Here is a 63,644-nt window from a genome sequence, read left to right on the forward strand (position 1 = left end):
AAGATAACTGGGATTTTTTATTCTGAGAAATAAAAATGCAATTATTCATTATTTGTTGTTGTTACATTATTATTATGAATCTTGTCAGGCGGCGCAACCGCATTGTCAGGTGGTGCAACCAGGTAAAATACTAATTTATACCAAGACATGGGAGATTGATGTGAACAAATGTTTGGAAATTGTGATGTAAACAATCATTCTATACAACAATATATTTTTTAAATTTGTAAAGTATTTATTCACATTTTAAATCTAAAGTTGGATGTTGGAAAACCAGAAAACCCACCCCTTACAATAAAGAATCCATAAGTTACTTTTAATACCCAGCTCAACTACAAAATAGTAATGTTTTAGGCAGAGTAGACACTCTCAGGTATACTTGCTAAAAAAATTACTTTAAAAAAAAAAAAAGAAGAAGTGTGTCAGGTTGTGCCACCTGACATTTTTTGACTGGTGAAACTGCAAATATAGTCTAAAACTGAACTAAATCCCTGTAAATGTTGTGCAACCATTAAGACTTGTTTAAACACACTCTTCCAACATCAAATAAATGTATTCTGTATATTTTTAAAGCTTTATAAAAAAAAACATTCTGAAAAGGCTTATTTGTCATTAACCCAGTTACTGACTTCAAGGCGGTCTCCAGATTTAAAAATAGGTGTGACAATGGCACATTTCCTGTCATCAGGAAAGGAGCTGTGTTTAAAAGACAAGTTAATTAAATGAGCAATAGGGGGAGTTAAAATATCTTTGTGTGATTTGAAAAACATGGTGTCAAATTGGAAAGCATCTCTACTTTTGGAGCTTTTTAAGGAGCTGATGATTTTGTTTACTTGTAAGTCATTAGTCTCTACCAGCTCAAAAACATGGCCTTTAGCATCTATAGGAACAATATCCAGTTTCCTTTTTGTGATATTTTTCCTAACTCATTTACAGACTCAAGAAAAAAATGATTAAAGACAGACGCAACAATAAGATGATCTTCAATTAACTTTCCCTGTACTTTGAGTTTAAAATCTCCTAAAAATTTTGGGTCCCTCCTTGTTAGATTATCGATGTTTCCTCTGTCCTGCGGCACGGACAAGCCCAGGTACCAGAGCGAATCACCGATCCAGTGGACCGGTCATCTGCCACCCCATTTCGGAGAATAGCAGGTCTCCTCTTCATGCTGATCCTGCTCTCTGGAGATGTTCAGCTAAATCCTGGACAAGTGACCCCAGGAGTGCTGCAGAACTTCGATGCTGATTTGTGCCCGAGTTTGTTTTGAGCTGGTAGAGACTAATGACTTACTAAGTAGAGATGCTTTCCAATTTGACACCATGTTTGTCAAATCACACAAATATATTTTAACTCCCCCTATTGCTCATTTAATTAATTTGTCTTTTAAACACAGCTCCTTTCCTGATGACCGGAAATGTGCCATTGTCATACCTGTTTTTTAAATCTGGAGACCGCCTTGAAGCCAGTAACTACAGACCAATAAGTATACTGCCAGTACTCTCAAAGGTTGCTGAGAAAGTTGTCATTAAACAACTGACAACTCTTTATTTTGGTCTACATTGTATGCAATTTGGCTTTAGAGCAAATCATTCCACCTAAACTGCTACCTTGCACTTAATAGAGCAAATTAAATCAAGACTTGTCAAAGGAGGAGTAGTTGGTGCTGTATTTTTAGATCTGCATAAAGCATTCGACACAGTCAATCATGATCTTTTAATAACGAAACTAAATTTAACTTCTCATCTAGAGCACAGGCATGGATGTCTTCATATTTATCCAATAGGATAAAATGTGTTAAAGTTGGTGACATACTGTCCAGTAACATGAAGTGCACAATGGGTGTTCCTCAAGGGTCAGTGTTAGGTCCCCTATTATTTAGCCTATATATTAATGATCTCCCTCAACAGTGTCATGATGTAGAACTGCAGATGTATGCAGATGACACCGTTGTGTACACACATGCAAAAACAGCTGAGTTAGCTGCTGCTAAGCTAACAATTGCATTGGAAAGGATCACACATTGGCTTGATCAATCATGTCTGAGTCTAAATGTAAACAAGACAAAGGGTATGTTTTTCTCTAAAACTATGGTACAACCTCCTAATGCTGATATTTTCATCAAAGGTGAAAAAATTGACATAGTTACTGATTTTAAATATCTTGGTGTGACACTGGATCCAAATTTGAACTTTAAGAAACATGTTAAAAAAGCGGTTAAAACCATAAAGTTCAACTCTTTGGACGCGGCCAAGATATTTGTGCATGCTATGATTCTTTCCCAGATGTCTTATTGCATCACATATTGGGGGCAGGCTGGAGAAACAGCCATAAAACCTCTTGAGTCCTTATACAAACAAACTATAAAAACTGACAAAAAGCCAATGCATTTCCATCACTGTAGGGTACTGGAGAAATACAATTTACTGAGCTTTGACAATTTTAGATTATTCTTTAATTTGTGCCTAGTTTATAAAATTTTAAATGGTTTGGCCCCTCCTCCACTATGTGACTTTGTGTACACTCGCTCAGTAAGTTCTGTTAGATCCTCCAGAATATCCTCTATACAAGATTGTACCATAACATTTCGTTGCACTGCATTTGGGCAGTCAGCTTTCTCTGTGAAAGCCACAACTCAGGGAAATGCCCTACCTGATGAACTGTAGTTCTATCAATACATTCCAGGCCAAATTAAAAAATCAACTAAAGACGAATCAGCTGTGTGACCACTGAGTCTAGTTTACATTAACTTTTAGTTGACATTGTGGGTGTACGTGATGTGCTGTTGTGTGTAGCTTTCTATTTTGTATAATGTGTTTTGTGTGTTTTTTTTTTTTAATTTTTGTTTGTTTTTTTTTCTGCTTTGTACTGTTTGTTGTTGTGCTGTTATATGTTTTGATTGTGGGGGACTATGGATTCAAATTAGCTTCGAGCTAACTCCGGTGCAGTGCATCTTTAATGTTTAAAACTGCACACTGTCCCAATCAATAAATCAAATCAATAAATAGTATAAATACTGGATGCAAATGTTTATATGGTTGCTATGGGTTACATATTTATATATTGGATGACATCATTTCATTCTGAGAGTCAGACAGAGAGAAACATCACAGAAAGAACTGACTTCAGAAACCATCTCCAGAGCCCCGACGGACCAAACACTGACCTCAGTTCAACTCTTTGACTGATTCAACATGAAAAAGGTGGGAGTATTTAAATCCTTTTTCAAGCCTCCTGTCTTTCCTTCGATGCCTCCTCTGTTGGTTTGGTTCTCAGCTGTTGACTGGAAAGCCAGAAAAGACTGACTAGTGCAGTGACAATATGCCATGAACATACATAAAAATGTGTCTATATGATCTAAAAATAATAATATGATGAGGGTAATATGATCTAAAAATGAAGAGAATCCCAAAATGAAACCTTAAATTTGTTTCATCTTTGCCGTTGCATTTCAGAGCTTCTATGGTTTCCTTTTGGAGCAGGAGCAGCAGCAGTAAAGCTTGTAACAGCAGAAGCTGTACAGTAGAAGTAATAGTAGCAGATGATGTTTATAATGTAGTTTAAGGAGTAGCAGTTGTAATAATTTTAAATTTCCTTTTATGATGTTTTGTTTCACCTGAGCACTGTCTTGCTTTTAGCTGTTTCCGCTTTTATCCTTTTGATTGGTTAGTAATTTAATTATGTCTTATTGCATCTCAGCCTTACTGTAAAATGTTCCCTGATAAGCTGTTATACAGCACAGTAAAACAAAAAGTATCTTAAAGTAAATGAGAAGTAGAAAATTTGATTGGAGACAAACTTATTAGTGTACATTTCTTCTCTTTTAGAGAAACCAGGAAAGAGGACCAAGACATCTTACTCTTCCTCATCTTCAATCCTCTCCTCCTCCTCCTCTTCCTCTGACAGGAGCAAGAAGACAATGAAAAAAACACATGCAGAGATCTTTTGGGAGGAAAAGTAAGTTTAAAATAATTATATGGAGTCTAGACTGTTGAAAAATCATAAATTATAAACACAATCATTGTGCATCAATAGGTAACAAAAGTACCTGGACGTGTTCTCCCGGGCAAAGAATATTCAAATTCCCGAAATGATGAGGTGATGCAGCCTAGGAGAGTGCAAGTCTCTTACTGACTGACACATATCGCTGGTTTGGGTTTCTAGCCTGTAACTCTACTCTCATCAAGCTGGTTTTCACCAACAGCAGGCCGCTGCTTGCAGTGACAAAGGTCTGATGAAGCCACTGTACTCTACCTGCCCAGCACCAAACAGCAGACACACACACTTAGAGACTAGCTGATGAACAGAGTGGAGCACTTAGCAGCTAATTTTCTCTCAAAAGTTGGTGGAGACCAAAACAGAGCTTAAAGGAAAGGCTATATTGGGCTTACATTTATCAGGTGGTCAGAAACGTGACTTCAAATGAATGCTATGATTGCTCCTTCTCTGGATATGTAAATAGGCAGCTGTTTGTTAACGCATTCACTATAATACCCAAAAGAGTGCCTAGTGACAAATTTACACTAACCGTCGGATGTGCAGGAATCCATAATGTGATTATCAAACAGCAATACAGTGCTGGAGAGCAGATACCTAACTATTGTACCAATGACTAAAAAGATTTCTTTTCTATTTTTCCTCATTCCAGTAACGACACCCTGATCAGGTCATTTACTGGTAGAAGATGATCCTGAAACATTCAGGAAGCTGATGAGTGCGCCAGAGGCACTAAAAAGACACACAGCTGATAAAATTGCATTGCATTACCTCAACATTATTGCTGAGGTATGTACAACGTATTGGAAATATGGAATAATTATACTGTTGCTGTCAAATTGCTTGCTCTCATGGATTGTTTAGTGACCAATTTAAAACCAACTACATATGAAACATTAGAAAATAATAACAACCAACATTAAATAACTGAATTATGTTACTAAAGAAATTAATAAACCAGTCCAATGACAAATAGATAGATTTCCGGTTTACAAACATTCAAGGATGTTCGTGGCAGGGGGGCAGAAAATACGTAGCCACGATATCATGATTGATATATAGTATATGGACATTTTCAGATTCAGAAATCTGGCTCTGGCTAGCTAAGATGATATACTCCAGTAAGAAATGGCAGTTAGTAGCAGTGATAACGCTAACACAGACTACACAAAGTTAGTTCATTTTTCACTACCTGTGAAGCTGAATGTGTCCCAAACCATCAACCAGCATCATGGGTTAAAAGCACAGAAGCTCCCCTCACACAAGTAACATTAGCATGATAACAATAAAGTAACATTAGCATGAAATAGTAACATTAGCGTGAAAACTATAAAGTAATGTTAACATGAAAACAAAGTAACTTTAGCATAATATTCCTGCTGTTAGACTGCTGCACATCATAGACGTTCATAATATTGGTAGTGTTAGCACTCGAATGTGTTATGAATATGTTTCCTCATAACGTACTAGACATTGGACTGTGGCGATACAAGCAATACAGGATTTAATTATTTATTATATTATTATTGATCAGCCACACAGGATCACAACAAGAGACCATGCACACCTGTTAATTATAAACAAAACAACACAATGCATTTTCCACCCAAAGCCATCAGTTTACACAGAAACACACTGAAACTACATGTCAAAGTCATCACCACAGTATTGATCAGAGTCTGACAAACGTTGTCACTTATCATTAAACAGCCTAAAACACACAGTTATAGAGTGCGCTGTTTTACCTTAAAACAAGTGTACAAGACTACACAATCCAAAGAGCAGCTCTAATCAGGCCCAATAAGAGAAGTGTTCACCACTTACACACACACATTGCAGCAGTAAGTCTCAACTCCACCAGCAATAGTATCCTACAGATTTTCAACAATTTGACACCAGAAAACTGTTAAAGCAAAAGTTTAAGGAATATTATACAACACGTAGTTCCGACCAAGCAATCTGACTGGTCAACTAGACATTTAGAACGTGCTCAAATCAGCATGACAGCACACCTAGCTGTCGTCACTAAAAATATTACTCCACCATTCCTTAGAACTACAGACCGTGACATTGCACTAACAACAAGTCACTTCTGGGTAGACAACTGGTGGTTGATTTGAGTTGCGGGGATATGTGAACTTGGCAAACTTGTTTTTTTTTCTGTCGTCATTTTCAGCCGTGAATGTAATGTTTGAAGATACGGTGGTCCAACCTATCTGAAGTTTCTGATGGCTTTATTCTGTGTACCGTGTTGCTTTGCTAGCATCTTTGGTTTGTTTTGTTTTGTGGGGGGGTCTGCGGTGAAAACCCAGAGTTTTGAGTTGTCTTTCTTTTATGTTTGTGAAATTGGATTGAACTCAACTGATTAGGGGTTGTGGGGAAACAAAACAGACCCTTTACCGAGTGGACTGTGGGGCGAGTTACACATGCACACCCTCACACACACTGAAAAACTCGAACCCTTCTCCCTTCTTTATCGTTACCCGGCACCCCCATACACAGCAAAACTTAGCCATTTTCCCTTAAGTTGAGAGTATATCTCAGCTTCCACTCCAGCATCCTCCATCAGCTGTGCCGGTGAGTCGGTGACACGGCGCTACAAGCTAAAAAATGTCAGTGAAGTTTGCAGACATAGTAGCTAAATCTGTCCATGGAAAAATTATTTTTTTCAGCGGTTATCTTTGTTACAATGAGATTGAGCAAAGCAGTTTTGTATTTGTATGTGTATTTATTCAGTTTGGGAAATGCCGCGATCTCCAGAAAGCATTAGCTCAAGTTGGCTGGCTGATTCAACAGGGACTAGAAATCGTCTCTGTTGCTAGGTCGTTACTAAGGGTTGGCCTACTTGCTGGAGTAGTAAACTAGATTTCATTACATAGGAGTCTACTGACGTGAGTGTTTGTTTTACAGGTATTAGTCATACCCCATGTATTTCCATGGAAACAGAAGCAAGAATTTTTTTATTTTTAGAGCGAACTGCCTCACAATATGAATACATTTTGTTTATATCTTTTATTTTGTGGGTAAATGTTGTATGCAGGGTCCTGAGGGCTTTAATGAACAACATAAATGAGTAAGGCAGGGTTCATAATTTTTGGACAACCATGGAGCTCTATGGCTGCAATCCTCCTTTTAAAATGTGCTTTGCTCTCTTCTTGCTCTATTGAAGGTCATTTGAGAGGTGAGTGAAGATAGTAAACCTGGCTCTTAAATGGACCAGAACTTCCCATCAGGAGCCAGAGTAATGGAGGACACAGAGCTGATTTAGAGTCAGATAGGTATCTTCACCGAGCTCGGGGAATTTCTCTCCCTGACTTTACGCTCTCAGGTAGTTCTGCCTACTAGACTGAGCACCACTTACAACAAGCCCCACCAATCAGATGTTATGTTTAGGTTTATTTTTAAAAATGTTAAGGTTAGGATGACAGTCATGGTTGGGCTCAGGGTCTGCTAGTTATATAAAGTGAAAGTGTTGTATTTATCAAATGCACAGTGTAACACAGGGTGATTCTGAACAGTGAAATACTGTCAAGCATTATGTCAAGCAACAACTACATAGTAGGCATAAAAAATTTAAAAAAGAAATCAAATTATTAATAAAATCACAAATAAGGGTATTGTTCTATTATATAGTATTGTTCTATTGTGACAACAGATTTATGTTCTCATCACAAATACACAACATATCACATGATTTACACGTGTTTCCTATGTACTTTCTTAGTATACAGAAATATATAAAGTACCACAAAGCTTATAATGTGAGGTACAGATCAATGCTGAACACTAGAAAGATTGAACACTAAAAACATTCACTGATCTAAAAGTGTAGGTTCACATCAGAAAGTGTTAATGCATGTATCAAATACATGACTTACACACTCTTGTCTATGTGCACCACATACAAAATATAGTCTACAAAGCTGACATGTTAACACTTGATATTCTAGTTCTAGTTCTATTCTATTACTCAATATACAGTTCAGGTTAAAAACCAACTGAAGAAATTGTCACAAGCAAGCAGCCAGACAATTAAAACTGGATCAATTCCAAATGAATGAATGAGTCCAGACAGCTCACTGTAACTTCAACAAGTAAACTACCCACAACACATTATATGATCTCTGCTGCAGTCTTGTTAAGGAGATAAATTCACACAACAGCCACAGAGAGACGGTAATAAAAATACCGTACTATTTTTCTTTATAAACCAAAAGGCTTCTCCTTTCTTCTTCTCCATTTCAGTGCATCTCAGCTCTGTCAGGAAAATATGACGGTGCACAGCTGCGTGTCTCCTATAAAATCATCCTGAGCGTGAAAAGCACATCAGACTTTCATAAACTGAATAAGCAACATTTTATTTAGACTGCAGGCTACAGCTGTTTTTATTGCTTCTTTGTCGGCTCTGTTCATTCAGTAATTTACAGGTTTAAATTGGCTATTTGTGTCTTATTCTGTGACAGACGCTCACTGCTATAGATCTATAATCAAATGATAAAACATTGGAGCATTCATCAGGTGTTTTCCTACCAGCTATTAATATGATAGCTAAAATTAAGTAACAGTGCAAAGTGTTAATTAATTGTACGTGAATTTTAAATGCAAACTAGAGTTTGAACTTAGTAAACTTACTTAGTCATTTCTATAGCTGACTTATCCATATTTGACATTTAGGGTGATGTGCGTCAAGTCTACATGTCATCTCCTCGAAATGACACTGGAGTGAGTGAGGATGTCCCGTTTGATAAATTATGTTCCTCTTGCTCATCCTTGCTGGGAGGAACTAAGACACAAGGTAGAGATGCTAGTGAGGGAAGCAAGGAGACACGTTAGTATAATGAAAAGCACCCCTTGAAGCAGGAGACTCTTTCCACTTCAGCTCCATCGATGTGAATGAACAAACCCCCTTATCCTCTAAGTCTTGCAGATGTTGAGAGAAAGGTTGTTGTCCCAGGACCATGTTGCCAAGACAGTTTAAGATTTCTAACAGTTTAAGCAGAGGAGTTGCCTTAAAGGTAAAAGTGAGGGCAAAAATGTGCAAGGACTCAGCCTGCTCACCCAATAACCAGCCAAGCCCAACAGGCAGGCAGTAATGAAATTCATAGGGCAGCTCCACTGCACTGTGACTGATAGGCCCTTCACTTGAGGCCTTACTGGTCACTCCTCTTAGACCCCCTCCCCTCAGCTACATTATCCCCACCAGCACCCCAGGGACCTGGGCCAGGAATGCTGATCCAGTGTAAATGATGCTGTGAGGAGGGCAAAGACATGAAAGAGAAAATAGCAGTTGATCAGTGAAGCAACAGCAGCAGGTTGAGGGTGAAAGTTACTGACTCACAATGGTGGATGATGTGGTTTAGTCAACAGTTGAACATAATGCATATTCATACTGACTTTACTCCACTGATTTTACACATCAGTGTGTATTTCCAGGGGTTGAGGAGGACTACTGCATATGTGAAAACAGTAGTATGAAGCATTTTGTGGCTCCAGAGAGCTGTGAAAAACCTGATGAATTACCTCAATTTATACAGCTGACCTGTTTTCCCAATTATGTTGCGTTGAGAAAGTAATCTCTGCCTGAATTATGTTCACACGGAAAATAGTACAGTACAGTAGAGGAACTTTCAAAATAATTAGCAGTGTTAATACATTTACCAGCGCCTCTGAAATGTAAAAAAAACCCTCTATTTACAGTCTGTGACAGCTGACCAAGGCTATGCCATGTATTTAAGTTCTAACCAAAAGAGACAAGACTTCAAACTCAGATAGTAAAGAAATTAATTTTACATTTTAACAAAAATGTTTCAAGAACTAATGTACCTGCATGGGCTATTCTAACTGTTGAGATTGGCAGTCATTTGACATTGGTGCACTGTCACTATGTGGTCCTATGTGGTCAAATGCGTCCCAGACCACCTCGGCAAGCGGTTTGAGTGATCAGACCACAATGCTTCTTGTTGATCATTTAAACTTGTATTTAGCACTGTCCACTTGTGATCTGATCGCCCAAGATGCATTTTTAAAACCAAGTATAAACGGGGTTTTGATGCATCGACATAAACGTCATTTAGCCTGACATGGGATTTTGAAATATTTCCCACTAATCTCCCAGATTTATGGAGGTATATCAAATCCATGGAGAGCGATGGCAGATTCATTGCCCTGTAGCTGGAAATATTAATGACTGTCAATTTGTGTTTCAGAGTCAGCAAAGGTGCATGTGTGATCTGAGGCTTTCTCCAAGATTACTCTTGTTCCTTCCCTTTAGCCAAATAAAGGGGAATAAAAGGCAGAGATGGAAAGTAAGCACAAGTGCTGTTCTTTAAAATTACATTTATCTGACAACTGGTTACTGGTAATTACAGATTCAGCCTTAACTCATGACAAAGGCTCATAAAATAAAATAAAAAAGAAAGAAACACAAGAGACACGAGTTGTAAAGAAACTCCAACATTAGACAGACTTATTTGGAAGAGAAAATGAACAGTAACATTTTGGACTTTGACCTATTGTAGTTGTGTTTACACATTTTCAACCATATCGCCTAGAAATTATACTTATATGCTACTAGTTTGTGGCAGCAAATACATTTTGGCAGGAAAGTAATGTCACCTGATTTATGCTTCTTTTTTTCAAAAATCAGCAATAAAAATAAGATTAACATTATCAATAAACAAATTTACCAAGTTACAAAATGTTGATATTGAAAGTATCTGCTAAAGCACAGATACATATGCTGGGAATGTCCCAGCACGTGGCCAGAATTCAGACACAAAATAATTCCTTAGAATTTTTGTATCTCCAAAATGTCAATTTTTTTTGTCTTGTTTTTTTAAATTCCCCAAAACTGATTGAAATTTTTTTCTTCTCAACAGGTTTTAAAACCTTGTATTTCCAACTATGAGAATTTACTGTCCATATTGTGTATGTGCACAAAATCACACACCCAAATAGTGTCCATATGAAATAAACCATAGCAAACATAGATAAAGGCAGACACATGAATCTCAGGGACATCGTAGCTCTAATTCTACCACACCACTTTATAATTCTTGAATCTTGACAAGCATCTTACCCTCCTGATAGCACTCTGACCACGGCCATGGTCTCATCTGTCCTCCCCTGGGACACACTAACCAACAGCTCTGAAAATGGAACTGGAACGTGGCCTGCAACACCCCCACATCAACATGACCTGAGGCAGCCGGGGGTTTGTGACAGGTCAGCACTCCAATCCAGCCTTTTCCTTTCAGCTCCTTGTGCTCGGAGGGATGACTCACTGGAGTATTTACTTGACATGAAAGATCTTGGACAAAGTGTTTACTGCTGGGCTCAGACAGACATGAGCAGAGGTGGCACTTTGCCAGTTTGCGGCAGTGTCTCCTTGCAGAACTGCATCGTTCTGACTCTGCAGCAGAGATATGCTCCTGCTGAGACCCATGCCATGTTTTGCCACAGGCTAAGTTTGTAAGTTTGCAACTACCCAGCCAGGGATCCTGGGAGTAAAAGTAACCCAGAAAGCCCTGAGGTAGTCGACATTCTGCAACTCTCTCAGTTCAGTGCTTTCATAGCACCTCGAGGGGAAACAACTCTGCAATCTATTCCACATGAAGTTATGTAGCAGTTTCTTATTTCTCAGGTCTTCTCGTTAAAGCATTCTCACTATATTTGTCGACTGAAATCAAATGGGTGAGTCTCTCTGGTGAGGTGCGTGAGTGTAGTGTTTTGTTCATGCCTGTTGAGAGTTTTGTTTTAGTCAGATTAGTTTATTTTGTATCTCAGACACTTGATATTAATTATGGAGTTCCCCAAGGAAGCAATTTGGGCACCATTTTGTTTTCTTCATACACTCTGCCTTTGAGTAATAAGTCATCATAATGTCAAATACCAATCTGTTTTGCCAGATGACAACAGTTCTTTCTTAGTGCCTGTGTACTGACATCAATATTTGGATGTGTAAAATTTTTTTTTAAATAAATGAGCAATAAATAGAAAATTCTATACTCAATGTTTTACTGTCTTGCCAGACAGATTAAGACACAAGATAGAGATCTGAGACTGATTTTAGCAAGGCCATAGATATATGGACATATCTGTTTTCACTGGAGTAATATTGTCAAAAACTAACTTACCAGTCTCACATCAAAATGTGTAATAGCAACATTGGTCCACAGTGTAAAATGTACCAGTTTCACAGTTCTAAAATTGTGAGATGCCTATGTTTTTTTGGCCTATTCGTAACTATTGGCCTGCGTCCATGTCACGTGACTGTCAAGTTTCTGTCTGCTCAACCAAACAAAATAGCCGCCATACCTTTTATCCTCTCCTTGAAAATGCAATATTTTAAGGTAGTTTCAGCATTAGAATGAGTGAATGTATTTTGTCTATTTTTATTCTCTGTGTTGTGTTTTTTGGGAGCAAACGCCAAGACACATTATTTGAATGCTTGCATTGGCTATAACACATTCTGCACATTCTGACTGGATGGGCTATATCACATTGACATAAAATCCCAAAATCAAGAATCATAAAGATACAAAGAAATCTTCAGGGTTGTGTAAATTGTAGCCTATGCATGAATGTGTTGGTCTTTTCAGCCCTAGACCTAACCCTAACCCTAACCCTAACCCTAACCCTAACCCTAACCCTAACCCAAGCACTTCAGGGCTTCTTTGAAGCCTGTATAATGCCCTATGTTGTCAGCAGTATTGTAATCTCTGAACATGACACATTTTGGTCATTATTTCCACTAAAAAAGAAAACACAAATGAACAAACAAACAAATCATCTATCCAACTAAGTGGACAGATGATTAATCGTCATTTTCTCCCAACATAAAATCAATACTTGGAAATTTCAACAATTGTATTACTCCTTAGTTGTAACCTGCAAGGGTCTTCTGCCATAGAAGGATTGGCAAGATATTTGAATAGCTTTTGAATAGCTGTCCACTGTAGTGACCACTATGCATTAACACTGTTATTTGTATATTTTAAGAGGTGGATATTGTTTGTTTTCACACAAACATAGTGATCCTGGAATTGTCAGTGATTAAGATTTGTCTCCTCTTTGTCAGTTTTTTCATCGAGTTCAGTCAAGTTTGCATCCGTACTGTGTTTCACACATTTCCATTACTTCTAGATCTCTGCTCACTTGCTGAACAGTTTCCATGAACTCTCAATCGCAGCCCATAGTGATTTTCTAAACTCAAATATGAGTATATATTTTATTTTATAAAACTCCTTTTCTTACCAAATCATTATTTCTGTTTTTTTTTCTCCATTCGGCTTTGCTACAGTCTTTCCATGTTCCCATCCATGTTCATCTTTTCATCTTTGCTGCTGTTTGCACCACCCAGGGTGATTTGAGTCTTTCCCTTGACTTTGCCTCTAAATTTTGCTTCATGTTCAGTCCAAACGCTCTTTCAGATCTTTCATTGCCTTGATTTTTTTAATTTTTTTACATGTACCTAATATTTCCCACAGGAAATCTGCTGCTTTCTATTTTCATGCCCCTAATTTGAACTCCATACTGTCCGTCATAATCTGAGAACAGAAAAAATCTTTTAATCTTGCTTTCTGGCTGACTCTCTGATCTTTAGTATGTAGGATTTAAAAAAGATTCTAACAACAATTATTTTATTGTTATATTTTTTATCATTATCAAACATTTGATTCATCGTTATTCTAGTTCGCTACTTAACGTTTTTATGTTTTTAAACACCTGCTTGGTGAAGCACTGAGGGCTGTCTCTCTGCATGAAAGGGGCAAATACAAATAAAAATGATTATTATTATTAATCTTGTATTTTTCATTTGAAGCTGTTCCAGAAATGATTTCAGCATGTGCCTGCACATAAATTAAGGAACCTGTCAAACAAATTCTCAACATTTGAAATTTGGCGTAGGCCTTAAGGCTTCCATTCAAGAGTTTGCTCCATTCCCACTGTTGACAGAAAAATCAATACACATGCCACTGGCAAATAGCTCGGCCAGGGCAAATTGAGAAGTGACATCTCCAAGATAAGAGGCTTTGAGAGGGTGAAGCCCGACTGATTTCTCCAGAGAGAATGGGCAGTAGGCGAGAAGAAAGGGACAGAGAGGCAGAAGTAGAGAGAGGGAGAATAGGATGGTCAGGAAAAAGAGACACGTATCATGAAGCTGCTGTGGAGCCTGGCTCAGCCTATGCATCCTCTTCACCGCTTGACAGGCAGATGAAGGCCTGTCGAGGTAATTTGACGACTTTACCTTTGTGAGAGACCTTCTACACAGTTTAAAGGTGTATGGGCCAATGAAGATGGTTCTTTGTGGTGGACACTCAAACATCGTCATAGTCATTCAGGGATCTTGACAAGCCAGCTTTCACTCACTGAAAAGAAAAGTACTTCAACAACATGGAGGAAAATCACGGACCACACTCAGAGTTGCAAGGATTTTCTTTGTTTTACAGCATTCTCTTTCTACTGTTTTTCATCTTAGAAATACAGCTAGAGTCCGAGGATTCATGTCCAAACAGGATCTTTGCCTTAGGTCGGACGAGTATGGTCATGGTGGCAGAGGAAGCGCAGGGAAATACAAATAAAAGTACTCATTAATGCAGAAAATCACCCTGTGACTGATACATATCTTTAATAAAGTACATTATTAATACTGATGCATCATTGTGTGAGAGGGAGCGAATAGCAATGGCTGAAGATCGTGATGGATGTGGTGTGGAGCACGACTCTGATGAGGATGGCTGGTTCTGATGAAACTGAAGGTAAATGGGGTGGAGGAGGGTCGAATCAACCTGACACTGAAATGACAGCTGACTCCAGCAGAGAGGAACAGTTTTAAAGTAGACAACAACAAGATTATTGGTTCACAGAGGTTGTGGCGGAATCTGATTGGTTGAACTGAAAGTGTGAGCGCCTTCAGTCAGCTGATTGTAAGAAAAGGAAAAAGAAAAGAGAGACAGGAAGAGAGAAAATGTAAAAAGACAAAGCATGAAGACAGCCTTCCTTGTCAAATTGATCCTGATTTCGCTAAGCTCCATGTGTCCAAACAAGTATTTTTACTTGTCTGCAAATCATTTAAAGGACGAGTTCACAATTTTTCAAGTCTGTCTGAAAAGTCAGGTGTCCATATGAACAGCGAAAGAGGTTTTCCTCTCTGTAATCATTCTTCATGTTCATACTGGCTATTAAAAGATCCTCTTCAAATGTGCTTTCATTGTAAGTGATGGGAGCAAAAATCCACTGTGTGTCCACACAGTCATTTAGTGCAAAAATGCATTTAAAAGTTGATGTGAAGCTTATATGAGGCTTCATCAGTCTGAGTTAGTCATATCAAGTGGATATCTGACACATTTACAGTCTTTTTAGCATCAAATTCCCTCTTTGTGTTTCCTCAGACAGTGTTTCCCTGTTGACTTGTGGTGGAAGTATAGTAACAAAAAGAGGAACTTTAGCACTAAGAAGACTGTTTTAGAGCTGCTTTGACCATCTCCTTAGCTGTTTGCTGTGGTTGAAGGAGTTTATGTCACTTTTAGTCAACAGTGAAGCTGCATTAATCAGCTACAAATTTAACAAGAATATACATACAAACTGAGAATGAATGTTGATATTGAGAAGACATGTTGAACAGGTTTCCTCTTCACAGTGTTTGTGTCAGGACAACATCATGAAGGAGATCAAGAAGATATTGATTGAAGAATATGCACTGCTCCATCAGGCAAGGGTCACAAAATCGTTGCAGTGTTTTCTGATGTTGAGATGATTGTGACCACGGCAAATAACTGTTTATCACAGAAATCTCTACACACAAACACACACCACCGTCTGTATATCTGGCTGTAAGAGTTGCTGTAGCTTGAAGGAAGCCTTCACAGCGGATTAGGTTTTGTGCCACCATCAGAGCTGTGTGACCCACAGTGTCAGACACTGAAGACCCTGCCTGCTGTTCTTATCAGGACGCAAACCCTGCCCTCCCTCCATTCTCCCTCCTGTGAGTCAGACAAGCAGAAATAGAAACAGAACCCTGATTCCCATAATAATCCAGCAGGCAGTGGACAACTGTCAGACCATCACAAGGTCCACAGAATCTATAGACTTGTTTTTCAATGAGGAGGTAAATGTTACATCCCACAAACAATCTTATTTATTCTGTATTTCCTTACTTGAGTTGTCAACACTTTTTTTCTCGACATTATATCTGCAGCATTTGTCCATGGTCTCTATTACCTATTATAGATTGTTTTAACTTAAACTCTACAATGTAGTTGTATCAGTAATATTGTATTTTGTATACAATAAAGTATTGGTTTTGGAGCTGAAATATTAAATTAAATCATCAGTAAATGTGAAGGCACAAGTGAAAGTGAACACTGTGGTAGTCCTTTTTTTATAGGTAGTCCTATAAAAAAAACACATCTCATATAGACGTCATGAGTAACAGCATTCTTCCAGAAGATATTCCTTCATTTGGTGTTTTGTGATGTTGGTGGAGAGCGCTGTCTAACATGTTGCTCCAAAATCTCCCATAGGTGTTCAGCTGAGGTTGAGATCTGGTGACTTTGAAAGTCTGCAACTTTCTGACCCAAACAGCTGCAGTGTGTGGCATGTGGAATATGCAATATGGAATTTCTACAGTTGAGAAAATGTAGTGCCAAAGGAAAGGGCTGTCTGACAGCAAGGTAAAACAGTGAAAATATTCTAAATGTAGTTCATACTTAAACTGATTTTTTTAGGTGGCTAAAATACATTTTGCTGATGGCCTCGTCCATAGCAGTACATTGTAGTACATTGGCTTCTGTGCTTGTACTCCTGCCTGCTTCTCCAAACTGGGAGTGTGCCGACCCAAATCTACTGCAGGTAATACACTGACTATGGATAACCACCTCATACAACCCCATTTCAAAAAATGTGAAACTATCCCTTTAAATCACTCATATGTGCCACTTGTGAACAAATCTGTTCGTATTTGTGCTTCTTGTATGAGGCTTATGAAGACATTGAATTTCCTGCAAGGCATTTCATTTCTCTGTTATATATGTTTTATTTTAGTGTTCAATAATGATGTGTTTATTCACTCACCACACTGTCAGAAAGTTGCAAGTGCTGCAATAATCATTATTCTTCGTTTGTTTATTTCATTTTTTTGTTAAGAGATAATAAAGGTAGTCGGAGCCTTTAAGCAAAAGTTTATTTTATGTTTGAAAATACATACTGACTAACACAGAGGACTCTGTTTGGTTATTAACCACATAACAGGTTAAACAATTAAGACAAAACATATTTACTTCAATACAGCCACAATTATTTACCTCAAAATGATTTACATTAAAAAAAATGAACTGGAAGGAAAAAAAGACGACAAACAGACAGAAGGAGACAAACAGAAACTGAATATACGTGTGGATAGCGAAACTTTGGGGTTTAGTTCATATATTAAAGAGGTACAAAAACTCAGCAACATTCAAAATGTTCCTCAGTATTTACAACAGTTTGACTCTTCACTACTGATATTAAACTACAGAAACAAAACATGAATTTAAATAAAAACCAGCCACTTTCTCTGGAGTAAAAACCTGTCAAAGACTGAATTTAATGATTAAAATGAGAGATGTTTACATTTAGTTTGCCTTTTGAAATCCTTCCTTGGAATTTATATGCATTCATTTGACTGTTGTATTTAACTCTGCAGATGAACACAGGCATATCCTGTATTGGCCTTAAAGGATCATTCAAGTTAATTAGTAATGTCCCAAAATAATTGCTGAGATCTGTGAACGATCTTAGCAAGGAACTTGTTGAGTACAAAGTTATTGTTAATGATAAGAATGATGGGCAAAACTGGAAAAATAAGCCTACACTGTAATAAACTAGAATAATCCTTTAAGTTTGCTGATGTGGCTAAATTTACTAGTAAGCCCATGTCTTTTAAACATCAATATTAGGCTTTTTGTCACATTGCGATAATGCAACCATTTTTGCCAAACTGAACTTTTGCAAGACATCGGCTTAGTGGAGTTTTAATATAATGCTGTTGTTATTCTATTTTTTTTTATTATCAACAAATCCCATGAAAAGACTCAAACTAACATCAGTTTGTCTCTCAATACTGTATGATTTTGCTACCCTGTGTGTGGAGAGCCCATTGGTTTCTACCGAAGATGTAAATCTTTAACAACAGCTCAAAAAATATATAGATATATTTTTTAAATAGTGCATTTGTTGGGGACTATTTCCAGTGGTGGATGAATCTGAGTATTTTTGGCAGCAGGATAGTGTGTATGGAATTGAGTCAAAATAAACTAGAGTGTGTGTGTGTGTGTGTGTTCATGATAATGAACAGGGTTTTAACTGCCTATGTAACTCAAAGGCAGGCCACCTTTGTATTACTGGCCACCGCCTTTGTTGAAAATTCCATTGTGTGATATTGATGAAACATAAAAGAGTTTTTTAGAAGTTCATCTTCAAACAATGCAGCTGTTGCAAGCATCTTTTGCAATTAATGACTAAATAATTACCTTTGCAAGATGAACGTGAAGTATATTGCGAACTTTCTACACTAACGTTAGCAGAGTGGAGCAGCGAACTCCAGCAGTAAGAAACGAGACCAGCTGACCAAACACACACTGTAGCATTAAACAACTTAAACCAACTGAGGTGAAGAAAATAACTCATGCTCAGTCTGTTTCACCTCAGAGACCCTGCACCTGTGCACCGTCTTGGGCAGTGATGTTTTTCTCCGGAGCTAACAGTGCAGCAGAGAGGCTGCTCTCCACTGCCGGAGACATGACGTTAATAACAACGCAGTGGAGCATTCCACCACCCCCTCATTTTGTTATTCTCATACAGGCAGAAGACTGTAACATGTTTTCAAATTAATTAATTCATTAATTAATGCAGTTGGATCTACACATGGGATTTGTTCAAAGTATTAAGAAAAATACAGAATATCACAAGACTTAAGTCTAGTGTAAAAGTGGAGAAGAGGTAGTATGCTAGTGTTTAGAGTAAGTGAAGAAGTTTGATAGGGTGGGTGTGGGCAGGGATTTAGTTTTTCTATTTACGAAAATTGTTATTTGATTTTTTTTGCAATTGTAACTCAGCATTTTTTAAAAGAACAATCCAATATTTTGGAAGAAAAACTATTTGCTGCTGTTTGCTGTCTTCCCAGATTTAAATGAGCAGACTGAGTTCACTTCTGTCTTAATTGTCTTATTTATCTATCTGCCTTCTTATAGCAAACAGCTGTCAGACAAATGTCCAACTGTTCCCTTAGGTCTAGCTTTTGCCAGACACACATCTCCTCAATGGTTTTTACAATGCACAGTGCTGAATGTGCACATTTTTATATTAAAATTGTGTAAAATTCATTTGAAGAAATTTGAAGAAAAACCTGCCATCTGATGTCATCATGTCAAATTGTTCACCATGAAACAAATATCCTGCTAAAATATTTATTTAGTGTAGAGTAATGCACTCTGTATTGCTGTGCCATCTCAGTACATACTATGTGCTGTGTGTGGTGTTGTGGACAAAGTGCAAGTCAATGCATGGGGTGAGAAAAGTGAGAGGCTTTACATAACTTCCTTTGGATCGAAACTCACTCCTCACCTCAGTCCTTCATTCAAAATGTAAATGAAATTTGTTTTTGTAGTCTATTGAGTCAGTGTACTTTCAAAAACATCCTCTGATCCATCCAGAGAACACCAGTACTAAAATGCCCAGCGTCGACTGGTTCCACTGGATATGTGTGGTTGAGTTGTGGGAGTTAAAGGATGACAGTTCCATGGTAACACTGTGCTGAGGTTGGAGAGGTCAGTTTGAGGTATCTGTATTTGAGTGTGCACTGGCTGGCCCCTCGTTAGGGGAGGTCACTGAAGGAGGTCTGGAGGCGTCATGCCAGCTCCCATTAACCTGGAGAGAGAGAATTAAAGCTGCATTCATTGATTTGTTTAGCCACCAGGGGGCAGCAGAACTCCAAAACAGGCTGTTAGACACAATTTTGACATAGTATCATTTCATAAATCCAATAATCCAATAATCGTTCTCTGCCTGCTTATGACTGCTCTCACTGAGTCTGCACATTGTATATTGTCTAATTTCTGTTTTATTAATGCTATGCTTGCTATTTCATTTAATTGTAAACAGGGCATTTCTGTAAAAGAGCATGTATGCTTAGTCAACCTACGCAATCCATTGAAAACATGAACATGAGAAACATGCAGGCTGCATGGCCACATTTATTAAGAGGTAAGCTAATGTGACATTATCAAGTGCTGTGGATGTTAATGTTAACATTACTTTCAGTCGGCTATCTTTCCTGTTGCTAGCAGAGTCAGGGCCAGGATTCATTTAGGCAGTCAAAAATCTAAATCATACTGTTATCCCACGTTTAAGCTTCTCCTCTCAATATAAACCCAGACAGTGAACAGGATTTTAGGGAACAGATGAGTGAATGATCACAGGTAGCTAAGCTAATGCTAATGCTAATGCTAATGCTAATGCTAATGCTAATGCTAGGTGAGCAGGAACATTCTGTTCTGACACAGTTTATGGAGGAGAGTCAGTCTCTTGGATCACTGCAGGGGACAGTCAACAACGACGCTAACCTGTAACCATGGTAACTGGACACAACAAAGATGGCGAGAGTTGTAGCTTCAAAATGCTTAGAAGACATAAAAATTAAAAATAAGACTGAAATGTTACTGATGAAAACTAACATACTCTTTAGTTTTTGTTGTTGACCAAAACTAACAAAATTTAGTGTCAAAATACTAAAACTTCAGGTGACAAACTTAACACTTTGACCTTGCACAGAGTCATTTGATCCATTGCTCATATTAAAATATTGATTAGTGGAACACAGCAGTGAGTCTATGTTGTATTTTTCCAGTTTGGTTGGAGGGCAGGGTTCTACTAATCTACTTCACACTAGAAATGAAACATATAATCTATTCATGATGCTGAGTTGTTCCTGACTGTTCCAGTCTAAGTTAGGCTGAGTTTCAAAAGCAAAAATTGTGTTGCATCATTGTTATTGTACAATGACCAGGTCTAACGCTGCTGTGATTCAAGGACATTATTATCCTCCTGAGTGACATGTAGTTGTGAATGAATCAGTGGTTGTAGGATTTCAGAGAGACAGAACAGCTCAGATATAGGCCAATAGTTGTTTAGGTGTGACATGTTGTGATATAGGAAATGTTTGTCAGTTCTACAGTAGTTTATAGAGGAATGGTGGAGGAAAGATGTGAATAACCTTATTCAGATAAGGTCTAAAATAACACCAAGAGATCTGGCAGAATGAATGCAGCTTCTGTAGTTACTGCAGCGGTGGAATCTTGGGGGCAAAAACAAGCAGACAGTGTGTCATCAGCGTAGCAGTAAAAGGACTTTTCTCAATTATTTGTCAACAAAGTATTTGTGTGTTTTGATTGAGTATGGATTTCTAACTTGCTCTTACATGAACCCCATGAGTTGTGTGTTCCTGCTATTAGCTGGACTAGCTCTGAGCTGTTATCTGCTCTCCATCCCTCCCCTGCTGTAGTTTATAAAAGTGTGTTGGCTGTGTTTGTCTCCTTGGACATCCACATCTTTCTTACTTTGTCTACAGCATGGCCTAAATAAGAAGTTGCTAGTGTGAACAGCAGGGAAAGAAAGCCAAAAGATGAACTTGAAGCTGCTAGAAGTTGGCACATTGTCTCTACTGCCCAGGGCAAGATGGGGCACTAAGCAAAAATGACATCATGCTGTCTGTGTGCCTCAGATCATATGACTTTATCCATCTCTTTATGTTATATTAGTGTGTCTGCTGGCGTGCCAGCTTAGTTATTGCGTGATAACTAACAAGGCTCAAAGGAGCAGTGCTTGTCAGACTGGAGGGCAGGGTGTCCTGTTGTTTTGTTTTGTTTTTTTTCCAACTGGTAGCAGAAATTCGCTGCTATAATTTCACAGTAGTTTACTGATAATGAAACATTTATACAGCCTTTATCTTGTTATTAGTCTTGTTGGATTTGACACCATCATCATCATCATCATCATCACCGCCACTGCCATTAGCACATGTCATCCTTGCAGCACAGAAATAGTTGCTATGGTTACTTGTACTTACATTGAGGCCATGCGAATTGTACAGGGGATGTCGGAGGCCATCACTGAATCCTGTCTGACTGATAGCATGGTGTATGGTATCCACCTGGAGAAAGAACAGGGGGAATTAAGACAGAAATGAAGAAAGAAGAAAGAATATTACACTACAAAAACATGACATCAAGATCAAATAAGAGTTTGTTTGCTTTATAGCAAATTCAAATTTCATTTTTTCAATCTCTATGACGATATGCCACTACTCTCTGTGCAAAATCGTAGTCTAGGATATCAGTGGTGATGTAGGACATATGGGCTCTGCAAAGACATTATTAAAATGACAGAAATAAGAAATGAGACGCAGTGAGGAAGACACATGTGATACAGACACAGACACAGTAACTTAACATGTTTAATGACACATGACAGGGAAAACTAATCCGGGGGATGAAGATAAATATTAAAAATTCTTGAAGATGACATGAGGGTCAATAAAGACTCTTCATTTCTAATTCTAGCATCTTGTTTTGTGGTACATACAGCTTCACTGTCCAACTTGGAATATTGTGGTTATTATTTATTGTGTGATATGTTAATGCACTTCATTAAAATGAAAAGCTCAGAGTAAATAATGAGGCCAAGGCCAAGAATGACTTGAGACCAGAGCCAAAGTACATTAACAAAATAAAATGAAATATAAAAAAGGATAAACAATAAAATAAACAAAGAATGTCTGTCATATTCTATTAGAAAACAATGAAAGACACATCCGAACATAGACATTCCCCATGAATGAGGTGCTAAGTTCAAATCTTTAGTTTAAAAAGATTAAAAATATTTGATTCCCCAAATACAGTGTAATAATGTTCACTGGACTGTGTTCTCCTGATCTACTGGCCATATTGTACAGAGCTCCTACCTGGGACTGCACATTGGCTCCAACCTGAGCCCCCAGGTAAGAGGCCCCATTAACACTCTGCATGCTCATGAACATGTCCCCTGAGTTTGAGAGGTTAAAAGAACCAGGAGAACCTGGAGAGGAAGAGATGGAAGCAGCTGAACAGGAGGGCCATGCTGAGAAGGAAAACACATACACACATGCACTCAAAACACAGGAATATAAAACTGAAACTGTGTCTTTCATGCATTCATGCAGCACTGATGTGAATAAGAAAATTAGAAAGCAAAAAAAGATCATTTCATCTCTATCTCCAAACCACCAAGTCCACCGAGGGGGGCAGAGAGTGTGGATATCTTTAAAAGTAACCAGTGCAACAGTGTGTCTCACTGATGTGTTTTTAAAAGTTTTGGGACAACAACACACATGATACTTGTTAGTAGATCAATCCATTGTTGGTTTAGATCTTATTATGGAATTTGTTGACAATGAGAAAAATATAGAATATTGCTTTCCTTATCCTTTAAATCGAGATTCTAAATACTTCCACCACTGTCCAGATTACATTAACAATTGTATTGCATTGTGTGAGCTCATTAAAAATAGGAATGTATAAAAAAAATATGCACCTATTATTTTGGATCATGGTCCACTTGTATAAGCTACCGGAGAAATATGAAAATATGGAGCGATGGAGGGAAATATGAAGTAAAGGTTGAATCCAGTCAAGTGATGAAGGATAGCAGTTATGATATTCTAATTTCCAACACAGTCACACTTCCACCTCATTGATAAAAACAAAAGCAAGAAAAGGTGATTGCAACAGAATCACTTTGGGTGTTACACGGGTGGGGCAGTGACATGTAAGATGTTCTATTAAGGGACAGTACCAGAGAACATGCTGGTTAACAGGGAGTTTTTGCTGTCAGCAGCATCTAGCTGGAAATCCTCGTCTTTCATTTGGAAGCCTAGGGAGGAGAAAGAGGAACGATACATCTTCAGAATCCCTTTACTCAACACAGTGATGTCACATTAGTGAATATCATTTCACTAGTGAACACCTATTTATCTACTTCGAACAAAACCATAAAGGCCACAATGTTCAGTATGTCCCAAAACACTGAAAGTGTTAAATGGTACACACAGTGAGTTTACTCTTTTTAGAGCAGAAATGTAGAGAAATGTAAAGCTTGTCCTGATGTTAGCACTAGAGTAAAGGTCATGGGGTTATTCAAAAGATGTTTTTTTCCCCCCGACATGTGCCATGGCAATTCCTGACAACAGGAAAGACCTTAGATAGAACCTCAGATAGATAGATAGAACTTCATGTCAATCTACCACATTATGAATATTTGATAATACTAATACTACTACTACTACTATTACTACTACTACTACTAATAATAATAATAATAATGATAGAATAATAATGATGTATTTAATTTGTACTGCACTTTTCATTTGCAGTGAATCTCAAAGTGCTACAGTGTTAAAAATATATAAGATATAACAAAGAAAAAGCCTTCCTGAATAGAAAGGTTTTAAGTCTGTTTTAAAAGAGACTACGCCAGGCTGTGCTGCCCTCAGATGGTTAGGAATGCCTTTCCACAAGCATGTCTTGTATGGTCACCAAAAATCAGGTTAGGGTCACTCCTAACACCCATTAGTGACTGAAGAGGAAAGGGGGACGTCCTGGCTGTCAAAGGTGAGATGAGGTATGGGAGATGATTGAAACTGGTACAGAGTGCCAACAAGGAGAGCTTCAGTGTTGCTGCTGTTTAACTGGAGGAAATTTGTGCTCATCTAGCCCTTTATCTCCTTAAGGCATCTGCTGATGTGTGACATGGTTGCAGAAGGTTTTGGGGCAGTTTTGACGTACAGCTGGGTATCATCAGCATAGCAATTGAAATACATCCCATATCCGCTGATGACACATCCAAGGAGGAGAATGTAGAGGGTAAACAGGATGGGGCTGAGAACTGATCCTTGCGGAACACCACAGGCGACAGAGAGCAATCTAGACCTTCATCCACCCAGTGAGACTACTGGAAAGGTAGGACTGAAACCACTTAAGTGCAGAGTCTGACAGCCCAATGTTGGTGTAGAGGTGCTCTAAGAGGATAGTGTGATCCACAGTATCAAATGCAGGGCTCAGGTCAAGGAGAACCAGGAGAGAAGGGGAACCTGCATTAGCTGCCATCTGCAGGTCATTCACAACCCTGAGCAAAGCTGTTTCAGTGCTGTGTGCTGAATGAAAACCTGACTGAAATTTTTCAAATAGGTTGTTGTGTTTAAGGTGGTCCTGAAGCTCAGAAACAACCATCTTCTCCAACACCTTGGACAGGAAAGGGAAGTTGGGGATAATGATGATGTTTAGAATTGTAAATTTTGGCACAATGGTGGTGCTAGATGAAAAGTCAGTGAGTCATAAAAAGATGATAAAATGCATCCTCTCCTCTGAGGATAATTAATGTCCAGCTATGAAAATCTAGTTTTTAGTTTATGAGGCTTGGTGTATACTTGGTCATTTGACCAGATGGCGAAACTAGATCAAAATCAGAGAAGGCCAATACAATCAATAATCATCCTCTGGGATTTGGGGATCTCTTTAACATACAGCCAAATAGCTGCTCACTGGGACTGATGCTACTTACTGACAAATATGGAGACATTTGAGTCTCTTATACTGAGGTAAATTAATCTTTAGGCTGCTGTGTATTTTTGGAGAAGAACACATTCCTCCAGAAAAGCCATCCTGCACTCTTCTGTCAGCTCATGAAACTAATTACTACTTTTAAAAGGTTAAAGAGGATGTGTGGATGCAGTCCAAGAAGTCCATCAGTTTGGAGTTAGGAACTCGACCCATTTTCCACATCAACGTGTTTTTCCAGGTGTTGGGGAGTGCTACTGCATATGTGTAAAAAGTAGCCGCTACTAGTATAACACACCTGAATCTGTAAAGTCAGGTGAATTGTATCGAGTTGCATTGTGGATGGTAGGTTTCAGGTTTTGACAAGGAAGAAGAATGCGTGGAATAAAAAGACGATATGTCTGCCATCACCATCATGAGTCCAACACTGAGTGCAATGCTAAATCAGTGGAATACTTTTAAAGCGCTCACATCTCAGTACACTGCAACATTGGGGCTGTGTATTTCAGAGCCCAATGAATAAAACTAGTTTCAGGCTAAGCCTAAGTGAGTACAGAAGTTACTATTTTCTAATATTTTTTACTACAACCCACCTGAGTTTGGTGTGGTAGGAGAGTTATCTTGACTGTTGTGGACAGCAGCTGCTGCTGCCTGGGCTGCTGTCACTGCTGTCTTTGCTGCATACAGATTGGCCTCCTCCTGGAACTTGCCAATGTTCTTCTTATACCGGATCCTCTTGTTCCCAAACCAGTTAGAAACCTGATGCAGAGGGAACAGAGAGAAGAAAAAAATAAAAAACAGCTAACTTTTGTCATTTCACAACAGCAGACCCAACCGTGTGCTTTGTTAAATCATTTCATTTGTCAGCCATATGAAAAAGTTGCTTGTTGGTGTACAGATACATTGACAGTGCACTCTGTAGTATCATAAGGTCGACTGAAAATCAGCACTGGAGTCACGTGTGTGCTGTGTGGTTGAAGGAAGGGCAGTGTTGAGGACAAGAAGTATTCCAGGTCATAGACACAGGGCTGGTAAAGAGCAACCAAGGATAGACAATAACAACATATGTCATCTTAAAGGTCATTGGCTTCTGTGTGTGTGCATGTGTGTGTGTGTGTGTGTGTGTGTGTGTGTGTGTGTGTGTGTATGTGTAGTGCTAGTGGCCTTTGTATGTAGGCAGTGACATTTACCAAACCCCTAGAATGAAATTGCCTGTACTGCCTTTTCCAAAATATCCCTTTTGTTTTGGCTAACTGAAGGGTTAGTAGTTAATTAGCAAAGATATTGTGACAATGTGGGAAAATACTACATAATATGTTTCTATTTCTATCATCATTAAGTCCTGTTCACACCCTAAGTGGCAAAGAGAAGTTCATCTGCACATCCTAGCGATTTACCCATGATAGATGCCTTGTAACAGTTACCACTCACTGGGCTAGTTGGTATACTACTGTAGCAGACAAGCTAACCGCTAACATGCTAACTGCCCATCAGCAAGCTAGTTAGCTCAGGCACTACTGGACAAAAAGTACTCAAGAGAGATATTTGTACCATAGACTGCTGTCTGTAAACCATGCCTCTTTTGTGGAGCAGTTTATATCCCAGCAACAGAGGGTTAAAAACTATTGGCTAGTGCAACACAGCTAATAAGCTACAACAGCTTCTGTTTCAGACTTTCTGGCTTCTTCAGAGTTTGACACTCTGATGACAGCTTGTCATTGGTCAATGGCACAAATCTGTGTGTTAGCACTAATGGTATAAATTTGTGTGCCAAAGTTCACCGAAGTTGAACTTGATAATTGAGAAATGTTGCTGTTTTAAATGCTGGTGTGAGCCTTAAAAGGATCATTTTGTGTCTAAGTGTCTAACGGAGAAAACAAATTTTGAAATTGGCCCAATATTGAGTGAGAGTGCTGCAGCCAGCAGCCGTGAAACAGGCTGCATTGTAATCCTTTGGGGCAATAGCACCCCAACATTGTACATCCATTAAAAGTGCTTGTTTTTGCCACTGACAGGGTCAGATTGTTATTATAAGTGTCTGATACAGAGAAATGAATCGTTTTTCTTTCCCTTTTGCTTGATCCAGTCTGTTTGTTATTGTGTCTAACCATTGTCTCACTCAAGGAAAAGTCTCGCACTGCAATCTTGAGAGTTGAGTTGTTGTTGAAATCAACTAAATACAGTGGAAACCACTGATAGTGATCACGTCCATCCGGGTCAAATTGATCAACATAAGTGGATGATTATTGTAATCAACTTTTTCTTGAGTTCTCATGCAGATTAGATGCAGACCATCTAATTGACATTTGTATATTTATTACATGAATATAAAGTAATGAGATGGCCAGCTTCGCCATTTTACTGAATTTATTGACTGTTTCAAAATACAGTACAGCTGTTTCAAATGCTGGTTGTTTCGCTGCTGCATCTTGTTGGCTCGTTTTTGGCAGTTTGTCATAAGCTTCAAGGAGACTATGTTTTTCATTGAGATAAAATAACTTTCTTTCTCCTGTCATGATGTCATTGTGCATGCACCACCAGCCTCAGGTAACCAGCTGGCAGCACACGGGTTGTGCATTGTGCGTTTAGGACGGTGGTTACAAATAAATATGCCAACAACCGCACCTCCACACAAATCTGCAGAGGTGCACCGCAACACCTGATAATGGTGTTACAGCCGTTAAATACACATCATACATAGAAAGAAAATAGTTACCTTAGTTTAATTTTTTTTTCCATATGTTTCCATGTATGAAAAGACCCAAAATGGACACTGTAAGAGGACTACTTGATTACTATAAGCAAATTATTTAAACAGCATTTGTATAGGAATTATTCTGTCCCGCTTTTTGATCCATATAAGTGGTTGATCACTGTAACTGTGATCACTATAAGCGGTTTCCACTGTATTCGTCATGACAGAGTTGAAGAGTACAGAAAGAGTAGCTTAGTGTTATCTAAAATATTTTCAAAGTCATCACTGAATATTTACTCTCAGCCAATCACATCACTGGTCTCATAGCTCTGAAACAGCTGAGCCAATCACAGTAAAGAATGACAACATTAGCTCATCAAATGGAAATACACTTTTTCAGGAAATCTTGTTGATAAAATGAAGTGGCAGTGGCAAAAATGGACATGGTTCTGACATGTCTATATTCAGCACAACTTTTAAGACTTAGTTACCACCAAAATACCAACAACTTGTTTTGTGTGGCCTTATTTGAATGAACCTACCCCTTGTGCACCGTGCACTACGTACCAATTTCAAGGTCAGGAAAATACCAAACTGTGCTGTTGCCTGAGCTAGTTGTTGCTTTGCTACAAAAATAGAGCCCTGTGTATTTTCAAACATGTAAATATTTCAAGTGAATATAAATTAAGCTAGTGCATTGTTTTGTTGAAGACCAGTGTTCCAAAGACCAGTGTGAAAATACAAGAAACAAATAAGAAGGGGGTAGAGAAATATGAAGAGAGTGGGTATATTGTGTCATACTGGGACCTGACAGCTGTAACCTCTCAATTTCTCTCCATGAGAGAAACCACACAACTACACTTAATTTGTAAGTGCATACACTGCATACACTCCTCCTTAATATGATTCTGTCTTCCTTCACACACTCTCCTCTATGATAAATACCTGCACCATGTACTGTGTACCAATATCATGAAGGGGCCGTTGAACCGTTCATCCTATCAACTCCATACTTGGTGGGGGTACGGCTGGGGACCAAAGGGAGTGCAGTATCGAATGTGGTGCAATTTGGACACGCAATACGTTTAATATCAATAAATTTAGAATAAACCAACAAACAGCAAGCGGCTGAGCTCTGTGCAGGGGCAGGGCAGAGCTTCAGGGCTCTGCCGACTGAGTCCAGCATGTCAGGGAGAGAGAGCAGCAACGAGGCATGACACAAGTCAGAGAAAAGTGCTCTAAAAAGAGAAAAGTAGACAGCAAAAATGGAGCTTTTAATCAAGAATGGACACTCTGACCCCATGTCTAGACAGAAAGCGTAGCGTTAACAGCACATTTAGCAGATCATCATCAGCAGAGAGTGACTACACAGGAGGTGTTCAGGTACATTGTTGAGTGTAGGTCACCCACATTTTGAAAACTCTCAGTGCCCAATACACAATGACTGTAGATATGCACGTAAAATGGTAAAACGGAGGAAATACTTTCCATGGGCAGTTCAAAATCAGTTTGTCTCATATGCTCTGAGACTGTGGAAATTGTGAAGCACCACTAGAGACAAAGCACAAGTCTTTGGAGGAAACATACCCACTCAAATCCCAACAGAAGGCACTGAAAATAGGAACAATCAAAGAGCCCAATATGATTGATCTACTTTATTTTAGGATGCACATTATTTTATTTTTTAATTCAGCCTTTATTTTACTTGAAATGTGAGAAGAACATCTATTTACTATGAGAGTACTAATTATTTATAACATCTGCGTATGAAAGAATGTCAGTTTCTTTCATGTTGTTGGTATATATACTCATTCATACCTCACTTCAACTGTATTAATTTTTCTATGTGTTGAAGTAGCAGTCGGAGGCCAAGCAATCAGCCCGTTCTGAACAGGCACGTTCTGCGCAGGCACGGCACTAGTTAGTCTAACTACTTTACTACAAGTCTAAGGATTAAATAAAATAAGTTTTTCATTAGGTTTATGCAACTGCATTGATCGATCACAGAAACAAATCTTGCCATGTTAAAGCGGAGAAAAGTGATGGGGCATTTCCTGCCAGCGCTCTGTAGGTTTTCATGAATTCAGACTGGCACTTTAAGATGGACAGAAAGTTGATTTCCTCAAAATGTTGTCTGTTGCTAAAACTGTCCAGTGATTGCACTACATATAAAATGAAAAAGCACAACTATTACATGAAATTATAAACATAATGATGACAGCAGGTGAGGAGATAGAACTGTGACATACCTGTGACACTGTGATGGTGCTTCCCACGCCCTGAGAGCAAAAAAAAATGGGCTTTTTTACAGTACTGGACTCTAACACTCCACATCCCACAACCCAACACAACAAATATAACATGTCACTTTCGATGCTTCTCTACTTGACAACTAAGATAAACATAGTAGTGCTGGAAGGACAAACCTACACTGTTCCTAATAAGATAAATGATTGTTGTTCCATAAACAAATATTTGGATGTAAATTGTGGTAATAGCCAATCAAATGTGTCACAACTCATTTTGAGGCAGTGTATCACAGAAGAGGAGACATGCTAAACTTTGTACATCTTCATGGCAACAAACTGTAACATAGACTTACACTGGCTTAGCACTTGCCTAATGAGGAACAGTAGCTATGATACAGCAGAGGATGCTGCAGTTAGTGTGCATATGGCTGACACAACACACATTCACAGTACAGAAGGTGAACTGTATATTGGGCAGGATGTGTGATGCATTCATGACACATCCAGTTTTGTGACTATGAAACCAACAGAGAGAATTAGGACAAGAGTGTGGGACTACATTACTGTTGAACTGTAAAAGTGTGATCAGCCTCCTGGTTTGGCAGTCTTATCAGGTGTAGGAGACCAGTGTGAATAACTTCTGTTTGTAATATTATTATTAAGAGGCAGGCAGGGTAGGAAGATCTGTCTCTTAAATATAATATAATCTGAATTGATTACCTTCAAAATGAGTAGTGTAGTGGGATTCATATTTTTTTATTGTGAGCCCAACCTCATGACATGAGATAACTGATAGCTTTTACAGGGTCTCTGACATTGTGTAAAATGTTACAAAAGTTAAGTTTAGAACATGAACCAGGTGATTATGATAGTTTTACAGAGTCTACTGTAGATGAAACAGTGATCATTTATCCGCCATAAAAAAGCATTCAGAGCACCCCTGTTGTTTAACTTTACACTCATCGGCCTCTAGTTTCATGGTATTTTGAAAGCCAGTCGAGACTGAAAAGCTGGAGCTGATGTAATGAACCTCATCAAAGCCTTACCCAAGCTTATCTGCTGTATCTGTCTATCTGCAGTGTCTCACACTCATTATTGAACTAATTCCAAAACTAAAGTGAAAGCATAAAAACGAGCCTAAATGTGAAATCTGTTATTGATTATGCTGAATATATTTCATGAGGGCAATAGGAGATGTGTTTTTATTCTGCATGAAAAATAAAACCAGTAAATAAAGAAAAAAAATTCCAAAGCACTAGTTCATTCACTCACTTCAGTTCAGGCCCCGTGTAATGTTCCTATCATATCTCTGTGGCAACATCTATTAACATATATTGTGAAATATTCCCAATACTTCTGTTATCAGTGTTGTATTTATAACTCGTGACTTTATCTATGTTTATCTTAGTTCTGATTGATAAGTAATACACATTTTGCTGTTGCAGCTACTAGTACGTTCAGTAGATCTCTTATTAGCCATATCAATATAATATTATAGTGACTGTCAGTCTCTGCCCACTGTCCAGAAGCTCTCCAGATGACAGGGTAGGTGAAATATTCAATACATTCCGCAATTAATAATATAAACATAATAAGATATGTGTTTTATTAGATAACACCTTCATCACAATATCACAAGACAGGAGATAACACTTTGACTCTGACCTGATGAAATAACTTGATCATTTTCCTGGGATAACAAACTTTTTGTCACAAGTCCTAATCTTAGGATGATGGCCCCTTAAAAATACAGGCATACATGTCTGCTGTTGGCTTACATAATATTATTGTCTATATTTGAACCAGTGGTTATTACCAGTGGATTAACTCACCTGGGAAACAGTGATACTGCACTTTTTAGCCAGCTCCTCTTTGGCCTCCTCACTGGGGTATGGGTTGCTCAGGTGTGAATAAAAATATTCATTCAGGATTTCTGTGGCCTGCTTGCTGAAGTTCCGCCTTTTCCGTCTAAGAGAAGAAAGAGGCAGAGATTCTGAAAAGCACATTGCACACAAAGAATAAATAATATATATTTCAACCAAGGTTGCACTGTCAAAAGTCAAAATAAGTTGAATGTGCCAGATATAGGATTTAATTTTTCTTTTTAAGCAACCGTTCATGAGAATATGAGAATTTTAACGAAAACCAGCAAAAGAGAACACATTAGTCCACTTTTAGCATCCCTACACTGGCTTCTAAGATCGTATTGATTAGGGGAGAACCGGGTCAAAAGTAACACGGGACAAAAGCAACAAAGCAATGCAGAGTTTTACCAGAAAAGCTGTTTGTGATCATGGTAAGTAAATTCACTCAAGCAGTAAATTTTTGTAAAAGTTGTTTTTAAAAGTTGTGTTTAATGTTTCATGTGTCATAGTCATGATCATTTGACAGATTATTTAGTACTTTAACACATCCTGAATTTTGCCATGTCAGAGTTTTTCAGTATAGAGGCAAATCAGGTTCAACTGTCAGGAGTCACTGTCAGGACGATTCTAACAAGTGTTTCTTTCACCCTGAGACGGGAAGTGATTGGTTGACCTCATCTTAAAATAAATTATATTTAACTGTAAATCACTCAATATGATTCGAAGTAGGAATTTAAGGAAATGCAATGTGTTAATGGGCTGATCTACATAGGTCTGAAAAAGAAATTCAAATGTGCATCATTGATTGTTAGATCCTATATCTAAAAATGAAATGTAATAATTTTTTATTAAGATAAAGGATATAATATGCTTGCAATTACACATTAAAAAGGACATTGTCAGACATTGTCAATACTGAAAAGTATTACTTTCAACCCAGTTCTCCCCTACTTTTAAGGCTCCTATTGACCTTATTCCACACTATATTCCAGAGTATCTGTCCCCTTACCAACCTGTGCACAGCCTGAGGTCCTCAGACAAGAACCTGCTGGCTGTCCTGTGTCTAGATTTATGACTAGAGGTGATCAGGTCTTTGTTGTCAGGGCACCTAAACTATAATCTGCCTCAGGTGCTCAGACCCACCAAATCACTATCTTCTTATGAATAACTTCTTACTTCTCATTTCATAGGTTAGCATATTAATAATTTGTATATATTTAATGCATGACATCTTATGGTGCACATTTTAGATTTTTTTCTTACCTTCATGTAAAACACTTTAACATTTGTTTTTACTGACGTAAACCTTTTGATTTCATTCCTATATCCGTGATTTTATTGTTTGTTGTGTGTAAAGTACATTGGTTTTAGAAGGTGCTGCGCAAATACATTTGGACCGTGGCCTCACCTCCCAACAAAGTACAATTAAAGGTCTTGACAGGTTTGTTAGATATTCTTGGAACGGCGAACAGACTGGACTGAAAATATAACCTCTTTGACTGAGGTAACTGCAAAACCCGCAATCCACACATAAAGCCTTCTAAACAATACTTAAAGCCCTTATGTGTTGAATTTTCTTGTGATTATATCACCAAATTATTATGATGGAATAAGTGTTTTTTGTTGAGTAATGTAACAGTCTGAAAGTTGGTGCAGTCTATGTGTTGCTTTCAGCTCATTATCATTATTTTAGTGTTTTGCTGTCTGCCACAGTGCCTTTTTTGATACTTACACTAGGGGCACCAAACTCAAATTCTGCATATGGTGGCTATAATAAATATTGATTTTAATTTCTATATGGATTATTTTTAATTTACTGTTATCATCTGGAGCTTTCTGTCAAAATACAACTAAGACATTAATGAAATTAATATAAAATACTGTGTTAAACATAAATGGGTTGCATGGTCTTCCGACCTCTTAAAGCGCTTTACACTACACGCCAACATTCACCCAATCACACAATGATGGCACAGCCTTTGGGAGCAATTTGTGGTTCAGTATCTTACCCAAGGACACTTTGACATGAGGACTGGAGGAGCGGGGGTTCAAACCGCCGATCTTCTAATTAGTGGACGGGACGACCCATAACGCTCTGTTATGCTTTGGAGGGCATTTTGCTGTCATCAAACCAAATCAAAATGCTCCCCACTGCACAACAGAGCCACCAGATCCCCTCACTGTAGGGGTCAAGCATTGAAGCCTGTACCAGTTTTTCCTTTAGTTTGTCACCAGTCTGTATCTTGCCAATAATGGTTCAAAATTCATTTTATATGGAGTGCAAAGCCATGTATAGCTATACATGTATATTTTGTGCTTTATACTCACCTGGCATCCAGGAACCTGGAGCGCAGGATCATGACAGCCTCACAAGTGCTCTGCTTGAGCTGCATTTGGATGGAGCTGAACTTGCTGTGAATGATGCTCACCATGCGCTCGATCTCTTTTGGTGAGATGGGTCGCGTCCGTGACTGCTCTCTCAGCAGGTTCATTACATGGGTGGTGAACTCATTGCAGGCCTAATGAAAATGTCATGGACATGAAGTTTATAAGAGGAGGTGAAAGAGACATGCCTTCTAACAGCTGAACCATGGTGAGCAAACAGGCTCATCTCAAGTAATGAATGAATGAAAAAACTTTCATATTCTTCATCAGATCATCAAATTGGAGGAGGTCACTATTGATCAGTAAGATTTTTAAATTAAGTCAGTACACAGTTCTGTGCTTCACACACCAACACACCAACAATCCACTGTTGTGACCCCCCTCTGTGACTCCTGTGTGTTACAAGAACCCTTCATGAAAATAACTTTTTCACATATCAACTACTACAAAAGTTTTGTGCTATAATATGTGTGTGAGTACATATATATATATATTCCTCCAGAGTCCCTGAGACTTGTAGAATCAATGCCAAGGCTGAGGAACACCATTCTTCAAAAAGATATTCCCTGATTTGGTGTTTTGGTGTGATGATGGTGGTGGAGAGCGCTGTCTAACACGTCAGTCCAAAATCTCCCATAGGTGTTTAATTGGGTTGAGATCTGGTGACTGTGAAGACCATATCATATGATTCACATCATTTTCATACTCATCAAACCATTCAGTGACTGAGTGTGAATTGGGGCATTCTCATCCTGGAAGAGACCACTCTCATCAGGATAGAAATGTTTCATCATGGGATAAAGGTGATCACTCAGAACAACTTTGTATTGATTTGCAATGACCCTTCCCTTTAAGGGGACAAGTGGACCCAAACCATGCCAGCAAAATGCCCCCCCATAGCATAACAGAGCTACCAGATCCCCTCACTGTAGGGGTCAAGCATTCAGACCTGTACCAGTTTTTTCTTTAATTTGTCACCCGTCTGTATATATACACAACAAGCAGCAACCTGCGGGGCTGAAAAATGAAGCAAATTCAGAAGTGCCAAAAACCTGCATTCTATCTAATGGCCATCAGGGGGCGACTCCACTGGCTGCAAAAAGAAGTCCAATTGTGTGGAAGTCTATGAGAAAATGACCCTACTTTGTACTTATTTATTACCTCAGTAAACTCTTTCCTAATGACTTTATGGTCTCAATCGCCAGTTTCAAGTCTTCTTCAATACAGCATGATGTTCATTTTGTAAATTATGATCCCATTTAGAGTAAAATAGACAATAAAGCAGTGTATGATTCAGGGTGTGGCTACGTTGTGATTGATAAGTCGCCACGGCAACAACATTGCTTACGTAACGTAACCATGACATATAGGTGTAGCTGCTGCTATTTCACAGTAGATTTTCAGGTCACTAAAGTTAATTGTAACATTGTGGTCACCTAAAAACAGTGTTGTTCAGTGTTTAGTTGTAATAAAAGACCCATCAATGAGTCAGATGATCAGTTTTTCTGGTAAGTACATTTTGTTTTAACGGTTTTAGGCCTGTTTTTCGCTAGTGAAAATTAGCATTAGCATTATCACTGTTAACCATAGATTGCACCATGCTAACCAAGCTAGCAGCTAGCGCTGTGGTCAGCTCCACCCTCTCGTCCAAATATGGTCACTTCTGGCTCCAAAAATCAAACATGGCGATGGCCAAATCCAAGATAGCAATGGTCAAATCACTACACTCGAGGCTTCAATACAGCAGTTTGCAAACCAATGGGTGATGTCATGGTGACTACATCCATATTTTTACAGTCTATGATATATATATATATATATATATATACACACACACACACACACAGACACACACACAAACATACATATATATATATGTATAGGGAGGACAAAACAACATATTTTGAATATCTAGAAAACACAGTGTTAGCAGCAGTTACAGAAGCAGTGACTCACCTGTTCATATTTCTCTAGCTCTGTGTGATATATCTGTCTGATCTGTGTCAGCTTGGCCCTGTAGTCGGAGTGTTCGATGGAGTTATCAGTTACACCGCCTGCTGCAGCTGCTGCGGCTGCAGCCACTGCTGCTCCACCCCCCTTCTCTGGACCAGCCACCCCTTCTGCCAGCAGCATGTTATCCAGCCTCATCAGCTGGGCATCTGGAGACTCAATTTCCTGGGCTCCACGGATACTCAGACCTGGCAAACAAACACAATGTTTACCCTATTATGTTATGGTGTGAAACTGGATCAATATAATTTCCAGACAACACCACAGTTTTGGCTTTTTTTGGCTTTTAACACATATTGTATCAGACTCAGTCAAGTAGGTTTGCACATACAAGGAATTTGCCTTGGTGTTGTGGTGCAACAATCAAAAAATAGAAGTATGTATGTTTCAAGTGTGATTCAAACCTGTTTAGTACTGTGCCATAATGTCCCACTCAATTTTGTTGTAACTGACATATGAGTCAAAACTGGTCGAGGACTTAAAGTTAATGGTGGAGGTGGACACTGAGGTGGATACTGAGAGGGGTACCGAGTTTAGGAAAGAAAAGATGGGAGTAGGGAGGGGGAAAGGGTCGGGGGTAAGTTTGGTCCCAGCAATGACCAGCTCTTTCATCTGGTCAGTGAACTCCGGGAGGGGGGACGAGGGGGAGAGGGTGACTGAGAGGAGAGGAGGGGTGACCTGGATGGGATTTGGGGTGGTGAAGAGGATGAATCCTTACAGGTGACATTTGGAAAGTGAGGTGGAGAATCTTGACTCTGATGTCTCTCATGTTTTAAGTTCTCTCCCGGCAGGGGCTGACGTGGCTCTTTTTCAAAGTTTCTGGCGTGTTGTGTTATGTTGTCTTCTTGTTTTGATTCCTCAAAACATTTTTGTTGCCATTTTTTTTATATTTCTGGAAAACATACTGTGATTTTTCAGCCTTGAAGAGTGAAATAAATCCCACAATGATCTTGCTGCTGCTCACAAAGCTTACTTTTGTGGGTGCATGGTAAAAATTGACGGCGACCCAGATGGGTATATTCATGTATACATTTTTATCAGTTCCTCTATTCTCTCATCTGGATTTTGGTGGTTGGACAGTAGGAGGTAAATCAAATGACATTTGACGTTGCAATACATGATCAGCTCCTCCCCAAGAACCCTTCTGAAACATCTGAAAAAAAAAATATTTTGTCCTAATCCACAAAAAAAAGGGTAGCCAGTAGTGGAAAACTGTAGCTTCTGGCTTATTTTGTACATCATAAGAAAGATAACAAAGACAAAAAATACTTCTCAAGACCAAGACAAGTCTGAGTCAAAACACCCACAAGGCAGAGACAAGTCCAAGTCAAAACAGCCATGTGATTGACACAAGTCCAAATTGAAATACCAATGCGACTGAGGCAGGTCCAAGTTGAAACATTCATAAGAAAGAGACAATTCAGCAAAAACACAGATCAGATAGAGGCAAGTTTGAGATCAGAGAAAGGGATTTGAGACAGAGATAAGTCTGAGGCAACAGAAAAAAATCTTGAGAGCAGACTCGAGACAGACTAGACTCCAGCACTACAGCCCTGACAAACACACACACACACACACACACACACACACACACACACACACACAATGTTCATGTTGAAATGTGTGTAGAAACAACAGCAAAGTGACACTGGCCCTAACAAACCAACACACAGTCACACAAAGTAAAAAGTAGTGTTTACATGTTGGAGACGAGACACATTGAAAACTATTTGTTATAACCAGGTTCATTTGACATGTCTTTTCAGAAAGAGAAAATCTTTGTGGACTCTGACTCAGAATAAACTCTGTTAACTTAACAAATGGCTGCTGAAGCACAGGGAGAGAACATTGGATCCCACACACTGGTCAATCTGGATTTTTATGAGGGACATTTGGTGAGCCATCAGTTGTGTGCTGAGAGCATGGGAGTACCTGGTTCTGTGCATGCAATCAAACTGTGTGTGTGTGTGTGTGTGAGAGAGAGAGAGAGAGAGAGAGGGAGAGAGAGAGAGAGAGAGAGAGAGAGATGTATCAGTGGCACCAATATCTCATTACTCCAGGTTTCTCTTGCCCTGTGGGGACTGTATCAGTGGAGAGCTACAAAGCAGCACTCTGCTGCCTCTAGTCCCACCAAGCTGAAACAAAACAACATTCAGACCTGATCCCACATCCTGTTCACCACATCCTCTACTGTGCAGATTAACAGCCAGCTGGCCATTTTCACAAATGATATCACTGCACATTCACTGCATACAGTAGCACTCATACATAAATACACTCATTTGAATTTCTGTTTTCAAAGAAATAGTACATAATGTGCTGGACACAAAAATTTGTTGGACAGAACAAAAACATGGAGATATATGGAGATATTCATGGAGATACAGCCCGTGGGCCAGATCGTCTCATCCAACTTCCAGGATGTTTTGGACGGAAATGGGAAAAAAAACAAATAAGCATATTTTTAAATCAAAATATTAGATTAGTAGATGCAAATATTTTACCAACTATGTAATAAGCAAAGTAAGAGGTTTCTATGATATGATAAATTAATTAGACCTAGCACTACAAACTACCCAGCTGGAAGTATGAAATATCACCAGGCTAGTTTCTGCATTGATTGTTGCTGTGTTATGTTAGTTTAGCAAACATGCTAGCAACATGGAATGTAGAATTTTTCAAGAAAGATGGAAAGAGCAGTGCTTCTTCTGAGAGGTAAATGGCAAACCTGTATGCTTCATCTGCTCACAATAAGTGGCTCTGTCAAAAGAGTACGATATCAAATAACACTACGAGACATGCAGAAAAACATGCTGATGACAGACACTAACACGGCCAATGACATGTTCACTAGCCTCGTCAGGGCCCTGGACAGACTAGAGGTGGACTGGAGTCGCACAGTCAGTGTGTCAACTGATGGCGTACCATCCATAGTTGAGAAAAAGGCAGATGTGGTTGTAAAACTCAAAGAGAAAGTTCAGGCCAAACTTTCACTGCATTTCACATCAAGAAGCCTTCAGCAGCAAAGGCGTGAAAATGAACAAGATCATGACTGTTGTTATCCAAACAGTAAACTTTATCAGAGCCAAAGGACCATCAGTAATTTGATGCTCTTTCAGCTGAAAACAACATCAAACATGGCCTGCCCTACCACACCGAGGTCTGCTGGTTGAGCTGCGGAGCAGTGCTCAAGTGCTTCTTCAAATTACGCACAGAGATTGGAAAATTCATGGAGCAGGAAGGAAAACCAATGGCAAAGTTGGATGAGCCAGACTGGCTTACAGATCTTGCCTTTTTAGCAGACATTACAGAACGTGTTTAATGTGAACATGCAGGGCTGCAACATACTCATACCCCACAATTCAGTCCACTTCTCCTGTCTAAAATATCTACTTGTCAATCACAAGAATATGGATACATACAAGAACATGTTGTCAGGGCTTATATGTGAGTTTAACATTTGATTCACTGTTTTCACTCAGCTAGAGAAGGACTTTGCTCTCTTTCGCTCTCCGTTCACCATCAATGCATCAGATTTGCCTGAGGAACTCCAAATGGAGCTGATTGAACTGCAGTGAAGTGCACTGTTGAAGGATAAATTTGCGTCTGTTGGTTTGGAATCTTTTTATAAATGCCTGTCACAAAATTACACAAAGATGACAGCTTTTGCATCAAAGATACTTTGCATGTCTGGGACAACCTATCTATGCAAGACGGCTTTCTCGGTGATGAACGCTGACAAATTTGGCTTACATATGGACATCTGAATGACATACTGAAAGTTGCAGCTGCCCAGATGCTAGCCCCCAATATTGACAGGCTTGTAAAAGCCAAAGTCTGCCAGGTGTCAATCCAGCAAGTGAAAATGAGTAAGTAGCCTTTTCATTTTCCACTCTGAATTTCACATATATTGCAGGCCACTAAGCCTATTGGCAGAACCACACACTCACTCTAACCCTCTTTCTCAGTCCTTTTCCCCATGGCCACTATAGCACACTGGATTCTAAATCTACTGATCACAGGGCAGCTGGACTAACCATGTTATCTGAACCAGCTATTCTGGACAATGGATTACTGTTTCATCACTATAACTACCATTATTTCAAATGTAGCTTATAATTAATGAGTGACTCAGAGATTTAAACACCATCTGTAATTATTGTTGATGAGTGTTATATGAATAGAAAAAAAAATACTTTCTTTGATAGGCTATGTGTTCTCTGTAATTTTATATTATTATTATTTTCATGTGCCAACATGCAATTACACATTGATTGGTACAACTATACTGGACATAAATTTGGCATTTTAGCCTAGCTATAACCTGCAGTCAAATGTATAATTATTGAATGATACAGATACTCAAACACACCTAATTTATTTTTGTCAATGAAGGGAAATCAGTAGGGATGGGCATGGGAATGGAATACTTTCTGTTGTACTTATATTTGTTGCATTTCTCTCTTGTACTTTATGTAATTATACATTATGTGTTATTTTTATGCCAACATGAAATTTCTCATTGATTGGTAGGCTACAAATTTATTGATTTAAAATAATAAATCAGAAAGTAGCCTAAAATATCCATGTGTCGACTCGAGTCATATTGATATCAATCTGATACCCCTGCCTTAGAGGATAAGTCAAGGGATCACCAAAATCATAAGGGCACATTGGTTGGGAACCATGACTGACTGTACACTGTTTTTGCCAGTCCATCTAGTCCATGAGCACCTGAGATGTTGGTAAAAAACAAACAAAAAAAAAAACAAAACACAAAAAAAAACTGCACACAAGTACACTGTGCTGTAGTACAGTGGATCAAAGTTGAAGCAGAAAGTGGGTTTGTAAACTGTGATGGATGTAATGGATGATTTTAATTTTAATGTACACAATACAGAAAGGTCACCATAAATCATTAGGAATCATCCTCTGGAGACTATGAACGTTTCTAGAACAAGCTGGCAACTCTGGATCCAAATGTTGGATAGACCGACTGACAAACTGCCACCTTTAGACAAAAAGAAAAGAATAATTTAGCAGAGAACACCAACATAAAGACTCTACTGTTCACACTAGGTGATACTACCTAACAGTTCTCTCTCCTGCTGTCCACCTCCCTGGACCACACAGCACTGCTGCGATGCATCCAGCCAAGCTCTGATTCTCATGTCAGGTATATTAACTGTAACAAGGAGCCCTGGTGTACTGTTCCTCACATTCTGCTGTCACTTCCACTCCCCCTACTAGCTGTTTGAGCCACTTCACAGGAGGGAGAATTTTGATTCTGTCATTGTAGCTTGTCCAGCTCTTTAGGTTTCTCCACTGCTAACAGCGGGAAAGTAGGTCATACTGCAGGCTGCCATGTGTGATAATGTACACCCCATGGGCATCAGAGCCAGGTGACATGCAATGGAGGAAGAAGTTGGCTGTGGCATTAAAGGAATGCTTCACTCTTCTTACTACTTTGTATTGTTACAGAACTCTAATATCTATTGAAAATGGAAAGTTATGCTGCATTAATCTGTTGACATTAAAGGGGACATATTCTGCACATTTATCAAGTCTATATTTTTAATCTGCAAATACATATTTGGAACTTTTTTTAAAATTTTACAATGTTTCCATCCACCCGGTACTTCAGTGTCCCCCATTGTAGTGTGGGTTGCCAAATACAGTTGATGAGCACAGGCTTTGGTTTTGGCACACAGTCACTGCACCTCCCTGTTGGTCACCGAGATATTGTTCCAATAGGTAACTCTCTCTAAAACCACTAACTGTCATCTTAACATTTGTTTGTGGACAGATTAAACAAATGAGATACAACATGTTAACTAGTAAATTAGATATATTTTTGAACTTTGGACAGACCCTGGCTAGCTGTTTCCCCCTGCATCCAGTCTTTATGCTAAGCTAAGCTAACCATGCCATGACTCCAGCTGACAAGAGAATCCCTCAGTCTTGTGGAAATAGTGTGTAAACTAATTTACATGGCGGCTGTGGCTCAGGAGGTAGAGTGGGTCGTCCACTAATTGGAAGATCGTTGGTTCGATTCCCGGCTCCTCCAGTCCACATGCCGCTGTGTCCTTGGGCAAGACACTTAACCCCAGATTGCTCTGTATGAATGTGTGTGAATGGTTAGCTTCCTCTGATGGGCAGGTTGGGACCTTGCATGGTAGCCCCTGTACCCATTCAGCATATGAATATGGGTGAATGTGATTCATAGTGTAAAAAGTGCTTTGAGTGGTCGGAAGACTAGAAAGGTGCTATACAAGTACAGTCCATTTAAACTAGCATTCACTACCATGTTACTGCATGCATTCAGGAACACTGAGACAATACAGGTGGGCCTAAGTTCTGTTTTATGCTGTGAACAAACATGCTTGTTCTGGCTCATAAACTCTACTCTCCAAAATCTTTAAGTAAATGCTAACACAGTTAGCACCCACCCTCATGTCAACAAGCAAACAAAGCAAAGTGCTACTGCCAACTGTAGTCAAACTACAGTATGAAACATAAATGACTCTTAGATTTTCGATTAAACAACAAACAAAACTGAAACTGAATCTTAAAATTGCTGGCGAGGGCCTATCCTGTAATAATCCACCAGATTACAATTTGACCAAACACAGACACGCATTATGCAGACCCCTGGTCCTGCAACACACAGACATATAAAAAGAGTTGGGAAAAACACAAAGCCCAAAGATACATTTATTCTGCACCACCTACACACACACAGACGTGGATGGTGTGGCAGGTGGTCTACGGCTTGTCTCATTCAATAAATTGTGGCTTGTGTGCAGAAAGGGCAGCTGTTTGTCTCTGTGGCCTGACTGCAGCATTGAAATGGACAGAATGATTCCACACATGGCAGCGGCAAATGAGCAGAATACAGAGGTGTGTAAGTGCCTTTCAATAGTGCAAAACACAATCAATCTTCACTCCTTCTCTGCCCATGGAACATTAACAGAGCAGCCACAGATACTGACAGCAGCTTTGGACTTTGAATCTGAAATTCCAACTTGAAACGATTTCAAACCACATGCATGAAACACGAATCAAAATACATGACAGAGGTCAACAACAAGAGGTGAATGTGCCTTTAATCATCTGAAATAAGTGACAAAACTGGGATCTCAAAAATGGTGGAACTCTAGTTCAGAAGCAGATTTACATGCTGTGAGCACCACAAAGTCACTCAGCCAACCCACATGGAATGGATTATTATGTGAATGTAGAATATGTACAGCGTTGATGTTTGGTGTCTAGGTTCTGACCTCATCACTCCCCACAAGGAAACAACAAGCTCAGCACAGCAGGGAGTGAGGAGGGATGACAATAACCTCCCTATGGGGGAACATGGACTCAGAATCTACAGGTGGATGCTGAGTGGAGGTGTGGTTTATGAAATGCTGTATGGACGGCAGCAGCAGCAAGTGACAGCACGGCTTTCAGGTGTGCAGTGTAGCAGCAGGTAAGGCAGCAAAAGAGTAAGCAGAGGCTCATGGCTTAAAGCATTGGTTCTCAACCCCTTTTGGAACGACCCCTTGAGTGAGGTAGAAACTGCTTGCCCCCCTCCCTCCCACACACACACACACACACACACACACTTGACGTTTTCTGTCACTTAGGCTGTCATTTAATCAGATTACCATTTTTTATGACTGGCAATTAATGCCAAATAATGCACATGTTCCTACAACTAAAACCTGCTTTGTAAAAATCACATAGACAACACTTAAGAATTAATGTATTTTTTAGACATCAAACATAAATTAATAATAATAAAGTAGCTAACACAACAAAAGTAATATTGAGCACCAATTTTTCCTTACATTTTGAACAAATATGACAATTAAAAATAATACTTAAAAAAACAATTCAAATTAGCAAAGCAAAGATGATCCACATTGTACTGGCATCACTTTTTCTTCATCTGCGCCAATATTTTCTCAGGCATGGCAGTCAGGCATTCACACACGCACACTTGTGCTTTGTCAGCACCCACCATTAGCACCCAAACACCCCCTCACCGCTGTCACTGCCCCCTGACATTCCCTGAAGGCCTTCAGGGGGGGCGCTACAGCCCCTGTTGAGAATCACTGACTTTAAAGGGTTACTTCAGTGATTTAGTATCATACTTCCATAAAATTGGGGGACTTGCAAGAAACAGATTAAAAAAGGTATCTTGAGTTATAGTCCTTGCAGTAGTATGGGTCAAGCTCCAAAAACGGGGCATCTTACATTTCACTCAGAGACACTTACATCAAGGATACAGTTCTACATCAGAAAAGGTGAGGAAGCTCCTGAAGAAAACACGGATTCTACTAATCACCTTCAATACATATGCATGAACATTAAATCTTAGTTTACATTTACATTTTACATTTATTCAGACACTTGGCAGACACTTTTGTCCAAAGTGACCTTCAAATGCGGTACAATCTAAGCCACAGCAGATAAAGGAGAAACCTTTAGCAACACTCAGGTCAGCGTTCCATAAGTGCAACAAGGTTGTGGGTGCATCCAGTAACATATAAGTGCATAGCAAATTACCATTTTTTTAAAAGAGATAAAGAGCTAGAGATAGTTAAATCAGCTATAAGGAAAATACAAAGGGGGTTTGGGTGGTGGGAGGAGCTGCTGTGGCAGCAGTGCTAGCATCAGCGAATCAGCTGAGTAAACAGTGTACACTTGCACGAATATGATTGGATGTTACTAGCCACACAGCTGAAAAAGAGCCAATGATTGTGAAGCATTTTAGAAACAGCTGAATCAGCCAATACAAATGCAACTTTAGTTTTTTTGCCTGCACTAATGCTATGCTTCATTTTCCATGATGCAACTCAACAGCATTTTGTAGTAGATCCTCCCTGCCTGGTAAACTCTCACATCTTTCAAACTCCACACCCCTAGTTTGTAACGCAGGCTTTCTGTGATACATTTCAAGTCTCAAGAAATTGTTTTCAAGGACTTGACAAAGCTCCTTCAGAGCCACAGAAGTTACTCTTTAAGCACACTGCCATGATCAACAAGGTGTGTTTGATATATGTTGAGACTATCCAGACTACCAAAAGAACACTGGTGATTTGTACTTGAAAAGGCATTGAGGTTAAAATACAGTGGATTTTAAAATTTTAGACATATATTTAGTGATGCTGCTCGATCCTGCTCACTCAGAAATATTAAAATGTAATATCCATTATAGGAATGATGTTCCATCAGTATGACCAATCACATCATGAGTGAGAGAGATAATTATTCATTGATCCCATGTGTCTAAAGCTTCATACCAATTTTTTTTTTTTAACCATTTTTTTGATTTAAACTAATAGTAGGGGAGGCAACCCACTGTGGGCTTACCCACAGAATGCCCACACAGGGGCATGTTGCATGCCCACAGTGGGCCCAGCCAGGGCCCACACTCAGCCCACACTTTGGGCTGGGTGTGGGCTGTCCCACTAGGGGACCACCTGGGCCCCATAGTGTGGGGCCCACACGTGCCCTGCATTTCACGCTGGTAATTGGGCCCACAGTGGGCTGCCCCAGTGGGACTCATTTTATTCCCAAAGTGGCCCCACATGGGTCCCAAAGGGGCATGTTTGCTGGGTTGGATTTCTTTGTCTGAACTAGTTCTGATTGAGCATAAATGGACCCTTTGACTGAGAGATATCTTGTGTGTAAAGCTGAAAGCCTTGGACTTGTAGTTGCTGAGTTACATTATGTTAAACGGGCAGATTGACTGACCATAATAACCATCCTTAAACCCTATTGCTGTCAAGGGAAAAAATTCTAATGTTTAAAACATGTACAATGATTTCCCAAGCATGCTGAGGGATACATTTTTTCAACCCCACTATTGCCTCTGCTCTTTGTGCTGTTGACTTGTAGAACATGAAGTCCTATGGAACTGCTGTGTGCTAAAGCTTGCCATGTTAAACTAGCTGTATTACTGAATGAGTTATGCCTGCTGGCCTGTTGCTGTAATGTATACATTCTATCAGCAGAGGGAAGGTGCCATTAATAAACATCTAGTATTCACTCACTGCCAGCCTTTTCAATGCATAAGCATACATACCCCCACAAACACATAAATACACACACATACACACTATTTGATTAAGTGGTGTGCCTACTGGACTCTGTGTCTCCCTGGAGTCTGTGTATATTAAAGGCAGTCACCAGGGAACCGAGGTGTATCCTGTTGCTGGTGAGACAAACCAGAATGTATGGAAAAGTAGGAGAGGAGTATGTTAGGGTGCAGAGGGCTGAGGCAGAAACATGAATAAATATAGAAAGTGGATAATTGACATGTAGCACCTTTTTTGGCACGAGTACCTATTATTGGCATAGCAAAAACTAATACACAACCCTCCATCCGCTAAATCACTGGAGCACCCATTTCCAAGTATAATTTAATCAGTTCACTGCGCCACTTGATGCTGACTTCGCCCTGCTGTAATGACATGGAGGGAAAGAGAGCGGGAGAAGTGTGGAACTGTACAGTGAATGAAGGACCGTGGGAGGTAGTGGATTTCTACGCTGAGCCGATTGAAGCAGAAACAACTTAACTAAATGCATATTTCATGCCAAGACACAGACATGTGTATTTCTTTAAAGCTCCCCTGCTGTGCTGTGTAGGCTTTTGTTTTTCATGCCTGCTGATATCCAGCATTAGCTTGCCTGCATGAGAAAATCCAGTCATGTAATTGGTCTATAGACATACTGTGATGCAATGATTATCGATCAAAGCTTGCTTTTCTTGACATAAATGAACACGTAAACAATCATTTTGTCTGTACACTTTTGGAAATATTATGGAAAATGAGGTCTGAGAGGTGCAGTGGAAATACTAGATTAGTCTTTAGCTCTTCTGTGAGACTAATCAGTAATTAAAATTGAAACTGGTTTTATAAAATGCATAATGAAAAGAATTAATCACAGAAGACAAAGAAAAGGGGTAAAAGCTTCTTTAATGTGACAGAAATATGACTGGAATTACATTTCACTAACAAGTTGACTTATAAGTGAATGAAAACACAGAGAAGCCACTTGATACTGAGTTAAATTATGGACAGTAAAAGTATGTTAAAGTTATGGTTTGACTCCTGCAAGCTGTATATAAGTCATTTGATCAACAATGATTTACAGCAGATATGATTCATTTGTAGGGGAGGGCCGGGATGAAAGTATCGGGGTGACAGTTGACACACGGACCTTTTCTCTTGTAACGCGGAAGTCAGTGACATGCTGTGAAGTCCACATTAGGTACACCCCACCTATTAGACCTTTTCCATACACATGTGCTGGTTTGGCTTGGCTTGATTCGGTTTGACTCAAAAAGCAGTGGGCTGCTTATATACATTGTGGCTGTGACTAGTAGTCAAAGTCGCAGCCATGCTTATTATTATTATTTTGTTATTTAACAGCTTTTAATATAACGCCACAGCAGCAGGAAATGTTTTCATTAGCAGTAACTTAATGGGGCTTCGATTCAGCTGTAAGTGATCAGATAACAGTAAGATAAAGCAGATATCTAAAAGAACAAACAGGGACTCACGAGAGAAACTAAACCTCAAACCACAAAGATTAAGTTTGAAGCTACAAAAATACTGAGAGATGAACACACAGAGGCTTTTAAAAATGTCTGACTCTGGTCTCCAGCACAGTCATTAGTTAGTCATTAGAAGGGGGGTCATCATGGGTTGGCCGTGGTCGGTGGGCCGTCACTGCAACCTGCTTGGAGGCTGGTCAGGTGCACTTTGGCCCGAATCTGGATATGGTCCATCTCGGGCGCAACTCAGCACAACTAGACCCAGTGAAACTGGTAATGGAAACGCAAATCAGTATGGCATGGTTTGATTCGACACAGCCAAAAGTGCCAATGGAAAAACCATAATTGAACCATAAATCAGTTTTGCCAGAGTTACAACAGAAAAACTGATTTTTCGCTTGGTAAGTAAAAAAATACAAAACGGAAGTGTTTTCTGTTTTTAAGGTAATGTTTATTTGATGAAGATTGTAAATGTATATCATCTGCATACCTGCCAACACTCCTGATTTTCACAGGAGTCTCCCTGTTTTTAACTCTCTCTCCCGCTGTGCTCCCAACTGGTAATTACTCCTGTTAATCTCCTGATTTCATACTTTTTCCTTTTCGTTATCACAGCCTGTTTCTGGCACTGTACAGTGTATGTGCGCAGCTGCTCTCTGCGCAGGCAGTCCTTCATCCTGTCCTCTGTCCTCTGCTGCTGATGTGATTCACTGCCTGCAGGTACCACTGATAGAGAGAATAGGTTCTGGTTTGTCTCAGCCAGTAGCTAAATTTACAAGAATTTGCCAAATGTTATGATATGTGGCAAACTCAGGTACACAGTTACAGGCTACATACAGACAGCTTTCATTGTGATGCACTGTGGTTGTGTAAAACATACTGGCAGTAGATGGGACACTGCAGTTGAAAATATCACTATTCTGTGTTAATGCTTGTTGAACAGGTGGTATTAGCTTTCTACCCGCAAAGGTTTTGTTGCACTTACAGTAGTCCACTTCAAACCCCCACACTCCCCCAAAAAACCTTACAATTTTTGAAACCTAAATGTTGGCAGGAATGCATCTGTTAGATCTATTTGTACACTAAGTATCAGTGAAAGTTTAATTTTTCATGCAAGCCTATCTTTGGTGTTAGCCAAAGTAAAGGGTAAAGTTGACAGAGATGGGAGAGGGACAAAAGTAACATGGTGTCCCGCTATTATTTAAGATGTATTTGTTTGCTCTTCATGTTTGCAGGAAATACCCAGGGTTAGGGTGAGGAAGACCAACAGAGGTTTCACCAGTCCAGATGTGATCTGAAAATAAATAACAAACAATGAATAAATGTTTGTGCACCATCCATTGTTCAAGGCTACTTTATTTTATTCTAATGTAGGCTGATGTTCTAAACAAGTGACTGAATGAAAATGCCCTTGATCAGTTTATTTAATTGATTACCTTTGTTCCTGTACAACTGACATTAATAGGTTAATAGGTTAAAAAAACGTTTTCTGGAATAACTTGCCTTGAGTGAAGCCTTACTAGTCCATTTATTTAATTGATTATCTTTGCTTCAACTGTCTCGCTGTTAATGACAAAGAGAGGAACATGCATGATTTGGAGATGGAGTGCATGTGGTGGGTAAGGATTGGTGATGGTTTAAACATCTTAAAATCCAACCCGATGTTAGTCATAAGAGAAAATGATGATTATGCACTAAGGTGAGTTTGACTCATTGGACCAATTTCATACAATGCAACATTTAACATGATAAATTGATTTGAGAGTAACATGGTCATTTGCTTGGAGGACTAACTGAAGCATTAATGAGTGTTCTATGCCAGAATTATTAAGTACTTACTTGTTTTGTGGTCGATTTATCCAACCGTTACTGTTGTCCTGCGCCTGTGTTTCTTTGGTCCCAACAGAGGGGGTGAAAGTAACAATGTGCAATGTTAATTTCCGGCTTGATTGCGTCTGATTCATTTATCCAAAACTTTAAAAAATGGTTGGTATTGATCGAGGACATGTGTATGTTGTCCACAATAAAATATGTGAAAATAAAATAACTGAAGTTCTGCCAGGCCTGTTTCAATTCCAGCCCGTCCTCACAAGAAAAACGACAGTGTAGGTCTAAAATTCTGGCCAGCAAAAACAATCTATGCCATCTAGCAGCCGTAGTAATTATGACCTGGGTAAATGACGCAGTTCAGATGACGTCAATATAAGGTGACTTGATAAGATGATTTTTGCCTTGTTAGGAAGAGGCAGGTTGGGTAGATGGGTAGGTAGATATGGCGTGATAGATTGTGGACTTTGTTGCAACAGACCACTACACTGTTCACTTCCTGTTTCCAACCGTGAGTGTCATGTTTCCAACCACAAGTCAGGACTTTTAAAAAAAAACAAAACATAATGTTGTGGTGTTTATCACAACTTTTAGGAGGTATACTCACTTTCTGACCTATTTTTCTCCCTACTTTGCCATCTGTGCTGTCTGACTGACAAGGTAGGTAGGTAGCTTAAACCATGTGATAAAACAAGTGATCATTTGGTGCCTAAACTAGGGATGTCAGCGGTTAACTGTTAATTGGTTCACTGCCGAGAATATTTTTGACCGGTTACACATGTCAGTCTATAGATCAATTTGCATACTAGGGTTGGGTACTAAACTCATTACTTCACGTTACACAGCATTGTCACACCATAAAACATTATTTTTTATCAGTGATTTGTAATGGAGTTGGAAAGCTGGAGTGCATTATTATGGCCACTAGATAGCTTAAACGTAACTACAGGTTGTTTTTGCTCCACAGTCACTAGCAATGCTTTTTCAAAAAATTATCAATTAATCTTTTATACTGATACTTTTTTTGAGTTTGTTGCATAGTAGGTCTGCACTGTCCAGCACTGAAAACAGACACGCCTACTCAGCTTTTATTACCTAACTGTCAGGGATCAGTATGTGAGAGTGTACTGTGATAAAGTGTAAATTATTTTAAGCAGTACGAGTGGTGATTAAAATGTATTCCCCTTAGAACTTGCGATGGCTGTACAAGTCCTCCCTGAATGTGTTGCTTAGATTGTTCACTATCAGACACAACACTAAGTGCTTGTTAGCAATTTTGCAGGCAGTCTGGCAAGACTCACCACTGTGATGCCAAGACAAAGGTCAACACTCTCTGTCAACGCCCCTTTAGCCCAAAACTATAACTGCTTATTTGTGTGATCTATTTCATCATCTTTCTGCTTGCTCTCTTCATTCACTCTCTAGCTCACTCAACCATTGCTGCTCTCTCTCCATCTCTCTCTCTCTCATGCTCTCAGCTTGCTTGAGCTCTCTCTTTCTTTTTCTCTCGTCTTTTTTAAAATGAGTCAGGAAGCTGACAGCAAATCTTAACTTAACTTTTAAGATTATCAAACGAAGAGAAATGACCCCCCCCCCCCCCTCTTCCTAATAACATCTCTTATACCTCTTGGCTGTGATTGGCCACCGCAGCATGACATTGGGTTGTGTTTCTCCAAAAGTTGACTCTGGTTCAACTTTTTCGAGCTTGCTGACGGGCTGCATCACAGTCTGGTACAGGAACTGTTCTGCCCACAGCCACAAGTCACTACGGAGAGTGGTGGAGGCGACATAGCACATCACTGACATGGTGAACGATGTCAGTGTCAAATCTAACATTACACTACACAACTCTTCTGTTGAAGGTCACTTTGCAGTTGATGAAATTATTAATCAAGCAGCCCATAAGCCTATAAGGCATAGCATTTTCCCTTGAATTTCGGGTTTTCTTTTCCTCTCTTGTGGACATCAACACTATACATATAGACACATACAGTACTGCTCACTTTGAATGAAGGCTCTGTTTTTACACTTCTTACATGTTATTGTTTCTATAGCTGTAGGGACATGGTATTGTCTGTGCAGTCTTTGTTCCTATCTAGCTCTCTGATCTTTTTTGTAAAGAACAGAGCTACATTGCTGACTTGCCATTGATTTGATTTAGCAAATAAATATTGCTCCATGTGTGTTCCTTACAAATGACAATGGCACAAATTATGGTCACAAATAAGCACCCACTTTTGAATTTGCATGTAGAAAATAACTGTTTTACAAAGGGACACCCATACAACAGCCATTCTTGCAATTACAGTCACTAATACTGTCAGTTCCATCTGCTGCCCCCCTGCTCCATCTACAGTATAAGTAACCAAGCAACCACACAGTCTTCCCACATTTGTCAACTCCCTACATCAGTGTAATTAGGCTTTCTATGTTGATTGGTGTACAGTAGAGGGCGCCGTCGTTACTCCCCAATCCCTGCTGTTCTGAGCTGTGTGTTGTGGGGACTGATGACATCAGAGCCTAGACGCCAAAAATGAATCCTGTAAAAATTCTAAATTCACATAATGAAGAAAGAGAAAGTGGAAGGATGTGTTGGATAAATGTTGCAGTGACAGGAGTATGCCATGGAGTGTGACAATCTTTTGAGATGGTTGTGCATAGACTACAAAATATGATTGATATCATTTGACAAACTGTAAATAAATTATGACAAAGTGAGATAACCCTCTGCTGAACACTAAAACACTAATCAAAGTCATTCTAGATACTGTTAGCTGTGTGCAAACCTACAGTTGATGACAATAAAATCTTTCCGTAAGTGTGCTTTCCTGTGTATCTGTATCAAATATAGGAATAGTGTTGTTACCACTAAAGGAGAGAATAATAATACAAAGTAATTTGAATAGAACAGTCTTTTTAATAGTTATATTAAACTGTCCACAAGCTAGTTCTCAGTAATTAATGTTATACCTAGGAAATTGTCAAACTAGGCTGTGTTAATTTGGTGGTTTAATTTGAATTGTTCTGATATTCTGTTCAAACCACAATTGTCCTGACAAAGTTCAGAGATTTCAATACGTGCTAGCTTGCTTGACAGTTTAACTCGAACTACAGCTTGCCAGTTAGCTTAATGTAACAGTTAGCTACCAAAGATTGTAGACAACCTGCCGCAAACTATCTTGTGTTAAAGTTATCGTATCATTTTGTAAAATCAAAACATTTTTTTAAACAGAATATCAGAGCAATTTACATTCTGTTAGTAAACCTTCTCCCTACCTTGCCGTCTGTGCTGTCTGACTGACAAGTGACTGAGGTCACTCATCTGCTAGGTAGCTTTTACAGAAACCTATTGTTCTGATGTTTGCAAGTTTTTACATTACCTCATTTAGGCCTATGTTCTCTACGGCTAGGAAGAAAATGTATTTTAGTCATTGTCTGAATTATTACAACAGAGAAAAGTGTAAAATATGTTGAATATATGCAAAGTTAAGTGTCCCCTGATGACATATGAGAGCATAGGTCTATGTGCCAGGGCTGAACCCCCCCTGCCTGTTTCCTGCCAGACAACAAAACATGCTCTGCCAAACTGTGATGACTCCCTTCAACTGATTAAGTACAGCTGGAGCAAAACGGCAAGGAGACAAGAGAGTTAAATTACTAGTTATTGGAGAATGACAGGTGGTGCTGAAGTTCAGTCTACATCAGCAACAACACTTTTACACACTTCTAACCTATACTTACTGTATGTTGCTGTGTTGGTGGACTGACCTACCTTTACTTCAGTACAGGGGGATCAAAGTCCTCTGTGGGAGATGACTCATGTAACAGCTCACCTTGATGCTTTTCTTGGTGTGACCTGAAACGATTCATTGTTTTCCCAGTGGAGATGAAAGACTCTTGCAGGCAGAACTTCAACTCCAAACAAAAGCCCTCTCTCACAAAATCAGACTCTGTCCTGGGACTCCTGAGCTCAGGTAGTCATGAGTGCTTTCTAAAATAAATCATTACAACAAACCTGACGATTAAATGTAGATTTGAAGCTAAGATCATGTAAAGTGAAGCTGGTAACCAAGTGAGCTACCATTCTGAAATCAACCCAACCACACATTTCTTGGCATGGCACCTGGTGACAATCAACAGTACATCAGAAATGGGCATCACTGATAAGCATGGGCTGTGGGACAAAGATTTTCTTTGTTCACTTTCATGGCCACCCCCTGAGAGGATAGCTTCTCTGTTTGACAACGTGTCTGTGTCTATCCTCAATGTTTGCAACAAAGGCTTTCGTGTTTTCTGGGTCTTTTCTAACAATGCTCACTCTCCTACTGTATGAACTACACTAGTTTAGTTTTGGCAAGGGTACATCAGGGGTATTAACAGAGAGAAATACAGTTTGTTCGCTGAAGGATTTGCATATAAAGATGAATCCTTGACAGTCCTGCTATTTTTCCAGTTATGTGTTTTGGAGAGTGGCAAAAGGAATGGCAATGTTAAATATGGAGGTGATTCATTCGCTGAAGAAAAAAGAATTGGAAGCCTTATCTCATATGACTTCCATATTCATAATAATGATTCACTTACTTTCTCTCATGATTTGAGAAGACAAAAGCAAATGTAATTATAATTTAATCCATAATGGATTAAATTATAATTACATTTTCTTTTATATCCTCCTTGGTTCAAGACACTGGGATACATAAATGTCACTGTTTAATGTGAATAGTACTATTATTAGTATATCAGAACTGCACAGGCATCTTAAGTGTTTAGGATAATTCAGGTGGGAAACACTCTGACCTTAAGTTGATCTGTTACTTCAGGAGCAGTTAAACACTACAGGATGCTATATGGATACACAGTCATGCATATGAAATGAATCCCAGCTCTCTTTGTGATGATAAAGTATGCAGTAAACTATGATAAAAAAATGTTTGCATGGCAATATAACTGATATTCTGAACCACGTCACAGAATCTAATGCGTCACATGCTTGAATACATGATCTAACGGAGCTTAGCGATATAGCGTTATATTTCTCATACCATCATGCCATTCACATCTCTCACACATGCTCACTCATAATTTCCTTTGCTGTCATTATTCAGGGCTGTCAATTGAGCTATCAGCTGTTCACATCAGCTGTTCACACCTATCCAATAGTACAACGACACAATGTTTTCTCCTTCTCTGCCTTTTGTGCTTTTATGCTGCCGTTATGCGTGCCCCACCACCTCCCCATCACTGCCCAGTCTTCACAGATTCATCCGTGGAGGGATTTATCTTGCTGCTGCTTGGGACTTATGTCCTTCAAAATCTCCCTGTAGAGTCCAAGACGCCAAAGACAAGATTTAATTATCAATATTATCTGTACAATAAATAATCATCTTTGCTTCATTTTCTTGTCTCTCCTGGTGAAATAATCACAATAATCCTGTGATCTGGATTTTGGAATTCTGAGATCTTTTCTTGTAATATTGAGATAGTAAATTATAATTGTGAGATCTGTAGATTAATATCTATTAAAGAAAAGTTCATGCTTCCCCATTATCAACACAGAGTCACACCGCCTTGCTCACATCCACAACAGTGTTCCATCACCGCGTGGGAGTGGACATTTCAGACCTGAGGATCTATCAGCTCCCAGTCAGAGTGGATGTCCACTGGTTGCATCATGCTGCTCCCTATTCATTGTCAGCTCGGATTTATGATAGGCAAGCTGTTCAGGCTCATACTTTATCCTTGTCAGTTCTTCCTGATGCGTGGTCATGTCATGCCGACCCTTGCAGAGGACACACGGGGGAATATTGATAAAACAATTATCTGCTCTTCTTCATTTGGCTTTCCATTTCAGTCATGGTGAACAGAGGAAAGGAAAGAGGATTGCAAAATTGATGTTTTACCTCCATCTCCCACTGTCTGTTCTTTTCTAGCCTCATTACAGAAAAGGGACTCACTTTAACCCCTCATCCATCCATTGACATCATACATTTGTACAGTGAATGTGGGAGGACGGACGATAGATTCTCAATGCACTTGTCACTTATTGTGCCCTGAGCCAACTGAACCTTGATCAAACCTGAATGTAAAATGAACATCAGACTGCTAAAGGCAATGATGAGATGAACAGCAGGACGATTTGTGTGCTGTTCTCTCCAGGCTCACTGAAGCACAGTGGCATCTGTGCTAATCTGTAATCACTAACACATATAACCTCTCACCTCTGTCAAAACATCTTAAATGTCTTACAGAAGGCTTCATTAAGTAAGCATACATTCATATGGGGCTTTTGTTCTTTTCCTCCCTCATTCTATTTCAAGATAGATCAAGATCATGCTAAACAGTATTTTGTTCAGGTAAGTTGTAGCATTTAATTGATACTTTGTGCTAATAAGACACTTATGCTGCTCTCATGAGCTAACATATTTACCCTGTCCACACAACTATTGGGTGTTGTCTGATGCTATTTGTATTCCTTATTTTCTGTTCTTACTTGTGGAATAGAGGCATGTAAGTCTGGGTAGCAGAATGTGAAACTCCTGGATTATGGTTATGTTTGATGGTAAAATGTTTGGCCATGCAAAGGGCATGGCTTTAGGGATGATATTGTCGGTCACTCTGTTGGTCACTGTGGGCCAGATTTACTAAGATAACGGTGTTGTACAAATATACGTTGTGGTTTTCATTGAGTTTGCAGCTGTGCAGTTTGTGATTTACTAAGACAGCAGCTCATTATGCAGTCAGCTCCTGGACTGATCCAGGGACGGCCCTCCAGACACACTGCTAGTGAAGGAGAGCTCATAGGCACAGTTCAGCAGTAGGGTTCTATGACATCACGTCATCTTGATCATAACATTTTGGCCACAGTTCAACTCCACCGTAGATAAACTATGGCTCAAAATACAACTCATAAAATTATATTATAATCATTGATATATATTTAAATACTAATACATTAGGAGGTAATAAACATGTTCATGGGAAACAAAACAGCGATGAAGTGATATAATAAGACAAATCCTTGTTTGCCCTCTATGTAGTGCTTGGCCATTGCATAATCCAGATTTCCTGTTCTGATGACTGTTCTGTGCTCAGAAATACAGACTTTAAAGGTTCTTTTGGTTTGTCCAATGTAGGCCTTTCCTCAAGGGCAGGTCAACATATGTGGAGTTGCAGTTCATGAACTGGCCAATAGAAAACTTTTTTTAAAGCTCTTGCAACTGTAAGTGTTATTACATTGCACACAATGTTCGCATCTAAAGTTGCCTTTCAGAGAAGTGTGTGGATGTGTTCATGAGGCGATACTTCCTTCATTTTAAATGATTTTCTTTTACCCACAAATGAGATTTTTTATTTGTTACAGAAACCTGGCAGATGCACTGTGATATCATTTGTCTTTCTGAGTTGTGCCATCCAAATATTTTAACTCTCCATGACAGCTGTTGTTTTTTATGAGTTGAACCAAAATTGATTGTAATTGTCATCAGTCTGTAAAGCACTTTGGCCTACGTTATTTGTTCTGAAATATGCTCCATCAATAAATTGACTTGACTAGATGGAATGAAGTGTAGGGAAGAGAATAAGGTGGAGGTTGGATTCAAGAGTCACCTCCACACAACAGACCCAAAGTTCTGCTATGCAGTGCTCTTGATAACATGTGACAGCCTTTAAACTTCTATGCTTTGATGAACAGGATGCTGAAGATTACAGTTACATTTACTTACTGTCGACCCTTATGGAAAGTCTCTGTTCTGTTTGGTCTTGGTCTTGACTCAGATTCGACTGGACTGATCTTGGCTTTTGACTTGGACTCAGCCTCAGTGGTCCTGACATCACCTAAGCCAAGGTGAAACCCAAACCCACATGTAATCATACAGCCACTCAGTCTGATGTTGTTCTACAGAGCTCTATGAAAGCTGCCTCTGTGGCATACGGTTACACCAAGATCTCTGATGTAACTAACCAGCTAGGTGTGTTAGTCAGGAAGCTGACATGCTTCATGCATGGCTGGCTCTGTTAGTGCCCTGACAGTGATGTACTGCCACTGACTGTTGGTGTCAGGCAAAGTGCAGTAGAGCTCAGTAACTGCTGGGTGACAGAGACTCCTTTCCGCACTTCAACAGTGTTCATTTCAGGTTTTTGAGGCTGAGGAGAATAGCTCTTCATCTCTATTTGGTCTTTTGTTCTTGTGTGTTGATAAAGTGGAGGCGTTGCTGTCTCATTTTGTCTCAGCTGACTGGTTGTCTACCCACGATCCATCTGTGGGCCTCTTCACTCTTCACAGGTTAGTGTACACAGCTGAGATGTAAACCTGCTCTTGCTAAAGTTTCTGTTTCAGTTTTTGCCTTCAACATAAGCCATAGGAGCATTTACAATCCAATCAGACAGCAGGAGATAGTTGTCCAGTAATTATGAATGTCCAGAATACCCCAGAAGACCTTTTCTCCAGAACAAAAACAAGATGAAAACTGAAAAGTAACCTTTAAAAACAAAAACTGACCATCAAAACTAAACAATGATGTGAAGCACAGATAAACGAACAATTGATCTATTTACTATTTTAATGCAAAGTCTTTTTCAACAACCTGCATGCGTCTGCAGGATCATACATTGCCCCTGATTAGTACAACGGTACCCTCTGTAGCATAACATAACACTTTATTAATATAAAACATAACTTTGTCCGGGCTCCACTTCCTGGAAGTAACCTTTAATGCCCAGAGGAAATATTAAAGTTTGAATTTAATTCTCAGTTGGGTCAATTAATCAGTCTCAAAACCAGAAGTTCTTGTCCTGACAGTGACCTCGTTTACTGTGCTCAAAGAAAACAACCAATCACTTTTATGATAAAAGAAGACATTTATTAATAGCTAAATGTCTTGAGGATACATGAAAATATATAAGATAATAAATAAAAATAAAAAAAAAAAAAAATAAGAAAAATAAGGCCTATAAATGATAATAAAAATAAAAATAGAGAAGATGATTCTGCAATAGTGGCTCAAAGTGTGTGACTCGAGGCTAACGTATTGCAATGGGAAATGCTAAGGGAAAGCTAATTCAACTTCTCTCAAAAAAATATTTTTAATTTTAACATTATTTGACATAAACCCTCGATCACAAAGCCATGAAGTGCATTGTAAACACATAACACACCCAGTGAACTGCTCTGCAAAGTTGAGCATATTATGGTAAACTTCAAATCTAAACCTCCAGAAAAACAACTAGGATGTGAAAATGACATTAAACAAGCTAATGTTAGGGTGGTACTTCGTGTGGAGAGTAAGCAGCTGCAGGCTAATCACTGGAGTGCCAAAGGACACAGAATCAATACAGACAAAGCAGTAAAATGCGAAAAAGGGAGGACAGACAGGAGGGCATGGCTGTTGTGTGAACTATTTTGGAAAATTAAATAAAGTAAGCATGAGTTTCATTTGATAATGTGTCAGCATATTCTGTCACTCTATTGCTTCTCTCTGCTGTGACAAGAAGATCTGAATGAATATTTGCATAGATGATTGCAAAACAGAAATTATTTGGAGTGCTGACTGATGAGTCCCACAGTTTAATATATGGGCAACTGCACATGCGCCTTGACTATCTAAAAATAATTGTAAATTGCTTGACTTACGAGGCTGTAAGTCATATGCGCTTTTCAAAACCAGTGTGGTCCAGCTGAGTATGCACATTTAGGACAAAGTCTACTACTGAAGGGTCATACAGGTGGTAAGACCCATCATTTAGGACAAAATGATCATTACACAACAGTCAAATATTTGTTATAGTTCCGCAGTAGTTTGAGCTCCTCCTCAGTCTAAGGTCATATAGTCATGTCCTCTACCCCCCAAAATTTCATATTTCCATTTCAGGAAGGTGGCAACCCCAACCTTATGTAAATGTACTTTATAAACATGAAGGTAACCATACACATGTGAAAAAGAAATAGTCAAACTGCCGGAGTTCCCTTGCTTGGCAACGTTGTGTAACTTTCATTAGCAGCCAGCAGCTAACTTGCTCAGACAATATAGCTGTAGTGGCCTGCTGAAGCAAAACCATGACATCAAACTCATGTGTCTATGCTGCTAGCAACTTGCAAGTCAACCTACTTTTTTCCACACAGAGAATTGATCATGAATGAATAAGGGAATTGATAAAGAATCTGACCGATAAGCGGAATCGAAAATGGCATTGATATCAATTGGAAGTGAAATCCGATCACACATCAAGTGGTCACTCGAGATGCATGTAGAGACACATTCTAATGCTAGGTGTGAACAGACATTGACTTGTGAGTGGATCACCCAAGACACATATTAATGCCAGGTGTAAACAGGCTATTTGGTATTTTCAGCATACAACTTCAAAGACATGTTTTGGGGACCTCAGAGACCTATATTAACTTGTTGAAGAGCAGTATAATATGTCAACTTTAAATTTGGGTTTAAATACATTAAAGGACAGGCTTTGCTTTGGTTTATTTTTTCAGGCACGTCAGTATTATTAAGTTCCAAGTCAGATGCATCTGAGCTTTCAGAAAATGGTTTGCCTTGATGACAGCTTTGTACACTATTGGCAATATCTTAACCAGCTTCATGAGGTTGTTACCTGGAATGGTTTTCAATTAACAGGTCTGCCTTGTCAAAAGTTAAGTGGTAGAATTTCTTGCCCTCTTAATGCGTTACAGACCATCAGTTGTGTTGTGCTGAGGTAGTGTTGGTATACAGCAAATAGCCCTATTCCCCTACTGCAGTAATCCATATTATGGCAAGAACCACTCAACTAAAGTAAAGGAATATAATACTAATGTAAAGACACACTGACAGCCCATCATTACTTTAAGACATGAAAGTCAGTCAATCCGGAAAATTTCAATCATTTTGAAAGTTTCTTCAAGTGCTGTCGCAAAAACCATCATGATGAAATTGACTCTCATGAGGCCCCAGGAAAGGAAAACCAAGAGCTGGTGCAGAGGATAAGTTCATCAGAGTTATCAGCCTCGGATATCGCCAATTAACAGCACCTCAGATTAGAGCCCACATCAATGCTTCCCAGAGTTCAAGTAGCAGACACAGAGAAAGTGAACAGATAGTATCTGCATGTGTGATTCCCACCATGAAGAATGGAGGAAGAGGTTTGATGGTGTTGGGGGGCTTTGGTGGTGGCACAGTTGGAGATTAATACACAATTCAAGGCACACTTAACCAGCATGGCTACCGCAATATTCTGCAGCGACACCCCATCTGGTTTGTGCTTAGTGGGACCATCATTTGTTTTCAAACGGGACAATGACCCAAAACACACCTCCAGGCTATGTAAGGGCCAGGAAGGAGAGTGATGGAGTGCTGTACTGTACTAGTTGGACGTTAACATGTATGCTATTTATATATTGAAAACTCATAATTATGGGAACTCTGATATAACATGAATGCAGTATTATACCAGTGCTTGGTCAACTTTTTTGGTGCATGCCTGCTACCATAACCTGACGCACCAGATGGTTTGTTACACAGAACCATCTGAGAAGTCGTTCTTGGAGACTGTTTGGAAAAGGGCAAGCACTTTCAAAAAATACTTGGCAGGTGATTGGATGAACCATCTGTCTGTCACCATATATTACCATCTTACCTTACATTCAAAACCAAATTAAAAAATCTATAAAATCTAACTTTCATCTATGGTCCTCTCATTAACGCAAATAATCTTTCTTTTAATTTGACAAATTTACATTATTCATTTCTAGTTGACATTGTGGGTGTATGTGAAGTGCTGTTGTGTGTACCTTTGTATTTTGTATTTTGTGTAATGTGTTCTATGTGTTTTTTGCTTTGTACTGTTTGTTACTGTGCTGTTATATGTTTTAATTGTAAAGGATTGCAGATGAAAATTAGCTTGAAGCTAAATCTGGTACAGTGCATCATTTATGTTAAAAACTGTACACTGTCCCGATAAATAAATACAATACAACACAATACAATACCTTGTGAGGCAGCTGAGAGATCACGAGATCACGTGAGAATCCTGATAGGACGCTGATTGGCCTGAACGACTGGTCAGGGGGAGGTTATTATCATCACTCCCCACTCCCTCCTGTGCTGAGTGTGATGTTTAGGGGCCAAAATCAACACAGTTTTAACCTCCCTGAAGTACTCATAGTTGTAAACCTGCACTTTTTTATACTACATAAAAGCACATACAGAGCAAAGGGGAAAGGATTTAAGTTCCTGCTTATTTCAACAGTTTACTGTTTACAACAGCCTTAGAGCTGTTCCATTTAACACCTACATTTCATTGTTTAACTGATAAACATGAAAATTGCTAAATTGAGATATGAAAATGTTGAATGTGGTGTGAAGATCCAGCTTTTTTTGGTCCCCTCTCCAAGAGGACATCCCACACAACCTGCAGGGAGAAATTCACTGTATAAAAAGTGAGAACAGCTTCAACACAACAACACAACATGTTCCCTCCTTTTAAACAAAACACTCTGTATCTATTTTGGCTTAACTATTGTATAAATAGAGACTGTATAAGTAGGGTTCATCCTCTAGTGAGCATGAATGTGCAAAACAAATGTGAAGTGTACAATATATTTGGGAATCTGCACTTAAAAGTATGACATTTCTTGAGGAAATTTTGGCTAGTGTAAAGGTCAGGGGGTTGCCAAAACATTAAGATATCCACAGCTAATTTCATGAAAATCAAGCCATTAGTATCACCTTATTAAGCAATAGACAAGTTGAAAAGATGGCATTAAACATGCGTTAGGAATCATTCTTTAATAATTATTTATACAATAAGCTGTCCACTTCATTCAAACTATGCTGTGAGCAGGACTTCAACCAGAATATGTAGGTCAGTGAGTGTACAACAGCAATACAATATATTCTGAGTATAGTTCACATCAGGTTTAGAACTGGATGTTTCTCTGGCATGCATTTAAATTGGATTAGGGATTTAGCTTTGGGCTGGTGCATAAGTTCCTCCCTATAAATATCCTCACATGAAAATAAGCCTTCCAGCTATTTTGTGAAGCCCCACAGCAGCTTGACTCACAGCTAGAGGCCTTTAGATCTTCTGTGGACAGATTTTACGCAAGCCCTTTTAAGTTTGTACACTTGAATTTTGGCAGATGGCAATATGAAGTCGACAGAGCCTTTCATTCCAAGCGGATGGTGGTGGTAATGAATTAAATATTAAAAAAAATGGAATCCAACAAGCCAGTGAGAATTATTTGTCTTCTTAAAATGGTAATGAACTCTTGATGAAATTTTCATGTAGTTGCTGGATATTTGATGCGGCTGTTTCCCTCCTTGGTTTAATACAGACAGGTGGTGACTCAAAGACTGCATAGGGCTACAGATTACTGGGATGATTATAGAAATTATTCGTTCAAGAAACTATCTTTAGATTGTTTTTCAGTATAAGTTTCTAAAAGAATTC

The 63,644-nt window shown here is 39.1% G+C and overlaps 1 protein-coding gene and 1 long non-coding RNA gene across 2 annotated transcripts; one reads left to right on the forward strand and one right to left on the reverse strand.

Annotated features, from left to right (window-relative positions):
• The first annotated feature begins 3,871 nt into the window (after nucleotides 1-3,871).
• On the forward strand, nucleotides 3,872-12,124 carry LOC122969075. Its single transcript, XR_006398928.1, has 4 exons — nucleotides 3,872-3,954; nucleotides 4,646-4,782; nucleotides 10,200-10,298; nucleotides 11,083-12,124. It is a non-coding gene; the product is annotated as an uncharacterized LOC122969075 (long non-coding RNA).
• A 5,037-nt stretch (nucleotides 12,125-17,161) lies between these two features.
• LOC122969028 (pre-B-cell leukemia transcription factor 3-like) lies at nucleotides 17,162-37,349 on the reverse strand. The gene is made up of 9 exons (XM_044334600.1): nucleotides 36,770-37,349; nucleotides 34,757-34,947; nucleotides 32,396-32,531; nucleotides 30,564-30,593; nucleotides 26,213-26,378; nucleotides 23,860-23,937; nucleotides 22,991-23,103; nucleotides 22,097-22,180; nucleotides 17,162-19,899 (listed from the first exon to the last, which is right to left on the reverse strand). The coding sequence occupies exons 1-9, from the start codon at nucleotides 36,959-36,961 to the stop codon at nucleotides 19,801-19,803; spliced, it is 1,089 nt and encodes a 362-aa protein (XP_044190535.1). The 5' UTR covers nucleotides 36,962-37,349; the 3' UTR covers nucleotides 17,162-19,800.
• Nucleotides 37,350-63,644: the final 26,295 nt, after the last annotated feature.

Source organism: Thunnus albacares, chromosome 18 (genome assembly GCF_914725855.1).
Source record: "Thunnus albacares chromosome 18, fThuAlb1.1, whole genome shotgun sequence".
Taxonomy (NCBI): Eukaryota; Metazoa; Chordata; class Actinopteri; order Scombriformes; family Scombridae; genus Thunnus; species Thunnus albacares.

Coding starts and splice junctions, on each gene's coding strand:
- LOC122969028 (XM_044334600.1), bottom strand. CDS start 36,961: ATGAGGCTGGATAACATGCTGCTGGCAGAAGGGGTGGCTGGTCCAGAG. Junction 34,948..36,769: donor AGCTAGAGAAATATGAACAG/GTGAGTCACTGC, acceptor CATTTTCATTAG/GCCTGCAATGAGTTCACCAC. Junction 32,532..34,756: donor TCCAGGTTCCTGGATGCCAG/GTGAGTATAAAG, acceptor TTCTTCTCTTAG/ACGGAAAAGGCGGAACTTCA.